This window comes from Neodiprion pinetum, chromosome 4 (genome assembly GCF_021155775.2).
Source record: "Neodiprion pinetum isolate iyNeoPine1 chromosome 4, iyNeoPine1.2, whole genome shotgun sequence".
Classification (NCBI taxonomy): Eukaryota; Metazoa; Arthropoda; class Insecta; order Hymenoptera; family Diprionidae; genus Neodiprion; species Neodiprion pinetum.
Genome location: NC_060235.2, coordinates 3,502,010 through 3,558,074, shown reverse-complemented (window position 1 = coordinate 3,558,074; position 56,065 = coordinate 3,502,010). Strand labels below are relative to the sequence as shown.

General features: G+C 38.5%; 3 protein-coding genes across 4 annotated transcripts; 2 read left to right on the top strand and 1 right to left on the bottom strand.

Moving 5' to 3' along the window:
• Window positions 1-7,525: 7,525 nt before the first annotated feature.
• On the top strand, window positions 7,526-39,540 carry DCX-EMAP (Doublecortin-domain-containing echinoderm-microtubule-associated protein). Of its 2 annotated transcripts, XM_069135450.1 has the most exons (15): window positions 7,526-7,646; window positions 11,419-11,596; window positions 28,960-29,193; window positions 29,858-29,974; window positions 31,007-31,235; window positions 31,497-31,792; window positions 32,249-32,413; window positions 32,803-32,898; window positions 33,013-33,150; window positions 33,583-33,843; window positions 34,068-34,325; window positions 35,089-35,251; window positions 35,407-35,589; window positions 36,454-36,549; window positions 37,406-39,540. In XM_069135450.1, the coding sequence occupies exons 2-15, from the start codon at window positions 11,516-11,518 to the stop codon at window positions 37,672-37,674; spliced, it is 2,586 nt and encodes an 861-aa protein (XP_068991551.1). In that variant the 5' UTR covers window positions 7,526-7,646; window positions 11,419-11,515; the 3' UTR covers window positions 37,675-39,540. The 2 variants fall into 2 exon arrangements, with proteins under 2 accessions (XP_068991551.1, XP_046477850.1); XM_046621894.2 differs by lacking the exons at window positions 7,526-7,646; window positions 11,419-11,596 and adding an exon at window positions 28,547-28,741.
• Window positions 39,541-43,817: 4,277 nt separating this feature from the next.
• LOC124216335 (7SK snRNA methylphosphate capping enzyme) lies at window positions 43,818-47,106 on the bottom strand. The gene is made up of 5 exons (XM_046620728.2): window positions 46,940-47,106; window positions 45,472-46,420; window positions 44,951-45,341; window positions 44,644-44,862; window positions 43,818-44,557 (listed from the first exon to the last, which is right to left on the bottom strand). The coding sequence occupies exons 2-5, from the start codon at window positions 46,395-46,397 to the stop codon at window positions 43,997-43,999; spliced, it is 2,097 nt and encodes a 698-aa protein (XP_046476684.1). The 5' UTR covers window positions 46,398-46,420; window positions 46,940-47,106; the 3' UTR covers window positions 43,818-43,996.
• Window positions 47,107-49,204: 2,098 nt separating this feature from the next.
• On the top strand, window positions 49,205-52,080 carry LOC124217224 (MORC family CW-type zinc finger protein 4). Its single transcript, XM_046622619.1, has 6 exons — window positions 49,205-49,352; window positions 49,472-49,668; window positions 49,755-49,865; window positions 49,993-50,221; window positions 50,318-51,333; window positions 51,417-52,080. The coding sequence occupies exons 1-6, from the start codon at window positions 49,205-49,207 to the stop codon at window positions 51,450-51,452; spliced, it is 1,737 nt and encodes a 578-aa protein (XP_046478575.1). The 3' UTR covers window positions 51,453-52,080.
• The last annotated feature ends 3,985 nt before the right edge of the window (window positions 52,081-56,065 follow it).

The window sequence follows — 56,065 nt, the reverse complement described above, 5'->3', positions numbered from 1 at the left end:
CTTACGAAAAACGAGGTACGAAAAAAGAACGTAAAATTTTACCGCGGAGCTTATAAGCTTCTGCATGAGAATCGTAAAAATACGATATAGGCAGATCTAATTTTTAATTCGATAACTTCAAAGGCTAACGTTTTATAACGCATAAGTTAGAAATTATACCTGCTGCAGCCTTGACAACAATAAACGCAGTAACAATAAACCCTGAATACCGAAAGTTCGTTTCGTTAAAGGATAAAATGAGGTCGAAATCTCCGACAATCAGATACGCACGCCGTTTAAACGCCCAGCGAGTTTTGTTTCCTTTTACTCTATTTATCGTCAGAGCCTGCAGCGTTGCGTTAAAACAGCCGGAGCCATTCGAAAGTTGTCGAAAACGTTCCGAAATCACGCCAACCTCTGTTCGTTTCGCATCCGTTTCTCGTACAAGAAAGCGACCCTATTACTCTCCCCTTGCAGAATTCCTTTTTCTCAGCGTTATGCTCGCTTCGCTCTCCCCGTGCAAAAAAATCCAACTGAAAAAAAAAAAAAAAAAAAACTTCAAAGGGTCAAATTAGCGGTACTTGAATGCTCGCTAATTTTCGGTCGCGTGTAGAGAAAAAAAAAGTAAGAAAAAAAAAAACAACCGCGACAAACAGAATCGAACAGAAAATATAAAGAAAAGGAGAATAATCGAAACCGCGATAAATGAAAAATAAAAAGCAATAGGGTATTTTTTCCGCACCGATCGTCGCGAGACGCGGAAGGAATGTATGAAACAATTGCAAACACGGCAGCGATGAAAATCTGGAAAAATCTGATGCTTGCAAGAAATTTAATTTCACATAACCGCCTATTGTTCAATTTTCACCGAATCGCGCCTCTCTCGCTCTCGCGCCGCTTTCATATTTTCCACACACTACATCCACCGCGTACAATTCACCCTGGCATCCGTAGGCCGGCTGACAGGCCGTCCCGTTTCTACTCGGTGAGTTTAAGTAGTTCGGCCCCGAGATTGGTCAGCCGTCGTTTTGGCCGGCTGGTAAAAGCTCTACAATACGGTGGAGAAAACGGCCGTGTCGCCCTCCGTACACGCGAACCTTTAAGAATATTTACCCCGCTTCACGCACGCATACACATTACGTACTTTATACGTACGTACATACCTATATATATATATATATATATATATACATTCTTATGTACGTGCAAACAAAACCAATTGTAATGGACTCGAATGTAATTTCATTAATCGCATTAATAACACGAACGACAATTTTATTGTTATTGTTTTACCAATTTTATTGCATGTACCGTCGAAACAAGTATTTTGCTGTCGTTGCTGTTGTTGTTGTTGTTGTTGTATCGCGAGGAACAAGGCCAGGTGTGTAATAAATCATACATTGTACGTACATCCAGGCGAATCTTGCTCTAGATTATTTTTCAACACGTATAATGCTGACCCGAATCAGCGGAAGTGTAGTTCCTGTATTATAGATTGAACCGTTCGTTGTGCTTATAAATACATTGTGCCCTTGTAATACGCTAGTAGATTTTAAGATTGAAATATTTTTAGTCCACTTGTTTCGTTGGAGAAAAACTGTGGATAGCAGTTGCACACTTGTGTGTCTTTAAACATTTGAAGTGTTGAAATTTTACCGCGGAGGTACTTGATTTTTATTTATCGTAATCAGATTCTTCAATCGTCGTCCCTGATCGTATGGTTATTTCAAAATAAAGGCTCGACTTTTTTGTTCGGAATGGAAACAATGTGTGTTGAAGAATAAAATTTGTTTCGCGAAAACTGAGGTACGTGTGCATGTAATGTTTGTTCAAGAGATATCTTTTTTAATCAATTTTAACATCGTCGCGATACGGATTTGTATTATGGATCATTGATGGTAACGGATTTATAATAATAATAATAATAATAATAATAATGGTGAACAGCAGAAAAGTAACGAATAATAATCGAAGAAACTTGAGTCGGTATTTTAACTGCGAGAACGATGACAAGTAATTGTAATAAATGATAGAAAACAAACGAATCGATCAGTTAATAATTTACACAAGTAAGTAGAAAAATAAAATACCGATAAACACATAACATATAAAATGAGTATACAGCAAAATACAAATTAAAGACCTTTTCGTAAATTTTTATACTTTAGTTTTCCAATCTCTGCAGTGAGCGAGAATTTTCTATAAAATCACTTTGAGGGCGAATCGTGCCGCCTGTCAAACACGCTGCAGCTTTAAGTATAGAGAATGTAATTTACGACGTAGGTGTAACCTTCTTGAAAACGCGTGACGATGGGGCGGATCGTTGAAGAAATTCGATGCGATTTCCCTGCCCGGCAGAGGAAACGCGTGTATTATATATATTGTGGTGTAAGTCTGATTTGATCGCTATAGCTTCATTGAAACCAGAAATCGAAATAAATCGCGATGAAAATGCTCCGGAACGTTGAGAAATCAGTGGAAATTAATCCGTGAGTTGGAAATCATCGCGAAAATACTCGGAGAAGATATAGAAGCTGTGAAAAACGATAGAACGTCGAGAAATTAAAATTATTTCCCGTTTATTGCAAGACGGAAAACGATTTCCACGATTACCAGGACGATTTCCTAAACGCTGCTGCGTCGTAATATGATTATACAAACGATTCGCAATGATTTTATTTACGCAGATCGATCGATTGTTTCTTCGATTCACAATCTATTCTCGTTAAACAATTACGTGAAATTGAACGAACGGTAATTTTCGAAGAGCTGTAATTCACTTTTTATGATCCCCAAGCACTTTATAAAAAACGATCTCTGAGAAATCGATGAATCATCTGCAATTAACCCTGGTATAAGTCACGTAGAATTTCACCTGAAATCTCTTAAAACCGCTGAAATTCGTTTGAATCAATCACGATTGAAGTTTCCTCGAAATGACTCGAAACTGATATGATCGAAACGAAATTATCGAAACACTTTCATCACTCGTCGTTTTTTTTTGACCTCGTCGACGAATTGAATTTGAAAAATAAAACAAGTCAAATCTCGACTCATTGGTCGATGGTCCATAAATGACGTCATCAATCTCGAGGGTTTTTGACCCCCTCCCACCCTCCCGCCCCTTTGTCATTTTCTGTTAAATTTAATATACCTCCCCCCTTCCTCCTATTACCATTTAATTCTGTAATACAATTTCTCGGCTACGAAATTTATTAAAACTGGCACAAAGAAACCGAAGTACGCATATTCGTCGCAGAAACTTTATCCTATGCTCGAAACGTTTATGTAGAATACTTGCGTAATTTTTATTTATTCACGTAATTTGATTTGAATAGAAACAAATTTTTACATTTCTCAAAGTTCATTTTCTGCGTATGACGTCATAATTTCTGCCCCCCCCCCCTCCCCCCCCCAAACCGACGACGTAATTTACGCAAGCCCCCTCGTTGCTTGCCGAGAGCCAAAATTACGCACTACGAGAAGCAGCCGATGACACCGGGACTTTTTGTCAGCCATACCGAGGCCGGAAATCATCCAATAAGAAGGGTGGGGGTTGTCCGCATTCGTAGTCGAGCCAATCGTAAATACGCGCGAGAAGTTTTCGACCAATCGTATCGTCCCGTAGGGAGCTTGCGTCGATAACAGCGCGAGAGCAACAAGTTTGAGGAGAGAGAAGGACGAAGAGAAAGAGGTACGGAGAGAGAGAGAGAGAGAAAGAGAGAGAGAGTGGGAGAGAGGGAGTGAGGGACGAGGAGAGGGGGAGAGGGAGGCTTCGGGCACACACATCGGTTCACTGACACGTCGCCGAGGGTTGAAAAGTCGAGGGAACGACACTCGACGTCGAGACGGCATCGGCGAAGGACGCGATTCGCATGAATATGCAAAAAACCGCCTTTACATAAATCGTAACGTTGTTGTTATAATAATAATAGTAATAGTAATAATAATAATAAGAACAACAACAGTTTGCGTTGAAATGAAGAAACCGTGATACGGTGTGTCGAATTCCGAAGACTGTAACGTTGTTGACTGATTCCGGAAAAAGATTGTTGAAAATAATATTATCGCGTCATTGTTTTGTTACATTTTGTTGCTACTTTTTTCAATACCTGAGACGCGGTATCGTTTATTTATTTATTTTTTTTTACATTCCTCCCTCGTAGTTACAGTGCTTCGAGACGGGAAGAGATCTTCCTGGGCGCGAGAATTTTTTCCACAAGGACTTTTAGTATAATCGGTGAGTAATTGGCGAACGTTTTAAATTAGGTAAATATATACAATATATATATATATATATATACGTAGGAAAAAAAGATTACTTTAATGAGGATTTTTTGTGATACGTCAAATATCGCGTCTCAAGCTATCCGCAGAGGCGGAAGTCCGAGTTTTGTCAACCGGTTGTAAGATTTGGGTAGTTGAATTTTTGAGGAAATTATAAAATCGCGCGTGAAAACAGGCAATTCGAAGACGCATTTTCGATATTCAAGGCATTTTCATTGATCTCTCGGTTTGTTGCGTCGAGTGTGAAGTTTTTCACAAAATTTTTTTTTTGTCTTCCGCTCACGATCATTTGTGCACGACGAATGTTTGTCGCGGAGAGGATCGTCCGGCCAGCTTGAACGTACACACCGAATGATAATAAATCGAGTCAGCCGCAGTGTAAGCCGCAGTTGTAAACCACGTCGCATAGAAAATATATCGTAAAGTTCTACAACATCGAACCGATCGATTCCGAATTAAATTCCTCTTCTGTAGTACGTTTAAGGATTTTCAGAATCGGACACGCGACAAAACCACGTGGAATTATTCCAGCAGATTGGCAATATATATATATATATATATATATATACCATATATGTATGTATACATATATGTATAATTTTCGACGATCGTTAGATTCGACCACGCATAACATCAAGGAAAGATTGTTTCCTACACCCTTTCGTACGAACTTTCGATGCATCGAAAACTTGAATCAAAATTGTTGTAACATGAAACACGCACCGTGTGCAAAAGACGAATCTCCAACTATTGTAAAAAGTCTAGTCGAAAAAACGAGGAAACGGAAAAGTTGGAGAATTAAATTGTAACATTTTGTTATTTTGATGAAATAAATTAGAAATCGTGTATTTTAATTGAAATGTAGTTCAACATTTTTTCTTAATACAAATGTTTACAAATGTCATAGTTTGTCCGATTTCAATAAAACAACAGTTTAAAGACAGAGCTTTTTTCGTACACATGTTTTTTTTTTTTCTTTTGGGTTCTTATTTTGATTTCGCTATATCGATTGGACATCGTTTTGGCTCAATAAAACCTCTCGGTTTGAAGCTGATGAAATGTTTTCAAGAAACTTATCGGCAATGTTTCGAAACTCTGCAGTGAGAGATTAACTATTATGCAATGGAAATAAAAAATAAGAAAGAGTATCAATGAGACCGGAGAAGCATCTTCATAACTTACTTTAACTTATGCATTGGTATGTAAAAAACGATTTTATCATCAAGTTACGAATTAAAAAAGGTGATTTTTTTCAATATCAATATCCAAAAAAAATTCGAACCTAGTTTAAAATTCTTTCAACATCAGCTGTAGTAGGAGTTGCAATGATTTTCAGTATTGTGAAAGCTATGATATCGGTTACTGGTACAAATGAGCGAGGAAATATATTTAAAAAAAAAAAAAATTACGTGGGAATTCGAATTGTCTAATGTTAGAAGATGTTGAAATTTAAGTATGACGTCAGAACGTGTAACCGAAACATTATTTAGGAAGAAAATTGGACAACGTAAAATTTTTAAATTACCAATTTAAAGTACAAGTTGAATTTTCAAAATAAATGTTGAACGTGATAAACAAGCCCAAAAACAGTTTTTTCGTCGGTCTGCCCGACAAACTTCCGCTATCTGAAACTGATAGTAGTTGGCATGCACGTGAAAAAGTTTGGAAAGAAAAATAAGAAGTAAAAAATGTTTCTAAAAAACAAAAAATTTGTACGTTTTTTTTTAAACAAGCGTACAAACTGGGAAAAACATAATAAAGTTTATTTAGAAAAAATAATAAGAAGGAAAAAGCATTTGTTTATCAGCTAAGAATTTAGAATCGATTCATTTCCGGCAGAACCGGAAGTTCAAATTAAACGAGACATTGGAATTTTTCATGCCCATCATTTGATTGTAAAATCTTGTGAGTTTCAAATTTTTTTCATCCAATCGTCTCGGAGATCATGGCAAAAGTTTGTCGGACAGACCGACAGAAAGATATTTTTTTTAAAACGTGTTTTTCGGATTTTAGAGGTTAGAAAACGTGAAAATACCTTGAAATCAAATATCAGACGTGATTTATCACCGAAACGAATACTTTTCTTACGTAACCAAAGGCGATGAAAAGTAAATATTGCGCAAGAGAATAAATAAATAAATAAATAAATAAAACGTACACTGTTAAAAACGATTGTGAATTTTCTGTACAAAAGAGTTTTCAAATTACGAAATCAGTTTGCAAATTTACCGATTCGGTGTAGCGATATAAATTACAATGTACCCATTTGCCCTAAATTCACGATAAAGATGTTTGATTTCACTAAAAACTTATAAAAAACAGACACATGCACATACAAATAAGTAATTCGAATTTACTAAATTGTCCAATAAATTTATTGCATTTGCGAATTGAAAAAACAGCGAACGTACGACGAATAAAACTTAATCCGGTGGAGTGTAGGAAGTTCCATACAGAGATTTTTAGCATTGATACACTGAGAACAATTTCATTTGTTAGAGTAACTAGAAAAATTGAGTAAAACAGGTATCGTTGAAAAACCTGTTTGAATATTGTTGGAACTACGAAAAACGAGGTACGCCTAACCATTTTGCGCTATCGTCGATCATTTTTTGGTTATTGCGACGCAAGATCAGTTTGTTCGGTTTACTCTACTTTTTTAGTTAAACAAGGCTTTAACGTCAATTTATTCTCGCACGAGCATTAAATTTTCGCAACAGTTACGCGAACATATAGCAACAGCGATCGTAATGAGAAAGAATAGCAACGGATACCAGACTTTCCGGTATCGGCTAGAAAACTAATCTTCATTTTTTACCCAGAACAATAAAGAAATGAAAATAGTCAAGGGTAAAATAAAGATTACAAGGAACGTGTTTCACCCCAAAGGTGGCAAGGATAGACATGATAGCAGCGCAGGCGGTTTCGCGGGCTGGATCGCGGCTGGGTCAGTACGAGGAAGGCGGCGGCGGTCAGGGGGCGGCATCGGCGGGGGCGGGGGGCGGCGGTATACCGTCGGAGGATCAGGGGGCAGCACGTAACGACGACTCGCCCCAGCCGTTGGTTCCTATGGCCTCCGGCATGCCGGGACGCGGCGCTGCCGACACCGACGAGGGCGACGGCGACAGCGACGAGGAGGGGGCGAACCTCGGGGGCGGTGGGGCCGGGGGTGGGGATGCCCCCGGAGGCATGGGTGGATACTGGCGGCAGCAAAGCAGACCTTCTAGTCCTCGCATGCCGCCCCCGGAGCAGCCGGAGAACAGGCCCAAGAGCCGACAGGATCCGGCGCCGCCGAGGTACAACAACCTCGGATATTGGAGGGCGAGACGCGTCACGTTCTACAAGAATGGGGACCCCTACTTTCCCGGCGTTGAGTTCAGGTCAGTGCTCCTTGATTCAACTATGCTCGTCGTTACTCTCGATCCGATCCCGAAACCCAAATCCCATCGAAAGCTCTCCGCTTTGTACCGTCAAAAGTATTTCCCTCTCTCTTGGCTCCGGCAAATTTTGGTTCAGAGGTGAAATACATCAGACTCGATCACTTTGACGTTGTAGGGAAATTTTTATACCGCGAGTAACGCGATCCGCGAAACCCAAATATTATCGAAAGCTCTCGGCTTTACTGTACAAAGTATTTCCTTTTTCGTTGTCTCTCTCTCTCTCTCTCTCTCTCTCTCTCTCTCTCTCTCTCTCTCTCTCTCTCTCTTGCAAATTTTGGTGCCGGGTTGAAATGTGTCAGGCTCGATCACTGTCACATTGCAGGCAATGTTGACGCTGCGATTAGTCCGATCACGAAATCCAAACCCAATCGAAAGCTCTCGGCTTTACTGTGAAAAGAATTTCTTTCTTCTTCTCTTCTTTCTCTTTATCTTACAAATTTGGGTAAAGGGTTGAAATGTGTCAGACTCGATCACTTTTACGGTACAGAGGAAAAAATCATTACACGAGTCTGAAGTTAGTAACGTTAACGTAACGAAACATTTGGGGAAGGGGGGGGGGGGGGGGGGGGGGGGGGGTTATTCTTAAATTTTACAGTGATTTCGAAGAAGTAGTCAAGCTTTCAAAATATGAATGCTTTTTGCCTTGTTACAATTTACTGAATTTCAGACATTCCTTGCAATTGTTAAATAACGATTTTCCAATACGTTAATCATCACGATAACTTTACTAACTTCAGCCTCATATCGTTAATATTTCATGCAATGACGTATTATTAGTCTGTGGTAGAAGTCGAGGATAAAAGTTCTCGCGAAATTGTAAGAATTCAGATCAGTCTTCTATAATAACAAATCGTTATTGTTACTCCTGTCTGGCTACATCGTACCCAGAGAATATTCATGCTCGGAAGCTTTCATCCTGACAGTGAAAAGAACAAGGAAGAAAAAAAAGAAAACGTTATGCACATGCTGCTAACATTTAACTACGAATGACAATTATTTTTATGTCCTCGATTTGGAAGGCCAGTATCAGATGTAAATAAGAACCGAAGTTTTCACATTATTGGTATATTAATTACTGGTAAACGATCTGCACAATCGCAGCTGAAATACGTCGCGGTATGTTTGAATTTTTTTACACTTGCAAAGTGTCTAAATTTTGCGTACACTTGTCGCGATATTTATTTCCAATGTCGCGTTCTTTGACTTTGTGGGATAAACTTGATATTTGAAACGCATTTCTTCTTTATCCTAAAAAATATCTTAATCTACTGTTTTCATCAAGTATAGTCGGTGTATTGTATAGTTGTTACATTATCGTAGTTGAAGTTGTTGCAAACATTCTTGCAGCATCAGTTTCTCCTCTCTGGTGATAAATTTGAAGTTTCTTGGTTCAGACGATGCATCGCAGCGTTACTGGATACGTAATTTTGTGGAAAAAAAACGAACGCGGCACGGCGATTCCCGACTTACCTAGAATTCCGACGATTCAAACCTTCCAAAGCCACGTTGCTGCAATATTTCTGCACCATTGCGTGCTGTGTGCTCAGTTCGCGGATATTCCGATATATCAAGTTGACCCAATTTGTTTCCCAAATGCGAATGTGACGTGCGAAACGGCGTTGGGATAGTTAAATCACACATGCATGATATTTCCGTTTGACTTTGCGATGTCGTTGCTTTCACACTTTGAAATTCGATCAGATTCCTGACTCTCAGTTACTTTCTGCTCACGTTTTACTTTCCCATCAGCTTGGAATTCCCTTATTAAATTCTTCCAGTCACGCGGCTTACACTTCGTAAACATACTTAATCGAACCGCTGGTGTCTCGGTGAAAAATTTCAAGCTTCAAATATCACGTGTAAAGTTGTAAAAGTTGTCTAAAGCACAGCTGTTACACATTTAATGATTCGCACTTGTGTTCGAGCCTGTAGAATATATGCCGCTGATTGCGAGTCTTGACCTAGTAATTCATTTGTTTACCACACGGAATCGAAAAAAAAAACTTACAAAAAACTGATCTTCGATCGTCTTAAATTTCTGCTAATCAAATTTTGCTGTACTTTTGATCCTGAGATTCTCATTCGTTGCGAGCTTCTGTTTTTTTTCTTTTTTCTTTTTTTCTTTTATACTAGTTTTACTTCTATTTTTCGTCGATGCCGCGCAATTACGACCGATCCTTCGTGTGTGCGAGGGTGAGGCTACACGGTGACCCAGATTACGCCACGTGCTTACTCGAGTCGAGCTTTCTTTTCTTTGATCAACACCCGCGGCTTGATAACAGTCGACAGACATTATTAAGCTTCTATCGTACCGTTCGCTGTTGTTTCTCGTCCGTATGAAAAGAAGAAAAACCGATGAAAGCTTTCGTCGTTTTTTAAAAAGCTTTCCATTTTCAAATAAAAATATCCTATCCTCGTGACAGATTTGAGACTATTCATAAATCTCAATGTCGATTATATTCTCAATCTGTTCGTTGAATTCGAGCCTGCGATACAAAAAAAAGTCTATCGCTATATCGAATTAAGGAGAAAACAGAAATAAATATAAAAGCACCTTTACAGTATGTTACACAATGCGAGCATATTTTATGCATTTTTTCAGACACGCGTGTTTTCCGTACACGAAGTACCCGTTTCTATGACGGCATGACGAGTGATTCTACGAATGCGCATGCGCGGAGTACGGAAAAGACGACTTTTGTGTCCTAGGAGTGTTGAAAGTGGTTTTTTCCGTAATCCGCGCATGCGCCGTAGCAAAGAAATCTTCCATCACGCGATCCTAACCTCAATTTCGTGCTTCGCGAAAACCGCGTAACATACTCGCGTTGTATACAAAGAATCGTGCGCAACAAGAAGGCGACGGTCTTTTCGCATCGCGTGTTTGCGATGTTCGTCTTCGGCTCCTTTGCCTCGGCGAGTTTTCCTCCTTGTTACACAATATACTATTTTTAACAAGTAAATACAGGCAGTTTATTACCGACGAAAATTTTGCAATCAGTTCGAATATCCCTCTTTTATCCTAGCAGGAAAGTGTATGCAGTAAAGGTCTCGCGGTTTAATCGGAATCAGGCAATCAGAATAATCGAATCATAACAATCCTAGTCCTAGTTCAGTCTAATCCCTCCATCAGAATCCCTACCTCAAAGAAAAGTCTTGCGACGGTATAAATGTATAATTTCGCAATCCCCAATTATGCCTTGGGTAGGATAAATGACTAACCCATTTAGTCATACATTTTTCAACTCAATATTTTGCCCTGCGTATTGTTAGTCGGGGATTTTTGGGATCGTTGATCACGAATCTGAACTCAATATTTGATAATTTCTGAATCCAAGACGGCGGATTCAAGATTCCAAATCCAATATGGCGTATCTAAAATCGAAAAAACTATCAAAATATGACGAATATAGCCGAAGCTTGTTACTCGGAAGTTTTTTTCTCACCGTGACTGAATCAGATTTGAAAAAAATATCTGAGAACTCGCAAGCTCGAATGGCACGTTGTAAAAAATTCGAAGGACCTTGAAGGTGCGTAGCAAGGGCCGTGAAGTGTAAATCATCTGTAAAACGCTCTGAGTATTCGTAGTAATCATCCGACCGCTTGAGGTGAGCTCGGCTCGGTTGAAAGCTCACCATTGCCAGCGTCAGCGGCGTTATAATATCGAAAGCTGCGAAGCCCGAATTTCCCGCAATTGAACACCATATTTTTCCAGGTTCAAACCCGGCCGTGATATCGGATCCCTCGAGGCACTCCTGGACCGTCTTTCCCTTCGCCTCGACCTTCCCAGGGGCGCCAGACACATTTTCTCCATGGACGGGGACCGCAAGGTGACCCTCGACGAGCTGGAGGACGGAGCTTCGTACGTCGTCTCAAGCTACAAAACCTTCAAGGTGAGTGGGTTGGTGAAAAAGTTTAAACTGAGAGCGGGGAAGTCGGAATTTCAACAGCTGGAGGTGAAACTGTAAACGATTGTCAGAAATAACGAGGCGAGCGGATTCGATGTCATGGAAATCGTCGTAATTCGCTTTAAAGCTGACCAAGCGATTTTTCATGATCTTACACCAGTCCTGAGAACGAGTGCTTTTTAGTGATTTTCAGTAATTGTGTCGGATCCACAGCTCAATGAATATCATCTAAAAAGCTGCAAGGAAATCAATCGATGTAAATGATGCGCGAAGCTGAAAAACGCACCCGGCGAAGCTAGGATATTCGAGGGTGAAAGCTCGAGCTTTCTTTCCAGCCTTGTTTTACTCGGCGTTTGGCCTAGGATGAGGAAAAAATATTTGAGCTACTTGTAGACTTGGTGTTTATATATGTAACATGTATAGTGGGGTGTTGGCGACTTGCGTGCGAGCCATTGCCCTGCTTACCGTTTTGATCTGGGCCAGATACAAACGGTGACTGAGGTTTTATGCGCCTACGCAGCTTTCTTATGATACGCCTAAATCGCTTTATCGCTTGTACAACTTCCGCCGGCTCGTGTTTATCACGAAACGCTTATACGTGTGTGAATTGTGCTGGAAAATAATTGTTATTCCTGCAAATTCGCAGTTCTTGGCTGCTCCTGATGTGTTTATATAACTAATATTGACTATCACAAATTAAACATGTCAGACGTGGGTATGTATATTGGGAAGGTCCTTGATAGGGTTGATTTTGAGTTTTTATAAACGCTTTCAAAGTGATAGAAAAAAAAAAAAAAAAAAATCACCGTCAATTTAAGCTCTGTATATAATAACATGGGAAAAACTTTCATTGCTCTTTGAAATTTTTCAAGTCGTCGACGAATATACAGATAATAATGGAGAATATAATGTAACATATTTTATTACACAGTTGGTTATTTCGTACCTATACTTGACAGAATGATAATTTTACACGAATTAAACCTTGAACGTTAATTAAAATATGCACGCTTTCATTTACTAAAAAGTGTTCAAATCTTTACAAAAATATGTATTCGTCAACGACTTGTAAAATTTCAAAGAGCAAAAAAAGTTTGTCCCATTTGTTATTTCTATAAGATAATTCGATCACAAAGCTACCTTGAAGATGATATAGGAAGCACAAATTTTCAGGGGATATTTTTTTTATCAATTTGAAAGCGTTCAAGTCCTTGACAGAATAAAAATTAAAATACAACCCTTATTATGAATATTTATCCTGGGGGTTTCAGAGGCAGAATCGTGACTGATGTCGTTTCACATTTTGATTTTTAATCATGACGCATTTATCATAGCAAAAAATTTCCGCGCAGTCTACTCGAATCGTCGAAAGCTCGAATTTTAAAACCACATTATCTCCATCATTCCGTTATTTCAGCCCGCTCGATTATTCATCTATATCTGGGTAATATCGCTGCAGGACGATGATGAGGATGAACTCTTGATCCGGTATGCTGATTACGTAATTGTTTGGCTCAAGTTAACGCTCGTTAATATTCCACCCTCGTATAATTACCAATCAATACTGATTATACCTATACACCCTGCATCGTTATATCGGAACGAAACAAGGTGCGGCTTGAATATCGCAAAGATTACTTAAAACGGAGACACCTTAATGTTGGATATGATTTTACCAATCGCACATACTTTTCTTAACGCAATCCAGAGATCTCGGTTTCATTTAAATTCACATCTGTAGAAGAAGAAGTAATTTTTCGCCACTGTACAATATACGTGAACATGATACGCGCAGTGCAAAAGGTGCCTAAATTTTTCGTCCTTTCAGAACTTAGAAAACGTGGCGAAAAAAAGCCTTAAAAAAAAAAAAATTCCATATATTTGAAAGAAATATTTTACGATCGTTTCGGTAAAAATGACAATCGTATTTTAGATCTAAAAATACGAAAAACTCACTTTCCGATCAAATTTTTCCCGAACATCAACGCAAGTCAACGCGAAATTTTCGATTTATGTATATTACTCGTGTCTTTCAGCCGCATCGCGTCCGCCATTTACTGTTTACTCGGGAGCACGTGGCACGCAGTGTTGAGGATTGGGGGGGTTGGAGGTTCAGGCTCTCAGCTATAAACGGGGTGGAGAATCGGCGATGGGCGTGCGCGAGAAACGCTATAAACCGCAGTCGCAAACTATTTGCCGTGAAAGCTCCCCCGTTTCCATGGATATAACACAGGCTGATCCTGCTGCAGATGCGCAGAGTTCAAATTATCGCACAGTTATTATGTATGCGTATAAATCCGGCCCTTGGATCATTGCGGCGAATGAAATTCGAGGAACGGTATTTTTTTCCCTTCCTCGAATACAAATTTAACCCTCCAACTGTATACATTCAGTTTTTATCACCTTTGGCAAAACGAGAAAAGTATTGGTTTCGATCTCGGTCGATCTTGGTCGAAATAAATCGACTCTCAATGATTTACCAACAAACATATAACACCTTTCTTTTCAAATAAAGCATTGGATACCGTTGATATATTTATTTAAAAAAGAAATTATACATTTCCTTTTAATTTTTCTTTCAATACTTTTTCATCTGCCTCGCCAAGTCCTGTCAGTTTCAAACTTTTCACTCGTTCCTTTCAAGATTGAAAAACTAACAGACTCTTTCCTTTTCATGGTGATGAAAAGTATCCCAACGAACGGTTTTTCTGACTCGTCTTTCACCATTTGAATCGAATTCTCCGCTTGAATTTAGGAATATATTCCGAGTCAGATTTCGTCATGTGAAACTAGATATGCAGATAATAGTCTAAAAGAAAATAATAACAATAACGATAAGCAAGTTTGATGAAAATGAAAGTAAGGTTGGGCGAATTTGTTGCCAATACAAAATTTCTGATCCTCATTTTATGCGTAATTTATCGTATGTAAAAGCCTCCCCTTAATATCACCGAGTCTGGTTTGCGAAGGGCTATAATCCTTACCCTTAGCCCTTAAGGTCTGCAAAGTTCTTAAGGATGGCTCACCGTCTGCGTGCTTTTGAGGGGCTAGACTCGCGTGTCCGAGACGCCGGCAAGGGCAAGTGAATCACGGCTGACCGCGGGAAGTTAAGTAAGGAAAAGAAAAGGGACAGAAGGGTGCGGAGCGGGAAACCACACACAGCTGTATCTCATTATAACTCGCTGGCCATGCCAGACCGGCTACCTTGAGGATCAATAAGCCACGTGGGGTGGTCGATCTCTCGCTAACGGTAGCAGAGACTCGGCTTGGGGGGGCTTAGCCTGTGTCGAAATCTAGGGGGAAGAATTCGTCATTGACATTTTACTATTCACTCACTTATTCGTTTATTCGTTGAATTATTTCGTTACGAGCGCAAAAGGAAATCGAAAATCGAATACAGATAACACAATACACAGCGGATTGTCATAAGTCGTTAAAAACGATAGAAAATAAGAGGCCGCGTGTAAATGTTTATTAAGATCAAATTAGAGACGGACAGAAAAGTAGGATTATACGCGACGCTGATTGAATGTGAATTTTTTTCACGTAACTAATATATTCCAAGGACGCGGGAATTGATTGGCTGTAGTTGGTGAAATTCTTGAAAACGTATCTAAATTTTGTGCATCTACTTGGTGTTCGAATGTTTGTTGTCAGTATTGGAAGTGAAAAACGGAACGTTTATTAAACAACGATTGAAAACTATCTTCGGGTCAAAAAATATTGATCGACTGTTTTCTAAGGGCGTGGAACAAGTTTTTGTATGATTGGAAACATATTTCCAAATTTCTAACGAGTCTTCAAAGTATACAAACATTCTTCACTATTTTATTGAATATGATTTCTTATTTTTTAAAGTTCTCAACATTTTTAATTTTAGAACAAGCGATATCATTGCATCTGATCAGCGATATAAGCAAATTAATTAAAGCCTGATAGCGATGATTGAACAAATGAATGATAAGATTCGGTTTGAATTCTCAAAAAACGGCGTCAATTTGAAGGAAAAAGTTTTATTTGTTACGAAAAATCGGCCACACATCGGTCATAAAATGCTCAAGTTTCATTAAATCGAAAATATCCTACACGCTTCATCAGAAAATATCATTATAAAGCTGCAGTAAAAATTTAGAGTCGATCGATTAAAAATCGAAGTCGCTAGTTGGTCAACCGCCTTGAAAAAACATAATTTCATTTCATCAGCTACTCCACCGCCATTTTGTTTTAAAATAGCTAAAAAAAAAAAAAAATCCCTGTACCCCAAGACTTATACATTATCAAGTATGAAAAATAGAATCGAAAAATATTACGTCATTCTTGTTAAATGAATTATACAAAATGACCCTTGATTTCGCTTACACAAAGTAGTATTACCCCGTAACGCTCCGCCAGCCACCTGCTGCGTAAACGCAGTAGAAAATCCCGCGTGCGTCAGGCGAGGCAGCTAGTAGAAGAAGCCGGCGATGGTCCGGCCGTCAGTAGTGAAAGACGCCCGTGAGCCTTGAACAGCGTCCCGCCAGACGGCGAGTAGATAAAGCGGTGCATGACCGGACGGTCTGACCGAGCGACGCACCGACTACTGCAGCATTTCACCGCGCGGCTGCGGCTCGCGTGTCGCCCGACTTTAATCGGCCGGCTTCCCTGAGGCCCGAGGATATTTTCTTTTCTTTTACATTTTAAGCCGCAGTATCTGTAGACGACGAAGTGAACGATGTATCTGCGAAGATCTTGGATCGTGTAGAGTTTGGTCACATAACATGTGATGCACAATTTTTGGGAAATTACATGTGAACCCAACCAGCATTTTGTTTCACGATCAAAATTTTTCGGCCACTCTCCCAACTCTGAAACAGTAGCTTGAATTTTTTCATATTTTTTATTCGGCTAATAATTATTTATAAATATTGAGAGTGATTTTGAAAAAGACCTGTATTTGCCTTTCCATACGTTTCAAAACCGCGCACATGACGGGGCGATTTTTTTTTTTTCTACGTTTTTCTGGCACTTTTAATTTTTTGATCAATAAAAACATTGTTTACACAGTTTGTAAGATTCCTAAAAGATTCTCCAAACTTCTGTTTCTTACTGGAACACTTCTAGACTGATTTTAGTCTATGAAGATGATGAACAAAGTAGAATGTGTCAAATAAATAGACAAGAATCGCTCTATAATGGAAGCGGTCTGGAAATGTTTGGAAAAGAAAATACAGTTTTTAGAGAATTTTTAGACAATGCATATAACTTCGAATAATGAATATTATGAAGAAAATCAGAGCTTTGAAAAAAAGGGGCAGGGTTGAAATTCCGAATTTGAAAAATTCCGAAAGCGACTAATTTCGATTTTTTTGGTGGCGAAACTTAAAGTTAATATATCAAACTTTGACTAAGCGTCAAAGTTTCGAATAGTCCAGAAAACCCAACGCTGAAAGTTCCGAAAGTGCAAAATGCTGAAATGAGAAAATTTCAAATTCTGAAACATAGAAATTCCGAACGATCGAAGATTTTTAATTCCGTGCGTTTCTGGCTTGGTGAAATTTGACCTCTTCGATCTTTTTTTTGTTTTCGAATTTCGATATTTTTACGTTCGGAATCCTGGTCGTTCTAATTTTTACATCCACTCGTTGAGTAAACTACGCTGCGTGAGTATACATTAATTTTCGCAATTTTACTCTATCGAAACTTTATTTTTCAGATCTTTGCTCCATCGTAACTTGAATTTTGGGAATCTGCATTTCGAAACTTTGCGCCGTCGGCCTTCCGACAATTCGAAAGATTGTAGTTTCTTCAAAGTTTTATTTCTTCACTTCAAGTTTCGCCACGAAAAACTAGAATCACAAGTTTCGATCAATCCTAGCGTCTTCTTTTCGAAGATCTCTGGCCCGAAGCTTTTGCACCGGAAACGTAACGACAATGCGGCAAGATTGTCGCGGCGAGGTTTGCCAGACGTAATAAAATGTGGATCGCGTGATGGGGAAGAAGGGCGTTATGGGATGTATTTGGGACGGCCTACGGCGAGATGTAGGCCGCGACTTGTGCAAAAATAGCAATGGTCGAGAACTCGTCGCTCCCTCCTACCTCATACAGTTCCAACTTTATACTAATCAGCGACAGCGAAACTGCACGCAGGGTTTTCCCTTACCCTTATTCTCGGCGGTTTTACCCCCGATTTCTCGTTGCGTATTATGATGTACAAGGTACTCGATCGTAATCTCCGAAATAGATTAAACCGTGTACGAAAATTATGTGTTACAAACAAAGTAAAATATGCAAATCGGAGTTTGAATAACACGGCGGAGATTTTCGCAGTACGAAGTACTGATAAAACTGAAATTTTCCTCACAACAGATTCGTGAGAAAAAATTGGTTTCTAAAACTTGAAAGATGGAGAATTTTTTCTTTTTCTTAATATACCGAGAAAATTGCTTTGCATGCACAGTTTTAGATGATATTTTTTAAAAATTCGTAACTTATTTGAGAATTTTTGAAAGAATCTGGATAAAAATTGAAATTGTGAAAGAAAAAGGAATATTCTTAAGGTAAAAATCGTTGATTATGGAAGGGAAAAAATACGTGACCGAAAAAATTGAGGAAACGGGTTTACAAACGAGCCGTTGAAGTATCGCGGTTGAAGTATCGCGGTTGATGTCGTTAAGGTGGTCAGGAACCTCGGTTGTGTTAATGTTGAGGATATATAAATTCAAATGAAATGCGAGAACGATTAAGCGTTTCTGGAACGGGATGAAACGCGATAGGAAAAGAACCGTGACCAGGCTCTGCATTGTGGAGTTTTTTTTTTTTTTTTCTTTTTTTTTCAAATCGAATCATTTGCATCCCGAGTTATAATACACGTATCCTTGTAAGGTAACATACTTAGATACGTGAGATTTGTGCCAGAGTGAGGGAAGCATGCGATATGCGTGTGCGCGACGAAACCCTGAAGGAAAATAAAACATAACGTGAATAAAAAAGGTGGAGAAGAAAAGTGGAGGATCAGCGGAACGAAAGTGGCGTAAAAAGAGGGGCGAATCGGCTTCGGGAAATTTGCATAGAAATACGAACAGTACTTTTATACCTAATTAGTGTAAAAAGAGAAATGAAAAGGAGAAATTAAATACGTCGTTTTCGTGCTGCGCGAAAAATATGCAGCTATGAAACGATTTTAATAAGCTCACGTCAAAAGTAATTTTTCTATTCGTTTCTTTTTTTTTTTTTACCTTGAATCCAAGGAGAGAACGAAATTTACTGAAATTATTCACTCGCTTTAGTAAAAAAGAAGCAAAAGTTTGTTGTAAATTTTTTCAAACATTGACAGAAATCGCATTATTAGAATTAAAAACAAGAACAAGATTGGTTTTGGATTATTTTGATGTTTAGTCATTGATGTTTATTGGCGACGAATTAGTTATTATATTATTTCATTCATAATTTCGATACATTTTTGATCAGATATTATATTATTCTCGAAGCGAAGTCCGTGAGGGAAAAAAGAATTTGGGGTAGCGTAAAAAAAAAAAACAAAAATAACAAACAGGAACATTTTTTCCTGCGTACGAATTTTAATCACCGGCATAATAATGTTACATGAAATTAACCCACATACCGAGTCTCGAGTCGTAAACGAGACATTAATTGCGTCGGTATAACAAGGAAAGCGATGCATCAGCGTGAAACAGTTTCTCGTACTGTAATTAATTTTTCATACCCGGACAGCGCCGCGGCTTGATAAGTGATTCGTAAAGCAGCGCGACACTTTTCACCCCTTGGTTTAGCAATTAAAAGCTCGGACCTCGATATAAAGACCGTCAAATAAGGATGGAGAGCGGAGTTTTGATTATGAGCGGACACGCGTTGCATAATATGCCAGGCATTAGCATTTATTGTAATAATTGTTATTGCTATCTTTATTATTATCATCATTAAGAGTGCCGCGTTGAACGTTTGATTTTTGAGGGCAGCGTTTCTTCCATTTGAGCTCAACGCTCGGCGGATCCTAAAGTCGTCGTACTTTTAGTTCCTCTTTTTTAACTTCTCGTTTCGCTGTTTCCAGAGATAGAAGTAAGTTATTGTAATCACCCCGAGAATGAGACGTTGAGTTTTCGCCAGATCTCCACGTTTTGAAGATATGGAAATCATCTTTGATCATTTTCAGGTGGACGTCTGTGTGATCAATTTTTTTGGTGCGACGATATCTTGACAACGAGTTACAGGATTTCAATGATTTCGGTCTCAATCGATGCGGCCTTTCTAAACTTAGGACTGAATAGATTTTAGATTTGATCGGTTCGGTACTTTTTCAATTATTTCAATAGCAAAATTATAAAAATCAAATAAAGATGACGATGTCTGGTGAACGGATGAATGGATTTGAATGGAAATTCATACCGTTAGGTTTTTTGGGTCGATTATCACGAATCTAACCTGCAGTCTGAAAACGTGAAAATTCGAGGGCTGGCTAAAAGATGGCCCCTTTAAAGCGGCTTGTTCCATTACTGTTTACAACCTGTAAACCTGTAAGGACGATGAAAACGTCGACAAATTTAGGGAAAAACAAACAGACACGAATAGTTCAGAAACTTGGAATAGAAATTTTGTCTCAGGCGAAATCGAGACGCTTCTTAAGATGATCGATCGGTCAAAAAAGCAATTGGATCGAGTTATTAGACGGCTTACAAGCTCTGCCCTGATTCCAATGAAAAATCAATGAAATCGCGAGAGCTTTGTCAGGGTGTAAAGAGTTCCCTCTTAGTGTTTGCTCGTTACCAGCTCGGTTGACAATGAGCAAACTGGGTGGTGCTCAAGGTCGGTGTGCTTTTGCATTATTCAAACTAGAACTTGCCCCACGTGACGAGCGTATGATCGAACAGGGAAGGAATTAAATCCGAGGATTATTCGATTTCGAAGCTTCATTTAGACGCTGCTGTAAAGAAAAGCGATTATATAAAGTTGAATATTTTCAGACAGCAGAAGTTTGCGAAGAGGAAACGAGTTTGCGGGATGAAAAGTTCAAACAGTTTTCCAAGTCCATGGAGAATTCGTTTTATTTCACGACAAATATTGATGATTTAAGAAAAAGAGTGTGTGCCAATAATAATGTATGAAATTATTTAACAATCTGCAGCCTTGATTTTTGTCTTTAATACTATGTACGGGGAATTACATGCGAAACTAACCAACTTCTGACCCTCGGTATTTTTGATTTTGTTGAAAACTTTTTCTGCAATAGTCGTAATTCTGAAACAGTATCCTGAATTTTTTCAGATTTTTCGTTCAACTGCTAAATTATTTAAAAATATTGAAAGTGATTTAAGAAAAGGACGTTTTTTTTTTTTAATTTACAAAAACCGTATTTTCTATTTAAAACATTTCAAGACCAGGCTGACTTCTTTGCCTTTTTTTTTCAGTACCTTCAATTTTTTTGGTCAGCCAAAATATTGTTTCAACTGTCTAAAAATCCCCGTAAAATTTTTAAAACTTTTATTTTTCACTTAGAACATTTCCAGACCCGCCCTTTGTCTATTTTTTTTGACACATTCAACTTTTTTTTATCGTCTTCGTAATGAAACCGGTCGGGTTTAGAATAGTTCTAATTGAAAAATAAAAATTTTCCACAATTTGTTTGGGAATTTCGGAACCATTTAAACAATGTTTTAGTTGCTCGAAAAGATTAAGTGTGTTAAAAAAATTGGAGAGAAAAATCAATTCGTCCCGGGCCCGGCCTTGAAACGTTTGGATAAGAAAATACAGTTTTTGAGAATTTAAAAAAAGTTCCTTTTCAAAATCACTCTCGATAATTATCAATAGTTGACCAGATAAATAGAACAAACTAAAAAAATTCTAAAGTATTGTTTTAGAGTTAGAACAATTGCAGAAATATTTTTGAATAAGATCAAAAATTTCCCACACGTGTAATAATAATAATGATAATAATAATATGATATAATATTTCGTTTAATACAAGCACGTAGCTCTCTCTCTCTCTCTCTCTCTCTCTCTCTCTTTTTGTTCCTGATTAAAATTCGTCTTGTGCATATCTTACGAAGCACGTTACGTATTTTTCATCGTCATCAGATTCGTAATTTATAACCGTGGAGCGTCTGAGGTATAAAAAGAAATGAAAAATACTTGAAAATAAAAAGAAAGTAAAAAAAAACGATAAGAAAAAACCACATTCCCCACCAAACGGATCAAAATCTAAGTAGATGTAAAAAATAGATCCAGGTTAAACCAGCGACGCGTGTGAGTTTCGATAGGAAGTAAAAATGCGTGAGAAGTAATTCGGATCGGAGCGTGCACACGAATCGCTTCAGGAAATACCGTCGTTCGTATCACGGCCTATATTTGTTTATGTTTCGCAGAGGAGTGAGAAGGAGAATGAAAAAAAAAAGTGAGAAAACGAACTGGTACCGCAATACGCGGCGTTGCGATAAAAGTCGAGGCCATCTTTTGCCTCTTATCGCCTGTTCTTATACTCCGCGAAACTTTCGCAATTCCCCTCCACCTGCCACCCCTCTTACAAAAGGCTGCAGGCACCTCGTTTCGGACTTTAATTTCGAGAGCTTTTTTCTTACGTCAGGCATGCAACACCGACTTCCGTATCGTTTTCCTTGGCTTTTTTCGTCACGGGTAATAAATATTACAACATTTTGATAATGCAAATATAAGAAATGTAAAAAAAATTATTACCATCAAAAACGCAATTGCCGCACTGAGAAAAATTTCATTTGTTACAGTGACTAGAAAAATTTTGTAAAACAGGCGTCGTTAAAAAACTGTTCGAATATTGTTGGAATTACGATCACGTGTTTTTCGACTACTTTTAATGAGAAGAATCTGATTTCTTACGTAGGTTTATAGTCACTGAGAAATTTTAGCAAAATCGATGTCATTCTCGTTACTACGGTTCGAATATTCTTTCAATCGGTTGGATCTGGAAACCTCGCGTTAGTTAGTAAATTGCAACGATCAGTAGCGGCAACGGCCGGGATGCAAATTCGAGGTGCACGACCGAATGCAACGCTGCGATACGGTGAAAGGCCAAGGGTTGAGCACCAGGAGTGACCCTAGCGTTAATGGCGGGCTTAGCAAGCTCCGAGATTTACCCAGTGACGGTAATACTGGCGTCGCGACGCCTGCGCGAATTTATTCAAGGATCCTGACTCGAGGCTCCCGAACGGGGAGCGGGTGAAGTTCCGATTTTGAAAAGTTCGGAAATTGCTTAGTTTCGAATTATTTGGTGGCGAAACTTGAAGTAAAAACATCGAACTTTGGAGAAACGACAAAGTTTCGGATGATCGGAAAGCCGACGGTTCAAACTTGTGAAAATTTGATTTCTTCGCTTGTAAGTTTTGCCACGAAAAAATTTTGAATTTGGGGCTTTCGTAACTATTCAAATTCGGAATTTCGACGGGAATCAGCCTTCATTCTTGAGGCTCTGTAAGGATACAGACTGAATTTTCAAAATCTCGATTCTTGCCACACATTCTATATCCTGAAATATGAAATTTGATTCGCGCTCAAGTTGTAGCTGAAAATTTGAAACACTTACCCCGAGTTATGAAGATTCTGATTAAGAAGGCTTTGACCAAATAAATTATTTACAAAATAACAAACAGAAAAAGCGATCACGAAATAACGTGCATATATTTTTTTTCCATCACCGCGAAAATTCTAAAATTTATATATATATATATTACTGATTCCGAATACGAATACAAAAATCACGAATTTCCACACCGTTTCTCTTCTTTTGAATTTTTCTCAAAACTATATTCTCCAATCAAACCGGTATTGCTCTCATCTCAAAATCTATTCGTCCGATTGACTTGAAATTTGGCTAGATCCAGAAACAAGAGTACGATTGTGCGTCACTGCGAATTTGCGAAAAATTAAAAAAGTCGCAAAATTATCAACTTGGGGTGGCCGGGGGGGATTATTCTTCCATGTTGGCACGTCACGTACAAACTGACAATGAGACACGTAAATACGTCGAGTGTCGGTTTCTCTCCGAGTCTCGGGACTCGTGACTAGAAGCCATCAGCGGTGTTGCAACGCTACGCATAATATTGCGAAGCCACATTATCATAAGTATCGCCTCTCGTTATTACACGCTTCGTCTGTTTGCCTTGATTTCGACGATTCTCATTTCGACTCTATTACTTCCGGAATTTCGCTTATTCTCCCAGAGTTTGTTTGTTTCGTCGAATATCATCAAGAAATATAATACTACCAAGAATAATCTATTTTTGATTAAAGCAATTGTTTTTTCCTGATTAATAAAATATAACCGATTATTTTTCAAACTCGATTAATCAATCGACTCGGTTTTTTTTTTTTCCAACTCTCACGAACGACGCAATAAAATATCAATTAATATCAATTATCATTACCGTCTTACTTTGTAAATATCTATTTCATATAACAAGTGAAGGATAAATGAACATTTTCACCTGAAACTGAAATATACTTAGAACGAAGCTTTGGATTATCAAAAAAAACTTTTCCGATACTAAGACTACGTTCTGGAATTTACAAAATTTTGTTTCCGAATGCACCGTTTCAAAAAAAAAAAAATACGAAATGATCGATTAGATGATTCATTTTTACCGATTCAATCGAGTCGTGTTCGATTATCTTTTTGTACTCGATTAATCGATGCATCGATTATGTTTAGCTTAGTGGCAGTCGTACATGGAATATCTATCGAATTATCATATCGGTGTGCAACTGTTGAGATCTTTTCAAAAATACGAAAATAGAAAATACTGAAATTACAAACTAGATCTTTTACAATCGTTAAAAATCTATTAAATTCATTCGATTTCACTGCACGACTACTCGTATCTATTCATTCGGATGTACTATTTTCCACAAACCTACTGAAACAGACTTTCTTCTCTCCCAGCAGTCGATTCTACGTTATCGTTATTTGTTGACCTCGATCAATATCGTCACAGTATTAAAAAATGAAATATTCATCGATGTCCGAATAATTAAAAATTAAAGTAAAGTGTTTCTAAAACTGTTTATTTTTAATTCCACCGCAAAAATCTTCAACAATTATTCTATTTCTAAAGAAATCTTAAAACCAGCGATCAATGATTACGCAAATTCGATAAACGTTCGTAAATCATACACGCCGATCTCATATCGCGTAAAATCGTTGAAAACAATCGATTTTTAATCAACAAATAATTAACCTTCGAAAATCCGTTTCTCTTTGGCTCTTGGAATAATCTCGAATACCTTGCAGAGTATCCGAAACCTGAACCTCGAGAAAAAGAAAAAGAACCAACAAACCTAATCGTTCGTTCCGAAACGCTACAACGAGTTTAGGGGATGGGGTTCGAACGGCGTAACGCTTTCCTTCGGCGGTTTGGCGATCGGCGAAGGGGTTGAAGGGGGTGGGGGGGTTGACCTTCACCCTGTGTTAATTCATACGGCCATTATCATATGCGGGTTCCGAACCCCGTTAGCGGGAAGGAAGGCAACAGGGGAGAAGAAGAGGCGAAGGCGAAGCCGAGGAGGAGAACCGTGATCCGCTTGGCAGCTAATCGAATCCCCTCAGCGCAGAGCTGGCAGTGCAGTTTTAATGGAAAATTGCCATCCATTATATCAGCGAGATACTTTATACCCACGTATAAAGTACCCTTGCTCTACAAACACGAGGAATTATTATATATATATATATAATTATAAATATACGACAACTTAAACAAATCATCTCAGGTCAGCTAATTTTCCGTAAAATTTTGTGTAATTTACTTAGATTTTTGCGGATGCTTCATACCTTGAATCTAAATCTTGATGTATTTTTTAGCGTATAAGTTTGCGAGTTTTTATTCTCTTTTCATTTCTTTCGTTATATATATTCCAATTCTATGGATACACTGAGAGAAATTTTTAATTTCGGTTACCGTTCATTCCTTGACTATTTTCATTTTTTACCACAAATGGAAAATATTGTTCTAGGTAGACAATGAAAATTAGTTTTATAGCTGTCACCGGAAAGTCTATTCTCCGTTACTATTCTTTCTCATTACGATCGCTGTTGCTATATTTTCTCGCAACCGTTGCGAAAATTTAACGCTCGTGCAACGATAAATTGACGTTAAAGCCTTGTTTAACTAAAAAAAGTAGAGGAAACCGAAGAAACTGATTTTGCGTTACAATAACCAAAAAAGGATCGAAAATAGCGCAGAATTTTTAGGCGTACCTCGTTTTTCGTAATTCCAACCATATTCAAACAGTCTTTTTAACGATACCTGTTTTACAGAATTTTTCCAGTTACCGTGACAAATGAAATATTTCTCAGTGTACTTGTGTAAACTTTTTGAATTCGATAGATGATAATAACAATAATATCCACCGCGAGTTGGCTAATAATCGTGGCAGTATAATTTCAGTTTTAATTTGTTCGACGATACGGGATATTTGCGACGATATTAAAAAAGAAAATAACGGAGACACAAAATTTGTATCCAGTTTTCGTGCTTTATTTTTTTTTTTTACCGTGTATAGCAAATACCTGCATCATGCGCATGTGTATAATCGCGATGTTCGATCACACATATGTATGCGTGCGTGTGTGTGTTTGTCGGGGGTGGTTATACAGAGTATCTCTGTATACGTGTATTGTAGCGGGGATTTGTCGACTGCAACCTTGGAAGTCGCCAGCCAGCTGCGTGTTTAAGATTCATAACTTTACCGCCTTGAGAAACGATTCTGATATTATTCGATTTCAGTTTTAAATCACTCAGAAATTGCCTTTTCAAAATAATTGCTGCACCCGCGCAACGGATTCGTGATATTTTATCACATACCTGCAAGGATCTTTCCTTTGATTCAACAACGATATTTGCAAAACCGAAAGTTACAATCGATGTCCATTTTCCGTTCCTTCGGCAGATTTTTTTTTTTTTTCGTTTTCTCTTATTCTTCTCTCTATCTGTCTTTTCTTTCATTTTCTTTTCTGTCACTGTATTAAACCAGACGTAATTTTTCCCCGGTCATGAAATTCTTAGCTGCAATCTTGACGCACAAAACTTGAAGAGTAATATAACATAATAAATATAGTATTTTTATTTTATGTTTCGCGTAAAGCGATCTTTGAGAATCGGTGTTGACTTTTTTTTTTTTTTTGACATCGAACGTCAGTCTGAAACGAAAGAAGAACACTGAAGAAAATAAATGAAGCAACGCGATCGTTTCCTGTTTTTTCTCAGATTAAACATTGCCGTTTATTTTTTCATCCGATTCCTACGTTCATCGTCGGGTTCGTCGGGCAAAAGGATTGGCACAGACCGTTCCCCTAAAATTCTAAGCCCGGATCATATAACCGCTGTCCATTACCAAGATTTCACCAGCACTTTGCGCTTGTTAGTAAAACGCCGAGCCGTTGGCGCCGGAAGTAATATGAGAAATCGGTGAATTTACGATCCCGTTATAGCCTGCCACTTTCTGATTTATCAAAATTTATAACCCGTCATCTGATAATTGACGTTGAAACGGCGATTTAACACCGCGATTCGTGATAAATTTGAGAAACGGGTAACGCGAACTTTCCAATCCTCAAGAAGCGCAAGAAGATGGTTATAAAAGGGTATAAAAAATAAGAGGTCCCTAAGAAAGATAGAAAAATATATTACACGGTTTGGTCGTTTGTCGAGGAAATATCTTTTCGCACAATTCGTCGACGCGCGAATTGACTTTCGGAGTTGTCGAAAGGGCAAAAAAAAAAAATAAATAAATAAATAAAAATAAATATTGCGACAGAATCGAAAAAATAATGAAACGAAATGAAATTTTTAAACGAGAGTCCTATTAGAGAGAGGAAGGGAGGCTCAGAGACAAAGAGAGCTGTTTTTTGATTAGCATGCATTACGCGAATGGCGGGAGGGGTGAGGGGGGGGGGGGGAGGTTCGGCCTTGGCGGGGGTTGGCGGGGGTTGGCGGGGTGGAACATCCGCATCTCTGGGGGTTCGAGTCCGGTTCGCAGTCCTTCAGTACAACACGAACCTCGAACACCGTAGCACGTGCAGAGTCCACGTATCGTTTTTCTACTCACATAACATATGAACATATATACGTATACATATAATATATATATATATATGCGTGTGTAATTCGGTTTCGGGCCAACGCGGTGTTCTTATGGCGTGAATTACAAACGATTCGTCGGAAGCTGTGTTATTTGTTGTAAAAAAAATCCCCCCGCCCCCTCCGACCCTTTTCGGCTTTTTTTTTTTCCTTTTTCTCGATTCTCTGATCAATTATTCATCGTTTCAGTGATTTTATTTACCGTTTTCTTTCTTACGTTTTATCGCGACGTGATCGGTCGGTGCTTCGAACGATTGAACTTTTTGTCGTATAATATTATACATCTTTATACGTGTAGATACGTTATCGCTATAAAATTATATACAAAATCCCAGTATTTCCCTAGCGCGGGTTAATTGTTATACACGATATATATATATATATGTATATATATACGTTTACACAATGTGTTTATACGCGTAAGGATACAGGCATAGGTGTATATATATATACAATATACGTATACCACAGTCAGGTATAATTCTCAGTATATCAAACGCATCGCTGATTTTCTGCACCCCTTTCAAACGCAGACGCTGGCTTGTGCAATTTTTATACACACTCTCTATTTTCCTCTTTCTTTCTCTCTCTCTCTCTTCATATTTCACACACACACAGTTTTTTTCTCCGGCTGTATCTCTCTCTCTCTCTCTATCTATCTCTCTCTATCTATCCATCCATCTATCTATCTTTTTCTCTCCTTCTCTCTGTCCATCACTTTCTGACTGCGATTACACCGATCCGCCTGAAAATCCGATTTCAAACCCTGTGCAAACGATTTACTCACTATCTCGAAGCTACGTGTTTTCTCACCTCGTTCATCATTGATCCGTCAAGTTCCTCGTTCTCTCCGGGAGAGCCGCGACAAGTGTTGGGATTAAGTCTGACAGACGTGGATCATCCGAGCCGCAGCTCGTCCTCCTGCTCGTCCTCCAACTCGGCCTATTACTCGTCTTCATCCTCTTATTCTACGTATTACGAGGAGGAAGAAAGTCTCGAGAGTTTCCTGGTGTTGATGAGCGTCTCCTTCGAAGTGGTATCGCAAACCGTTGATATGTTGCAGGTCGTCTAACCGCGCCACAACTAAATATAAAAACTTATACCTGTCTATTATTGTTATTATTATTGTTTTTGTTGTAGTTTTTTTTTTTTTTTTTTTTCATCATTACTCACGAACGAGAAAATTGTTTTCGTTTCTTTAATTGTTTTTTTTTTTTTTTGTGGCATACTTCACGCTTTCTCGTTCTCCTGCAGCCGGCGAGCTACGGCAAGAAGAGTAACACGTGGTACGCGACGCCTGGCGGCGGCGGGGGTGGAGGGGCGGCGACGGCTGGAAGAGGCGGAGGAACCGGATGGAGCCGACCTCCGGCGGTCGGAAGCCTCAGCCGCAAGGCGTCCATCAGCGACGAGGCACCCCCGCCAGGGGGTGGAAAACCCTCCTCGGGCCGAGTCATAAGGATCGTCAATAACCTCGATCACACCGTCCAGGTAGGTGCTTGAAACTAGCCGGCGGCGTCTTCTCGACCTTTGTATCCCGTGTTGTCGAGTAAGCGGCTCGGTGTGTCGGGTTGCCTATCACCGAGGAGAAGAAATATCGGTAATACATACCTACCCAGTTATCGGTAGGCAGCGCGTTTAAAGTCATAGCGAGTGAGTCGGAAGTACCCGTTTTGCCAAGTTGTGTGATCTTGGACAAGCAGTCGCTTCGTTCATTGTAAAATATACTGAAACGATCGGTAAAAGCGCGTTTCGGAGTTGCGTTAAAGTGATTTCGAATCGGCAGATCTGCTTTACCGATATTTCTTACCCTAACTGCTAGGCAACTCGACATACTGAAGTGCTTACTTGTGAACACCGGGCGTATCCGAATAATAGAAACGCAACGATTCTAGGCTTTTTTGCACCCTTTGAATCGGAACGCTTTAAAAGGAAGAGAAAAATCGAATTTTTTTCCAATTGATCAGCACTTGCAAATTCGAGTAACACAGACAGGCTGTGATGCATTACGATCAAGAATTTGAGAAAATAGTTTTCGGGGATGTTATAATATAATAATAAATTTTTAACTAGCTATTCCTTTCTTTATAATTCGTTCATCCCTTGAAACTCTGTGTATGTATATATATGTAACTATTCCATCAAAATATCGCAGTGTCGAGTACTGCTGAATTTGAGGACCTCGCAACCCTTCGAAGAGGTCCTGGAGGATTTGGGTCAGGTACTCAAGATGAACGGGGCCAAACGGATGTTCACCGTCACGGGTTTGGAGGTGAGTTGTTTTTCTCTCTCTCTCTCTGTACCGACATAATTATTCGTGCAAAACGGCTTAAGAGGAGTGAGGGTGGTAAGGAGGGAGAAATTATTTCCCTTTCACGCAATTTCTCGATCCCCCCCCCGATCTAATTTCTTTACCCTAGCAAGGCGCCGCGTGCAGATTGCGGTTAAGGTTATACTACAAGTTTTAAAAACACGCTACCCAATTTCTTCGCACGGTTAATTCCACAACGATATTATAATATCCTAAGATACCTATCATATCGCAGGGCTGATTTTCTTCTCTTTGTTTCTTTTACAGTTTTTATTTTTCTCATTCTTTCTTTTTATCGCTTAGTTACAAGGCTGATCGTGATGCTAGCTGGGCATAATTTCTGCGGCTGTGTAATTGCTTTTTTTTTATTTTTTTTTTTTTTATCAGTCCATCTTTTTACACACCGAGTGATTTTCAGGTGTAATATACCTAAGGTATAGGTATAACGAATCGATATTAATTACTTTCATGGATAGAATGTCTCGTGTGACGCTGATGGGTTATTGTTTATTCGTGCTAATAAAAAACAAACCCGATTGCCTCCACTCCCTCCTCATTCCTACTCTGTATAAACTGACTATAAACAATGTGCCTTATTGCACAAATATACGTGAATTCGGATTAACTACTCGAAATAATGTGGGTATAGTAATAAAAAAAACACTGTGTTAAATTCTCATTATTATCTACAATAAAATGACGTATATCCATTCAATTTTATAATTCAGAAAAATCTTACGTTATACGTATAACGTCATACAACGCAGATGTGAAACAAAACTTGTTAAAAAATTAAAAAATTCGTCATCCTTCAATATAAAATATCGAAATTTTATAAAAAATGATACGTACATCAGAAGGCAAAAATAAATAAATAAATAAATAAAATGGAGTCAAATGAAATAAGAATCAATCGCGATGATTTTTACTTCAATTTTCAACATCTTTTCTTCTCGATGTTTAATAATTTTTTTCAAAACTTTTTCACCGCAGGTGCGAAGCTTCTCTCAGTTGCGAAACGAATTCGCCGACGTCGACACGTTTTACCTCGGCGGTGGGACGGGTGTTCAGTCAGTCGCGATCGCAGCTTCTCCAGCTCGAAGATCGAGGTCTCGGGGCCCTCCTACGGTCGTCGAAGACTTGAGCCGTCAGCGACGGGCCCGAAGCAAAAGCAGGCCGCGGGCCCTTTACGCGCCGGAAGCGGAAGTCGTCCGAGTGAACGGTGAGAAACCGAAAACCGAAGACGGTGAAAGGATAAAAGGTTTCGAACAGAGTGACCAACAAAATAAAACTAACAGAAAACGGAGAAATTTACACTTTTTTCTCAAAAATTGGAAAAGGAAAAGAAATTTTTTTCGAGGAAATCACGGTCGAGGAAATACGTTTGTTTGTTTTTGCTTTTTTTTCTTTCGGTTCTAGTGTTCGACAAAAAAAATTGTTTAATTTTCATCAAATAACGAGTAACGTTTCTTGTTTCGGGCAGATTACAGCGTGGTCGAAGTGCTCAGGGAAGAGCCTACGAGGGTTACAATCAGGGGGTTGCGCCGGTCGTTTTATCCCCCGTCGCTTCTTCCGCCCGTCGACAACTCGCCGCCGGAAAAAAAGCTCCAGCTCGAATGGGTATACGGTTACAGAGGCACCGATACGCGGAAAAATCTCTGGGTATTACCGAGTGGCGAACTTCTCTACTACGTTGCCGCCGTCGCCGTTCTTTACGACAGGGAGGAAAACGCTCAGAGGCATTACGTCGGGCACACGGAAGACATCACTTGCATGGAGGTGCGTATCGATGAGGGGCGAAGAAGATTAATCGAACAATGTCAATTTGGTGATAGAGAATTTACCCGATTCGAGAATAGCGCAGCTTGTTTTATTTCACACGAGGAAACCGCGTTCAGAGTTTATTTAACCACGATAAGTCATCATTTTTATCGATAAAAATCAAAACAAATATGTTTCATTTCTTTGTTTGGATGTTTGAAGTTAAACCGAAATAAAATTTGAGTATATACCTGTATCAGGGTGTTCCAAAAGGAAAAAGTAATTTTTTTCAAAATGCGCAACAATACTTCGGTAAAGCTTCTCAAATAAAATGTCTACCGAAAGTTCGGTGCACGTTTGGTGAAGAAAAATTAATTTTTGGTTTGGCACACCGTCATATACATATACATATATATATACTCTTTTTGTATCGAATCGATTGTTGCAATCGAGGGTTAATCATTCGTTGTTCAGATTCATCCTAGTCGTGAGCTTGTGGCGTCGGGTCAGAAGGCTGGGAGACACAGGAAAGCTCAACCCCACGTCAGAATTTGGTCAACGGATACTCTTCTCACCCTTTACATTTTCGGGATGTCGGAATTTCAGCTGGGAGTTGCCGCTCTTGCCTTTTCGCAGCTGGTGAGACAAGCCAAAAAATGACAATCCGACAAGTTTTCCAAATTTTCACCATCCCGAATCACATATCTATTGCAGAATTTGTTTTAACACAATAAAAAACAAAAAAAAAAAAAAAAAAAACGAAAAAGAAAATAAATCAAAGTTTCTTATTTCGATCGTTATTCAATCAGAGGCAAAAAAGTCCTTCTTCAGAGTTCTAAAAATTGCTAACCTTGCGTACAAAAATACATATCGTTTGGAAAAACGAATTTCCGAGTTTCTATCGGTTCAAAAATTGCAAGCAAGCAAAGCTTACGAACAATTCCCGTTATTTTTTTATTTTTTTTTTTGTTGCACTTATTGCTCAAAAATATTTCCCCAACCAAATCGATCGCAATATTCAATTCCAGAACGGTGGAAGCTACGTGTTGGCCGTCGACTCGGGGAGAGAGGCTATCCTCTCGGTTTGGCAATGGCAGTGGGGTCATCTGCTGGGAAAAGTTGCAGTCAGTATCGTTGTTTCAAAATTTTTCAACAAATTACCCAGAAATTTCGCTGCACCGAAAGTTTATGGCATATAACGAATCGGCAAGGAATTAATGTCGTTACGATCATTGCAGACTCTTCAGGAGGATCTCACCGGAGCCGCGTTTCATCCTCTCGACGATAATCTACTGATAACACACGGCCGAGGTCATTTGACATTCTGGAATCGTCGTAAGGACGGATTTTTCGAAAGAACGGACATCATAAAACCGGTAATCGTTAATTTACCATTGATGTATACCAACTTATTGTAAATTGAATCCTTATCTTTGAAAAACGCTTGTTATAGAATTGCCGATTTTTTTTCGAAATCGTTTTGCTTATACAATTAAAAAAAAAAAAAAAATATTGTCGTGATTTCCCGAAATAACAGATTCGATTAAATTTTGTAAAAATTTAAGTAACAATTATCAATTATTTCGAAATCGACCTTTGAAAAAAAAAAATTCTTCCGAGTCACCTCGAAAAAAAAAAAAAAAAAGAAACGTGCACAAGAACGCATTTCAAAGAACTGCACGTTCGGAGATAATTATCAGCCTCCCACATTTGAAGAAAAAAAATTCCTTAAAAATGATAATATGAATAATTATCCATTTCATTTGCTTGTTATTTTGTTTTTTTCTTTTTTTTTAATTTCGATCCAGCCTTCACGGACGCACGTGACGAGCATCCAGTTTGAACAGGACGGCGACGTCGTGACGGCAGACAGCGACGGTTTCATAACGATCTATTCGGTCGACGCCGACGGTGCATATTTCGTAAGAATGGAGTTCGAGGCCCACAACAAGGGTATCAGCTCCCTGGTTATGCTCTCCGAAGGTACCCTTTTATCCGGGGGTGAAAAGGACCGAAAAATCGCGGCTTGGGACTCGCTCCAAAACTACAAGCGCATCACCGACACGAAGGTGAAACGAAAGATAATCGAATCTTTGAACAGATTTTCAACGCGGTATCGATTTTCAACCCCTAAATTGTAAAATTCAAGATCGCAGCTTGACTTGAAGTGAACATCGCAAAAAGCTCCAACAAAATTAGATTTTTTATATCTGTAATATTATACGAAAAAATCCCAAGTTCTAGTCCCGACGAAAAATTACCCAACTTTAAAATCATCCCCCTAATTTTTTAGTTGCCCGAGGCTGCGGGCGGCGTGCGAAGCATTTATCCCCAACGTCCGGGGCGGAATGACGGAAATATATACGTCGGGACCACTAGGAACAACATTCTCGAAGGATCGTTGCAACGCAGGTTCAATCAGGTGGTTTTCGGTCACGGTAGGCAACTTTGGGGACTCGCCGTTCACCCCGATGACGAGGTTTTCGCAACCGCCGGACACGACAAGAACATCGCTTTGTGGCGACGGCACAAACTCCTCTGGACGACGCAGGTGCGATTTTCTTCTTATTTTTTGTCCCCCTTCTGGAAGCGCTTCTAATAAAAGAGCGATTTTTTTTACAATTTTCCACAAAATCATATTGCATCCAAAAAGTTATACCAGCTCTCCACCAGGAAATGAATTTTCTTCAATAGACCGTTTGATTGTCAAAATTTGGCACATAAATTAGTACAACCCGTTATCGGATTTCAAAAAAGAATACAAAAAAATTCTCCATATTTCGGTTTGAGGGGACACTTCTGTACAAAAAAAAAAACAGAAATGCTGGAACTTTCCGGTTAACCCGCATTCAGACGACCTGTGCTTTTTTTTTTTCAAGAACACAAATTTCGAGATTCCTCTGAAACCGTTTTTCTCCGAAAGTCTCTCTTAAAGTTATCCGATTTATTTGTCAAGATAAAAGGCAATTCTTATTACAATATATATATATATCATTGTTATACGTTTCAAGCATTTCTGCGTAATCTTATATTCTGAAGGAAAATACCGCCGGTTATTTACAGACTATTTTTAAGACCTGAGTTCCTTCAAGCGACAATGCATAATAATAATAATAATAATAAGTTTAGAAATTGGTGAATTTTTACAGAGAATTGTAAAAAAAATTTGCCATATATTTTCATGATCTGCAGAGTAATTCAGAAAAACCTTGGAAAAAATTGTATGAGAAGGTTAACCGCACCGCGGACATTGTTTAAAAAAAAAAAAAAAAAGAAAATCAACTGATCCACGAATTTACGAGGGTATATTTCAGGTCGGTTTCGAGTGCATCAGCATCGCTTTTCACCCATTCGGTGTTGCTTTGGCGGCGGGTTCGTCGGAGGGTCATCTTCTCGTTTTGGCCGCAGACACGGGGGCGGCTGTGGCGACGTTGCGAGTATGCGGATCGCCGCTTTCCTGCATCGGCTACAACCCGAGTAAGACGATTTGCGACCCTTGAACTCTGGCGTCCTACCGAAAAGCTGGAGGGGGTGAAAATACCCCCCCCCCCCCCCCCCCCCCTCCTAATCAACCGTTGGCCAATAGTTATGAATGTTATTTATTGTTGATGTTGTTGTTATTATTTCTACAGCCGGTGAAATTATCGCCTTGGGATCCCAGAACGGCAGCGTATATCTCTTCAGGGTTTCGAGGGACGGTTTTTCGTATAAAAAAAGCAACAAGATCAGGGGAGCTCAGCCCCTCGTTCAACTCGACTGGAGCTCGGACAGCAGATTTCTTCAGACTGTCACGCAGGATTACGATCTCGTGTTTTGTGAGTGACTTGTGGTATAAGAAAAATTCGGATGGAAAAAAAAGCTCCGATATACACCACGCTAGAGTGTTTCGGAAGAAAATAATTTATGATTTTCCACCGTGACACACCCTCATAAGTTTGTTCAGGTTATAAAGAAAGATTCTGTGAAGAGATGAGCGGTTAACGTTGTGTGGAAGTTAGCGCTTGTTTGATCTTTCACATTTTTTTTGAAGAAACACGTTGTAGCACTTGAATTATTATTTCTTTCCTGATATTTATGTTCAACCCAAAGTTCACGTGCATAACACAAGAATATATCAACCGGGCATATTATTCTTCTAAATTAAAATTCCATATTAAATTATAACTATTTTATGATATTGAATTAATAACGAAAAAACGGAGATTTAATATCACAAGTCTGGGTCTTTTTTGTGGTATAAATTAATACTATGATTGAAGTAAGTGATAGAAAAAAAATTTTATCCACTATAATGAATAAATTTAAAATAATGTGTAATAGTGCAGGAATATCAACTGAGCGCAATGTTCGAGCTTTCAACAGAAATTTCTCTTTCAACCTAAACAAATTTTTTACGGGGTACCATGTTGAAAAAACGTTAATTATTTTTTTTCGAAACACCCTAATACCAACACATAAACGCACACATATCATTGATAGTAATTTCAGAACGTTAGTTAAAATGATTTGGAATTCGTAAGGATTTTTATTGTTCTTTCATCACATACAATGAAGTTTCATTGGAGATGCCTCACCTACCTGATATCTAGATTTATAAACTGCATCGAATCAAAATGACTGTTGATTTGATTGTTGTTTTCTTCTTCTTCTTCTGTTTTATTTCAACGTAATCGCCTCAGGGGACGTGAAGGCCTTGTCGTCGGAAAAGAGTCCACTGGTAATGAAGGATGTCAAATGGTACACTTACAACTGCATGGTCGGCTACATGGTTTCTGGCAAGTATATAACGTACAATAACGATAACCAAATTTTATTTTCTACTCATCTCGTTCCATAGAACTGCGCGATTAATCAGTTAAGTAAAAAAAAATAAATAAAACCATCGATGCGGAAATGTAAAATTCATAAGGGTATAACCAGAGTAGAGGAATGAAAAAGTGAGTAAATTTTGGGAATTTATCTCTCAACAACAATTTGTCGATTAGATTGGATTTTGTTTTATTCAAAAGTACGTAGATCGGGCTATATTCAAAATTTTTGTTTCGCAATTAAATTATGGGAAAAATTGTTATTAACAATAACGTCGACCATTTAGCTCGAGGTCATTTTTTGGTTTGCTCGTGATATCTCAAAAATGTTAAGAAATTTGGCAACAGTATTCTTAAATAGACAACTTTTTTTATCATGATCCGGATTTTTTTTTCTCCTTCGCTTCGCAAAGCGACGATCATTCAAAGTTGAAATTCAATTTATCGTGAGAAAGATTAGAATAACTATTGAACTGCTGAAATACGCTTCACTTGGCTAAGACATAAACCTTTTTTTTTTAGAAGGGTGGGGAGGATATCCCTGCTCTAATTGACTTAGACTATATCATAATCTAATTAAGGCGGGTAATTAAGCTGTATTCTTACCGATCATCGGATCATTTCGTTGGCCAAACTTGCCGATAATTTGCCCTACCTTAACGACAATTTGCTCTGCCTTGCCGACAATTTGCCCTACTTTACCATAGTTTCAATCCTTATCGAGAAAAACAAAGCCAAGCAAAGTAACGGTGACGGAATCTATATTCAGAACTCTCGTAGCTATTCCACACTCGTAACGAGTTGTCCTTCGACGGGTTCGTAGGTATGTGGAACAATCGTTACTACCCTTTGAACACCGTCTTGTCGACCTCGAGTCGTTCGGCAGCCCACGACATGCTCGTTTCCGGGGACGCCGAGGGTTATCTGAGGCTTTTCCGGTATCCTTGTACCAGTTCGAAGGCCGAGTACATCGAGGAAAAAGTCTACAGCTCGCAGGTTGCCTGCGCCCGTTTTCTCTACAACGATCAAAACGTTGTCACAGTCGGCGGTACAGACGCTGCTCTAATGCTGTGGGAACTGGTCGACGAATAGTTATTTTTTCACATTTCCATCGTACCTATAGTATGAATTACCGTTATCGTCGTTACTACTGTAAAAGAATTCAAGCAGGGTAGAATCGTCAAATATTTCAAAAATCAAATTGGACGAACAATTATATGTTTTTATATTCATTATCTCGGTAAATTTTTCAGAAAAAATGGACATCTGAGTTTAGATTTTTTTTTTATCGAAAATTACGAACTTTGTTAACTTTGTCTCGTTGCTTTGTTTTTTTTTTTTTTTTTTCCAAGGGGGGTGGTGGAGGTAGAGAAACTAATGAAAGCTGCCTTTGAGATTTGATGAATAAATCATAAATATACACACATGTAATAATATATAGACCAAGTATTTGAAGAACGAATCAGTCTTAGACTAGCAACAGGTAGGTACCTATACATAACAATAGTAATGGTAATGATACGTAATTCTAGTTATAATTGACTATTGATAAAAAAAAAGTTTGCTAGTTAATTACAGGGGTGCAGGCGCTCCGTCGTAGTTTGTTATTATATCTTAATTCCTATAATCGTACAACCGATTTCGATGACGGTTGTAAGTATTTTCAATAAATACATACATTATTGTATGTATATATTTAAATCTTTGAGACGTAATTATATAATACATGATAATATAATTGAACTAATTTCAATCGGACTCGTATAATAACATATAATGCATACTAACATAGTAAAATATTATGTATTATTATTCTTCTCGATTATATTATACGTATAACCAATATTATATAATGTATACATAATCCCCTTTAACAACAAATGTAGAAAGTATACGACGCATCGTTGAATATTGAAAAAAAAAAAAAAAGATAATGAAAATGTTGCCGGACAACGTGGAAAAATTTTTTTTTTTCTTTCGTCCTCTTTTCTCTCTTCATAATGAAAAGAGGAACAGAGTCATATAATAACGCAATATTTAATAATTCATTCAATGAACATCAGGAATTATTCAAGATGATGACGATAATGATGATGATGATGATAATGCAATAATTTTTTAAATCTTAGTATTATAACACATGTACACGTATACGTATTATACATAGAATATGATTAATTTTTCAAACAGTTCTTTCACGATTCTCAAAAATTCACGTATTCTAGTCACGTGTGTACGCAATACACATGCACATACGGTATAATTCTTAGATAATTGTTAGCCCAAGGTGATCACTGCCAAAAATTCACTTTCAAGCGTATAACATATGCATATACATATTTACAGTGTATGTCGTGTATGTAAATCTTGTTGCTTCGTGATCAAAATCCACCTATTATACATTTCAAGGCTATGATGCGACTGCGATTTTAATGGACTTCATTATAATTTCGTCGTAAATTGATTTGATTTTATAGCCGAATTTGCATATCGTACAACAGTCAGTAAAAAACAAAAAACATTTCCGTAACAACGAAACGTAAAGAAAACGACGACGGCCAGCATTGAGAATCTTTAACAACGTTCAAAAACAATGATTCACGGAATATTATTAATACACATACTTATACCTATATGCATTTTTTTTTTTTTTTGACATCAACGTATTATCGAATGGAGAAGAAAGAAAACTTTGCCGGTGAAAAGGATATACGATAAAATTATTAATATATGCTGCACCGCAGAGACCTGCTGTGTCATAGATTTAATTCTGAAACACCCACCATATGATTCGTAGATCTAAAATTAGATACGTTATACATATACGGAGTATAAACGTGCGGTATGAAATTACGCGCGGTAAAATATAATTTATAATATACGAAAAACAAGCTAAGCTGCACTTGGCATGCTATTTGTATACCCACGTATAATAATTATAGCCGAAATTATCTTGTATCTTCGCAATAAATGACATTTCAGTTTCTAGAACTTTTTTTTTTTTATATCATATTATCCTTTTTTTATTTTTCATACAACTATCGTAGTTCGGTGGAATATCGGTGAGAATAATTAAAAAATAAAAATGAATTAAAACGAGCCTAGGAAATAATTTAAAATGAATAGTTTATTATTTCATCATTTTATACAATCATTGCGTAATTATAGATTGCTGCAGGTCGTAGGATTTTCTTAATTTTCTATATTCAATATACACCTATTATTTTTACTTTTGAAACGAGAAAAATAATAATAATAATAATAATAACAATACGCAAAACTCTCATAATAATATCGTATTTAGGTACTGTTACAGTGTCAACGTTAGAATCTAATTGTGCATCACGATTATAAATACGCTATCCCAATTCATAATTGTTTTCGTTTGACATTAAATTTCATTTACAAATGTAAATATAATTAATACACGAATAATTATTCTTCCTTTGCGTTATTTTATTTATTTATTTATTTTTTTCAACGATCAATTATTATTGCTGGGATAGCGTAGCTACGTATTATTATACATATACTTATAAAATTTACATTTATTTATCATGTCCTGTTTAATTAACGGCTGCATGTATTTAACACGCGGTGAGAATATCTGATTACATGTATCATTTATTCGCCTTCAATGAAAAGGTCAAAAGAATTTAGAAATTAGCATTTCACACTCTTATCATTCAAGACGAATTCATGCTCTGCAATCGGTAAAATTGAAATTCCTCACCTTTGATTTTTACTTTTTGACTCCTTGTTTGATTTGTAAATTTTTTTTCTATGTTTTCTAAAATTGATTCTCTATGCGCAACAAATGACTGACGTTCAATAATAATAATACTACTTTGTTTCCACTAATTACTCGCGTCAAATTTATTGAATTGAAAAGAGCTCTTCGCATGGTGTTCAATTTTTAATTTAAAAATAAATAACAACTATGAAATAATATTTAATAACGAGGCCTCAAAGTTCAACTAAATTACAATTTAATTCTAAAGCGTATATATGCCTATATTTATACGTTCGTTATTAAATTTCCTTCTTTTTCATCTTCTTCGGTGATATTTTCAATTCATGAATGCTACATATAATACCTGTATATATATATATATCGGGTTTCACGCGTTCGTTACATTAATTTTGTCTTTCATAATCCAGAATAATATTACAAATCTTCAATTTACAAATTACTCTTCTATACATAGTACTAATTTATTTATTCATTTATTTGCTGTTTGACAGTAGCTTTTTTACAGCGTAACATTATACCTGTATACATAACACATCGATAGATGCACCCACGTGTGGGTAGATACATTTTTTTGTAAAAGAAGAATGAATGTCGTATCGAGAATTCGATTGCATAATTGAAAAACTTAACAATTAATCACACGAACGAGAACAGACAGATTACAAAATCGATCGAAATCAGGAGCGTCAAATTATGTAGTTTTACAGATTGTATTTGATAAAAAAAACGGGCATCAAAATTCAGCGTGTAATTTAAAAGCTGTAGACAATTTTTCTTTTTTCTATTTTTTTTTCTTTCTTTCTTTCTTTTTTTTTTTCTTTTGTTGTTAACCTTAGTTCAAATTTTTTTTTTTTTTGTTTTTTTTTATTAACGAGAATATCATTTCATTTAAAGAATTTTGAGTAAAGCCAAAAAGTCAGTCTTCGGATGAGTAACCTAATTGATTGATATTTAATATATCGCAGCCCTGTATAGTTCATCTTAGAGGGTTTAATTAGGCACGGGCTTTGATGGTATTTGAATTTTATTTTGGCTCGATTGCTTAAACACAGGCACAGCCAGCACGCCTCTATAACTTAAATATTAATCACATACATTAATAATACTACCGCTTAAAGTGATCGGATAACTCTGTGCCGAACTTTTCATATAATTTTAACACTTCAAGCGCTGCAGGAAAGAACTTTTGTGGACTAGCAGAATACAAAGGATCAACGAGACAGTTTTCAATCAAAAGAAAAAAAAAGAAAAAGAGAAAAGATGAAAAAATAACGAAAGTCTTTTTGAAATTTATTCGCATTTCGATTTGTGTGTTACTGATATATTTATTTCGATCTTTATGATTTTTAATAAACACGTAAACTTTAAATTCTCTTTCCTGCTGCTTTTCACACATATTTTTACAACAGATTTTAATATAAATATATATATATATATATATATATATATTTATTTATTATATATGTATATATAGGTGTATACTGCTAATTGATCTATGCATATAACGGGCATTCCACATAAATGCTGTAAATTGAAGCGCTCAATTTATACCCATTTACTGTACTTATAAGAACCGGAAGTTGCGAAGTGTTTTTTTTTTTACACGTTTCACGCGGTAAAAAATAAATAAAATATAACGAAAAAAAAACAACGTTTTTGGTGATTTTTTTTTTTCCCTCAGGACTTCGTGCAGAAGAAGACTGCGGACGTGTAACGTGAGGGGAGAATTTTCTTTATTTTTTAATTTTTCTTCAAGGAAAATAGTCGTAGTGGAAATGTGAGTCAAGTCAAGTGTAAAACTCCACGCATATAGGTATTTGTGTATGGTACGTATGGTACGATCTTGGCATGGGGTCTCGGTATTTCCGCGTCTCTTCAATCGCGGGGGAGTAGAATATATTTAAGTGACTTGTAAACTGACGAAAATGTACATGCGTATAGTATGCGGAGAACGGCATAATATGTCAGCATTCATACGGTGTGTTGAAATTAATTATGCGCATGTGGAAATGATTTCGGACACGTGAAAAATGTTTTATTTAAGAAAATTTCGTTCAACTATTGATAATTAATTTTATCGTGGATACATATACGTTATGTGTGTATGTATTTGTCTTGTTTTGAGTTTCAAATGTTCCTGCATTATAAATTTTCAATACTTATTTATCATCGTTATCATTATTATAATTATTATCTTTATTACATGTTAATAGGTGAGAAGTTAAAGCTCCGTTATTTAAATCCAAGGGATGGAACGAGAGAGACAAGGAAATAAAAAATAAAAAATTATCAATAATAAAACGGGGGAAAAAACAAAAAGAAAAGAAGCCTTGTAGATTTCTACGTGATAATAATAAACTTGTCGGTGTCGGTAAACTGCGTATACATAAATCGTAAAGGTGTGATTTTATATTCAGCGATAACTAACTATATCTACCAATTGAGAAATTAGAATTTAACTATTATCACGATAGCGTTCAAATTTTCTAGCATTACAAGTATATACCATGAGCTAATACAAATTTTTGATAAAACTATCTTAATAATTATCTAAAATATACATATATGCGCGTGTGTGTGTGTGATATACTATAATATTATATATATACGTATTTACATAGCGAGAATGTTAAGTAAGTAATTTAACGCGTATGTTATTATTATAATATAAACAGAGGTCGACAATCAAATGGTAAAACAACAGCGACGTTTCATTTGGCTTTGAGGTACGTACCTATTCGCCAACAATACGTAAACGGATAATCAGGTACAGCGCATGCACACCAGGCTTATTAGCACCACCATTTACAACCTGAATAACTATTCAAGTTCGATCGTACGATTTCAACTTACGTCTTATCGGATTTAACTTTCCGCGTTCGCACTCGCCTAGTCGCTGGCTGTGTCTGTTCTTCGGACTTCTCTCTCACATAGCTCTTTTTTTTTTTACATCTATAGATAGATATTTCTCATTTCTATTAATTCCCTTCTCTTTTGCTCGTCACTTTACTCGTTTCATCTATTCTCCAGTCTCTTTCGTCTACTTTCTCATAGCTATTGCTCTACCTTAGATTTACGTACATATTTATACAATCGATCTCTGTTTCTTCTCGCATATTGTTAACGATCGCAGAATTGTTTTACGCTCATCATGGTTTGGTTCGTCACTCTTGACAGTGTTTTGCATCGTCTTTTATCGATATTATTACCTATTGCTTTACCGCACTTTGCCGCATTTATACTTCCGCTCAAATTCATATACTTCTTTTTATTTTTCACCTCTTCGTCTCCTTCGTTTTCTTCTTCTTCTTGTCCGTCGAGCCCAAGAGAAGTACATTATCCTCTATCTCGTTGATCAGAAATACATTTATTAGAACGCTATGTAGCTAGGCTATGACATTCGCGATTGTCGTCACTGGTATTTGTCAATATCTTTATTTTTCTTGTGGTTTCGAGTTGAACTTTGGCAACAAAGTATCAATTATCCGCTTCAATCGTGTCCATCATTTATCACAAGTAGGTACCTTTTTTTTTTTTTTTATTCCTTCTCTACTCTCAAATATCACCCTCTCGTTCTGCAGTCGAATTTTTATTCGCTTTAGTTGATACTCGGTTAATTTACTCGTAGTGATTATCATCGACAGTTCTTCAAATTTCTTATCATCTGCCTTTTGACTGCTGCTTGTTATCGTTACCGATGTCTGTTTTCTCACCTCTGCCACCGACTGCCGCACTTGCAGCAGCACTAGCAGCAGCACCAGCAGCAGCGCTCTCCGCATTCTCTATATCCATATCAATGTAACACATCGTCTTAGGCTCTATCGGCTGACTATCGTTTGTGTGGCACGGGGTATCGTAGCAGGGTGTGGCGCTGGGCGCGTAAACATTTTCTAACTGCTCATATTGGCTGAGTGACTCCGTGCTGATTTGACTCATCTCCGACATGTTCCCTCCCTCCTTCTTAGAATCCTTTGGAAATAAATCCCTTTCAAAATCTCTGCGTTCACTTTGCGCCATCGAGCTTGGTGTCGGTTCACCTGCGGTCTCGGGAGTCAGGGGTGCCTTTGTAAAAAGCTGAATCGGCCGCTGGAAGCCCTTGGAAGGATGTGGCGGTATGGAAACTACCTCGCATTTACTGAAACCGACCTCCGGTGACAGCAAATACTGTGTAAACTTGTGCGGTAAGAACTCGATGCTGTGATAATTCTTGTATATCCGTTCCTGAAAGCATAACCAGAAGTATATGATCAGTTTTCTTAATAACGAAAAAACTGCGCCGTCCAGATATAACGATCACGATTACTTACAGTGAGATTCTTCTTCTTTCCATAGCTGCCCCAACTCTGAGGCTCGAGTACAAGTACACCGCCGGGTCTCAGCTGGGCGTGCATTCTTTTGAAAGCTCTCTGCAGCCCCAAGTCGCCGAAATTTAAGTGCAGCCACTTTGTTATTGACAGGCATAATATAGCGTCGAACTGCGGCTGTTCCGAAGCCAGCAGCGCGTCGTCTTCCAATATATAGTTACCCTGAAAAATGGTAGAGAAAAAATCGTTACAGGACGCTTTTTTGGAATGACAGCGAGTTTTTGCAGATGTAAATGAAATCGCTGCTTACCTGTACAAAGGTGACGTTGTATGGGAAGCCTTTTTGACTTTTGTTCTTTGTAAAACCAGGTATATCGATAAGTCCGTAGCTGATTGGCATCGATAGGGGATAAAAGCTCGCGTCGCAGTCTTTTCCTTTCCCTCCGTCTTCGTGAGTCGCCGGTGATCTGACACAGTTCACATAATGCTTGACATTCTTCCTCGCTATGTTAATCAGCTTCCTGTCGATGTCTATTCCAGTCACGCTACGTGCGGCAAAATCACGGGCGATCGACAATGTAATGTGTCCAATGTTGCATCCTATGTCCAGCACGTCCTTCCCGTAGAATAACTCTTTTCTTCTGGCGAACACGCTGAGTCTTCCATCTTCTTCGGCATGGGCATTTCGATATCCGTAATACCTAGAAATAAAATTAATTTACCAAATGAGTCCTTGATTCTTCAATCATTTTGTAATAAACTCAAAAAAGTAGATATTTGAAAAATGTTTAATACTAAGAGAATTATAACTTTACTTAATTAAACAAATACCTGTTATAGTTGCCGTATTGATACTGCGCATCCTTGGCTCTAAAGTTGGGCAATTTTTGTGCCTTTTTCTTTTTGTCTTGACTAGCACGATGCTGCGGTCTCGGTTTCCAAGCCCCAGGTTGTGGGATAACAGGACTGACAATTTTATCCTTAACGTCCACCTTACGCAGTCGTTTGTCTTTCAGATCGTCCAGCCCCTTGAGGCGTAACTTGTTCTTATCTTTCTGAGGACTAGTAGTTTCTGGTTTAGTTTCCACTACTGGAGGATTACTAGGCGGAGAACTCAGAGGTGCAGGAGCAAGCTTAATTTCGACCTTCTCTTCAACGCCAGCAGGCACAGGTTCGGCATTTTCTACCGATTCCTTTTCGCTGTTCTTTGCTTCCGAAGCTGGTTCAATAGCGTCGTCCCTTCCAGAGCTGGACGATGCGCGTTTGCGTTTTCTGTTTCGTCTCTTGGAGCCCTTTTTTGTGGGGGAAATTAGATGTTTCTCGTACTCATCATCGTCATTACAATTGTTCAGATTCAGAGGGTCACATATGTTAGGCGGAATGATAACTTCGATGGCGCCTTTCCTATGTTTCGGCGTCGGCAAAGGACTCGACTTCGGAGTAACTGCATTCATCGCTCTGTTTATCTCCTCGTCTTGCATGCTGTTCAGATTCAACGGATCGCAGATGTTACCGCCGAGCAAAAACTTTGTCGGCGGAATAATACCTCCGTCTTTCTTACGCCGTTTATGAGGTGGGAAAAATTTACCATTCCCTGTAAAACTCTGCGAACGTTTTCTGCTGAACTTAAAATGACGACTTTCCTCGTGCTTGTGCTTCTTGTAAACCAGGTTGACAGATTTTTTACCCTTCTCGTTCTCCTTCCTTTCTTTCACACTCCCCATCCTAATTTGACGATCGAGTTGAGCTGATGACATTTCGCTAATTCTGATTCACTGAACTGAAATAAAAAAATTAAATATAAAATTTGTTCGAAATTGTATTTGCGCCTGATGCTGAATACTTGAATCAGAACAAAAGGCACGAATGCACTAGGCAAGCAGTCGACTCGTATAGATATAAATGTGGCATGGATAAAATAATGTGTGAAATTGAACAACAGGACGTTCTTATTTTAATTAATTAGTAAAATATAAGGTTTTAAGTACGACTGGTGTTAATTGTTTAATATCAGTTAAAATGACAAAGAGATTGGGTCTTAGAGATGGGAGGATACGGCGGGTGAATTGATGCATGAAAATTCGAGGAAAATTCGGAATGACAGGTATGTGAGGTGGAAATATATCCAGTCGAATAATTAAACGTTAGCCAAACGTATTGCGCGTAAATTTATCATTCCCGCAACGGCGCATGCGCAATGGGTAGTTTACGTGCCCCGATAATGGTTCAGCTCCCGTGAAGTCTGCAATTTAATATAATGTTTTGACAATTTTGTGGCTAATAGCCCGTTAAACATTACCTCTCAACTGCTCGCGGCTATTTTCTTCCTCGATTCGGTCCACTTTCGACAGTCATTAAGCACACAAATACGCTCTATTCTTCGCTGCAGCGACCCGCCCGTTTCACGACGCCTGCCATACAACCATCAACGATGGCGAATGCCTCCTTTGCTCACTCTGTTCAATCTCCATTTTCCATGTGGGCTGCTGCCTGCCGAGCCGAACCGACTTCGGTTAACTTCGGGCGACATCGCGCAACACGAAAAAAAAGGAGCGGTATTTCGCGGTTTCCCGCCCAGCGTCGAAGCAGCTTGCCCATTGGCCCTTGCCGCTGTATACGATGATCTGATTGGCCGGATATTTGTAATCTTCCGCGGCTGCTGTTCAATTGTTTTTCAAACAGATATTCACTTCGGATTATGTTCTGCGAACTCACTTGCGAGTCATCCGATCTTTTGGCACTCGCTACCTTAATTCCGTTTCGTTCTTATCATTTCCAACTCAGGCCTGTTCTCACCTTACAATCTGCTTGCTTAAGGTAAGTCCTGATCATTTCCGTATACGTGATGAGAAGTAATTAAAGAACTGGTAGCTTGCGTTAATTTCTGAATTGTTGTCCCGTTGTCTCGAAAGAGGAACGTGGAAAAAAAAAATATCTGAAAAAAATTGTTGGTACCACGGACTCGTATTTATTACAATACCGATTATCATTTTCTTTTTACTCAGTGGTGATTGACGATTCAGTAATAATTAGCATTTCCCATTTGTCTGAGTCTCAGATATTAATCATTGGCAAGGCCAATGCGTGATTTACTCGTGATAAAAGGGACGATGTGAAGAGAGCCGCGATAATGACGGTTTAAAATTTTTAATCGTCACTCGCGAGATTTTTTTGTTTCGTTACGTTTGCATACCAGCTTCACATTTCGGAGATTTTGGATAACGAAGTAAGTATACAGATATGAATCTATCTTCGGATGAATTATGTATATCTCCATGACATTATGCGTTGAAGAGCTTATTGTACGCCCAATGTGAAAAAGTACAAAATAAAATGGCGGAAAGGAAGAAGAAGGCAGCGAGAGCGTTGATATTCAATTCCGAACCAGCGAAGAACGGAGTCGAAATGATAGGAAGTGATCGTAAAATACAGGGTAAAATAATTTCGAAAGAATTGAAATTTTTCGATACGGTTACCAGCGTCTTTCACGACTTCACCGAGGTCGAGAAAAAAAGTATCAAGGTGAGAAACGCAGTCACATTGTGATTATCATTCTTTAATTCGTTTACGCAGATAATGATTTGTAACCAATGCGCAATACTATTTCAGGTATCAAGTACTAATGAACAACGATTCGACATCAAGGTGAACAACCAGCGGACGAACCCTGCAGCCAGGGTTTTGGTCTACGAGGATTGCGAGGACGACGAGGATGCGAATGAAAATGGTCGAGCCACGCCACCGAATATTCAGGAAAGATGCGCCTCGACGCCAGGAGCACCGATCAAGTCTCGCAAGGAATTCGACAAGAAGGTGTTGAGGCCAAAGAAGCTTGTTTACTACAGCGACAGGGAGAACGAGGAGAATTACTACCTCGTTACGCCGAAGAAGTCGGTTCAAAACCAGGACAAATATACGCGGGGAAAATTAATAGACGTTGCCGTGATGCCGAGAAAAATTCTCAACATCCCTACAGACGAAGCAAACCTTTCCACAGTGACTCGGCAGAGCTTCGCTGCTGGAATAGGTCAGGGATATAGAAAGAAGAACCGTAACAAAGCAGGAAACGTACTGAAGAACGATTTGACGTATGATAAGGAGAACAAAGCGGATCTAGCGGCGGAAAATGATCAGGAAACTAGAAAAGACCTATGCTGGAGCTATTCCTCCAAGAATTATGATCGAAACGGCACGTGCCAAGGTAACCGGGAAGAATTGACCAATCCGTCGAAGCCGGGAGAATTCACTCACTTCAGAATATAGTTAATTTATTCGTACATAGTCCGTGATCGATTGTTTATTGTTAAATAATATAGTATAATATAATTGATAACTAGTGTATATCGGCTGCACTCCCTATTATGTATAATATACAATTGATATGCTAAAAATCTCAGAATTGCGTCACATTTTATTCAACTAACTCTTCGTGCAGTGCGATTCTTTGACTCCTTATTTTCATTCGTCTGTACTTTATTCGGCTCGGTTATATGGATATATTTTCAATTGAAATGGGTTTTCTGATTTTATCGAATAGGTCTGCGATTTTCGAACCATATAAGCCATGGAGGACGATAACAATACCGTGATACCCAACTTACATGGTCTCTGGATCGAATGCTGCGAACCAACTTGCAAAAAGTGGCGTTACGTAGCGAACATCGATGACCCGCTTGAAGTACCTGAAAAATGGTATTGCTCCATGAATTCCGGTACGTCTGAAATATAAATATTATTTATCATGTGACGGTGGCGAATGTTCAATATCCCGACACGTGCCGATAGCAGATACTGTGCAACTCACTGTTGTTTTTATTTTTACTATCGACAGATAAATCAAGAAACAAATGTTCGGCACCGGAGTGCACGGAACTCCCGAAGGACGAAATGTTCATCGAGAGTAAATTCAAGGCGGGGAGTATCGTGTGGGCCAAAGTAATCGGGCATCCATGGAGTCCGGCGATGATCGACTTCTCTCCCGAATTTAAGCGATTTTATTGGTTCGACAATCCCAATTCGATCGTACCGGTGAGACAATATCTCGTTACGCTTTCACTTTGATGTGCGCGTTGACTATGTTCTGTATGACGTAAATTTCATTTGTGAATTTCCAGAGCCAGTATTACGTGACATTTTTCGGCAAAACTATAGTGACCCGCGCCTGGATTAAAAGCAATTTCTTCAAACCATTTGTAGGAAATGAGAATCCCTCGTTTGCCCTGAAGGTATATATGAAAATTTTGTATCTAAATTCTACTCCCACTGTCACCGTACTGTAATAATATAATCCTCGTGGTCTTCTTATACGAAACGTGAATTTCTCTTATTCCTATTTGCTTTGGACTTGTGTAGGCTAAGCTCCGTGGGAAAAATTTGACCGTTTCACAACGCAAAAAGATTGTCGAAGGATGTGCCATTGCGGAGGAGGCAATGCATCTAACAATTTTGCAGAGATTGAAAAAATACAGTTACAACTCTTGGAGATTGGCCAAGCAGCTGTCTAAATTATTTAAGAATACGGAGAATAGCACCAATTCAATTCAACCTGCTCCTCATGCAGATTCTGGTAGCTCTGAAAACGGTGAGAAAATACATTATTATCATTCTTTTTTCATTCATATCTGATAATGGAAAAGGCCTTAACTATATACCACGATCTGTTAAATATAAATTATAGATGCCGGGCCGAGCGGTATCGAAAAGAATACCCTGATCGTCATAAACGACAGACCGAGAAGATCCCTGAAGCAACCAAAAAAAAAGGGACAGGAAAAATATTCAACAAAGACATCATTTAAACGTGAGAAAACACCCGTAGTAACGACAGCAGAAAATGAGAATACAGAACTCAATGACAGCGGGATAAATAATGCTACCGAAATGTCAAGTAGTTCGAACTGTGATTCGTTGAACGACACTTGTAGCGTTAATTCGAGCCTTCTCCAAGACTCCTTGACGTTTAAAGGCGAGGGAACATTTCTGGCTCCCTTGAACAGACATGCGATTGACACGAGGAAAGAGCAGAAAAACCAAGGTGTAGCAGAAAAATATTCGGTTCTCTCTGACAAGAAACATCTGAACGTATCGGAAATTCGCAAAGCGGTGAACAAGCCATTCCAAAAGCTGGTTGTGAATTCCAACGTTGCTCAAACGAAAAACGAAGAACCGTCTTCAATTGACAAAGTCATCGAAGAGGGCGAGGCAACGATGGTTAAATCACCTGAAGTGATAGAGTGCTCACCTCAGCGTCCGCCCAGTAGTCTTTCCCTGAGGTTGAGATCACTCAACGAGGACAGAAAGAATCGGTGCAGCCTGCAAGGATCGATGTCCGAGAAGTTGATTAGGAATGACAAGGAAAACGAACTTCCGGGATCTCGATATCTTAAAGCACTCTCCGAATTCACAACGAGAGACGAATCGGCTCATGAAAGTTGGACTCAGTCTGGCCGAAAAACCGGAGACCAGACTTCCGCTATCCGCAAACCGCCGGCATGGTTCTTTGATGATAAGAAGAGGGAGGAAGAGCAGGAGAAAAGCTTTGAGAAAGTGATTTCTCGAATGTCTATCGACGGTGATATCGACAGGATTCGTACCGAGGCAAGACAGAGCTTGCTCAGTGAGACGTCAGGAGAATCGGGTCCGACTGTAAGTCGACAGAATGAGAGGTTGGAAAAACGACCGCAGCACATTCAGGTGAGAATTTTATTCTGTACCAGTACATATTCTATTTGTATCCGATTTATATTATATTTTTTTTCTCGCTTATTGTTTTGCAGTACATCGAGCTGCTCACCAGTGATGAGGATTTTTAACTCGTTTAATTGCGGCGCGTCAAGTGTGACGTAAGTTTTTTTTTGTCTTCTCGTTTCACTGCAACTCTTATAAGGCATTAGGCCACATGATCAGTATCGCAACAGGCAGTTCTTTTTACAAATTAATTTATCGTACATAAATGTTGTCGGCTTAACTTGAATACCGACTAAATATCGTAATTCGTACCGTGGTGTAATGCGATCTAATATAATAGTAGAACACGATTAAACAAAAAATGAATAAATCACATCGATACATAATGTGACGGTAAGAAATATAAATCTATTTCTTCTTTATCGATGTGCGGAAACGGGGCACTGCTGTTGAAGATTTGTTGATAGTAAGTTTTTTAACGAGAACTGAGAACACAAGATTTTACTTACCGACTGGAGCTTAAAGTAGTCGCTTGTGTTGCCGACAAAAAGATTTTTCGGTGTTTCTACTGATTCAGAGATCAGTCGCTAGTGCCGCGCTGCCGCTCCAAAATCATTTCAATTAAACTGGATAATACGAAAATAACGCAAAAACGCGTACGCGAGTTGGCCTAAGTCGTACCTACAGATATATTACCGTGTGATTTAATAATTTTCATTCCATGTTAAAAACGATATCTCATTACTTGCGTTGAATCTGATTCTATAAATACACTCACACCCAGAATGGTTGTTTTATGTAATTAACGCAAATACTGTACAAATACGCAGTTTAGTTTTATTTCATTCGCCATATCCCTTCGCCGTGCATCATACTTATATTTAGAAATCACGACGAATGGATTTTTATCCATCGCTACATGTATGCGTATATTTTTGCAATATGAACTTTTCAAGCGAAACATTTTTTTCCTCGCATAGCTATCAATTCGCTACTGGATTAGGTTATCTATAATTTGCGATTTTAATCACTCATTAGTTTAACGCTGTCTTAATGAAATTCTGCACCCTCTTGTTACACAGAGTTCTTTCAAAGAATCTAGGCGAAGGATTTCATTCAAGCAAATCAAGACCGTATCAGTTAATTAGAACATATTACATATTACAGCAGTATGTTTTAGTATGGCGAAATGCGATGCTGACATGTAAAATTTCCTCGTTATATCGTCAATTTATTTCTCGTCGTCGTTTACATAGAGTCAACATATTTCATTATACAATACATTCCGAATCCTTACATGCATATGTAATACTCAACATCCGTTTTTCACTATTACAGAAACTTAGAAATATACGCATATACGAAGTTGCGACGTAATTGCGTTGGAAAACCAAGTAAATTACGTCACGTAGAATACATCTACGCCCCGAAATTTGTAACGTGAAAATATCGTAACTCCGAGGTATTATACAGAGAAGCCGTTCGAGTTCCGGGAGTTTTCCGTAGTTCTGTCTGGAACTTTCAATCATTTATTTTTGTTTCTCTCATTCCTCTTGCTTCACAAATACGGCCACTAAGGATTCCTCAGCAAAAAAATGTTCAGGATCCAATGCGCACCCGTCACTCGTGTCCATCAGAGTCGGACACATGCGGGGTTATCTAAGGGCGTTGGGTCAAAGATAAGCGCAAAGCGACGCGGCTACTCTCCGGAGGAAAGAAGATACCACACGGTTCGTCGATTATAATACAAGCAGTATAATACAGAGGAGTTCTTTGTGTCTGAATTTCGATACTCGTATTCCACATCCACTGCACATTGGACTGAATTGCGTAATCCGGCATTTTCCACATCTCGTTTCCTCCATCCCAATTCTCCCTTGACGTTTATTTATTTTATTTTTCTTTATTCTTCTATCTTTTTTTCTCTTTTACACGTATCGTTGTGGCAAGTATTGCACATGCAAGCTTGCCGGTATATAATCCTTCCTAAAAGAGATGCGGACGTTAAACTGCACGGCTCGTATTTCTATTTGGGTGAATCAGAGACCCGGTTAACGTCCCGTAGTTTCCAGTGACACTGCCGACGCGACGCCGACGCAACGCGTCCCGAGATTATAATAGATCTTCTCCCGTGCATGGCGTCGTCGTCATCGTCGTCCTCAACCCCTCGGCTATGACGAGGTTTTCTTCTCTTGTATTAAACTGAAAAACATGTTTTCAAGTTGAAAAGAAAGGAATAAACAATGGCAAACACTCGGACTCGTTATTCGATTGTATTCGTGATATTTGTGCGCAATTTCTTCTTAAGATATAATGTAACGAATCGGGATTCTCCGCCAAATTAATTCGTACGCGTCAATTTCGTTTTGATATATTATTTCGTTTGCACTATTCGAACGGTTCGAAGAGTAAATTAAGCGTTGGGCGCCTGCCGGCGAGCAACCCGCTCAACGTTGCTGAAACTGCATTGTAACGCTGATAAGGAGCAGTAATCAATCTGACTATGTGTTTGCATGAATAATCCTTGATTTTCGCAATGGTATATGCATAACGATCTTTTTTTCGTTGTAGATAATTTTTGCTTCAAATCTTTGAGGTATAAACTCGGAGATTTGCTTATTAAATACACAATCAACGTATAATACGTCCGGTTAATGCCTCCATAATTTACCACTAGCGATAACAACAGTTGACGGCAGCTAGACGCGCGAGTATTTTTAATGCTTCAGGGTAATATAGGCGTAATAATACGTTGAGTATACATAATGTCGTTCCTTTACGACTTGCCTAAGCAAGTAAAGTCCTGGGTTAACGGCAATCGGCGGTAGCCGCTGCTAAGCTGCATGTTTAAGAAAACTATAACGTCGCGCGATTATAGCTTTATACACTAACCGAGAAACTTGTGAGTTAACGCGCGTACCGAGCTGTTTCAAGCTTATCGATAATAATAAGACAGTAAATCACTCAGCGGTCGGAGCACGGATAATCGTACATTCAAGTTCGAAGGTGCGACCCGTGTCGCAGATTATTATATTTATACATCTTCGTCGACTTTTCATTACCCGTTCAATTATCAAATCCGAAATTCATCAAGTCGACAAAATTCCAGATATTCACAAGCCAACCTCCTTAACTTGTGAATATTGAAATTGAAATTTTATTTTTTTCTGATTATAGTTAATAATAATCCTAATTTTGTGAAATAATATTCTGCCCAAGTTCCGTTACCGATTTTTGGGTGAAAATTAACTCAAGTATCATTGAAAAAATTTCGCATGATCCGATCTTACAACGCATTTGGTTTTCCAACATTGCAATGAAAATATTCAATAAACATGAAACATCTAACATACAACACATACCGGGAGAATCGATGCAAATACGGGCTTTCACGTAAAGCTTAACTTGGGATATATCCGCCTGCATTTATGCAATTCAGGTTAAATTTCACCCGTATGCCAAATACCGATCGTCAAAAATTGCCTGGAATTGCCTAAATGCAGGCGTATTTATCCGAAAACTAAATTTCCCCTCAGACATTTCGACGGATTCTTCCTATAACATAATTCCTAGTCGTGACAGAACAATCAGACAGGAGTGTGAGGGCGATTTGCGTTTAGTAAATCGACCGAAATGTAAATACGCATATATACATAGACGCGTAACACCGCGTGGCGTGTAAAGTTCTTTGGGGTCACAGGGTCGCAGCGACGTCAGCGGATGTGTCGACCCCGGGCAACGTTCGAACGGCGGCGTCGACTTGATGCAGTCATCGAAGTAGCCGTCCCGTTACGTTTTTCGAACCGAGAGATGTGGAGCTTCTTCCATTCCGTCAGCTTCTCGTCCTCTCGACAAATCGCCGAGCTTTTTCTCTCTCCTCCCCCCTTTGTCGCCCTCGCGTTGCTGCAGCGATGACCCGTAGCAGCCTCCGATTCCCCTCTCATCCTTCATCGGCGTGTCGATAAGGCCATATTTAGCGCGTTATCTCTCCCTCGACACTGTTGCTAACCGAGTTGCGTCGTCGTTGGGTAAGCAATTGAAATTATAAATAAAATCGTAATATTCTCATTCTACGGTCACAATATTATGTAATCGTTAGTCTTTCAGTTTTCGGCTTGTTGAAAAGAAAATTTTTTAACCGTCGCAGTACACACCGAGTCTGTCGGAACCTGTCCTCAAGTTTTAGTTTTACCGCTATTTTGCCCGATTTTTTTATTTTTCATCCCCCTCCCCACCCCTCCCCCAAACTATAAATAATTTAAAAAATAACACAATTTTTGTCTCGCGAAATATCTTTTTTTCGTACGAAAAATCTAAACAATACGCGTGTACTGAAAGGGTTTAATTTTTTATCTCATCTCTATAAACTCCTATTCGTCTCGTCCAATCTGACGATTCCGCGTAATTCATTTTTGGTGTTTGAAAATTGGCACCGAATGATCGTCTTCAAGGGCAATCGAGCATCATCAGCTAGGTTCCAATTCGGGGGGATGAGGGTTGTTGGGCTGAGGGAGTGGCGCAAGCGGCTCGACGGGGGTTCGTTTAATCAACTCTCCTGATCGTCGACGGCGACGTCGGGACGCCGCCCCTTAGTTTTTCCTCGCCATATGTTATACGTATACACTTGTCCGTATTCGCGGTTCTGGGTACGTTATATATCATACGTCTGTGTATGTACACAGGGCCGCAATGTACGGGGGATGTTTAATTTTGGAACGATGATTCCTGCATTGTGTCG

Bases quoted from the DNA above. Each gene is read 5' to 3' on its own strand.
- DCX-EMAP (XM_069135450.1), top strand. From the start codon at position 11,516: ATGGACGGGGACCGCAAGGTGACCCTCGACGAGCTGGAGGACGGAGCT. The intron at 29,975-31,006 runs GTGAGTTGTTTT...TTTTCACCGCAG, and splicing joins TCACCGTCACGGGTTTGGAG to GTGCGAAGCTTCTCTCAGTT. The intron at 36,550-37,405 runs GCAAGTATATAA...ACGGGTTCGTAG, and splicing joins GGTCGGCTACATGGTTTCTG to GTATGTGGAACAATCGTTAC.
- LOC124217224 (XM_046622619.1), top strand. From the start codon at position 49,205: ATGGAGGACGATAACAATACCGTGATACCCAACTTACATGGTCTCTGG. The intron at 50,222-50,317 runs GTGAGAAAATAC...TATAAATTATAG, and splicing joins TTCTGGTAGCTCTGAAAACG to ATGCCGGGCCGAGCGGTATC. The intron at 51,334-51,416 runs GTGAGAATTTTA...ATTGTTTTGCAG, and splicing joins AACGACCGCAGCACATTCAG to TACATCGAGCTGCTCACCAG.
- LOC124216335 (XM_046620728.2), bottom strand. From the start codon at position 46,397: ATGTCATCAGCTCAACTCGATCGTCAAATTAGGATGGGGAGTGTGAAA. The intron at 45,342-45,471 runs GTATTTGTTTAA...TTTTATTTCTAG, and splicing joins CAATACGGCAACTATAACAG to GTATTACGGATATCGAAATG. The intron at 44,863-44,950 runs GTAAGCAGCGAT...ACCATTTTTCAG, and splicing joins ACAACGTCACCTTTGTACAG to GGTAACTATATATTGGAAGA.